Genomic DNA, 54,598 nt, shown 5'->3' with positions numbered 1-54,598 from the left:
CTGCTAACGCGGGTATACAATAGAAAAAATAAAAGTTAAAACAACACCAGGAAAAATCACTATTCTCAATTTTGCGGCGCGCTACGCGCGCAGAGTCTCGAACACAATTAAACTTTGCAACTTCCTGGCAAAATGAGTTTTTACTATTTCCTAGATGAAATACCGTAACGCGATTGCATGCAACAGACAAAAATACAAATTTCCTCGAGACTTTAAAACGTCATTAAAACAGTCAAAATTCACAATTTGCGGCGCGCTTCGCGCGCAAATTCTTATACAACTTTTGTAGTTCGGTCGTCCAAAGAATATATATATATATATTATATATATATATATATATATATATATATATATATAATTGTGTGTGTGTGTGTGTGTGTGTGTGTGTCATCATTGGTATTGGTACCGAAGGTCCGTTTTTTTAGTGACCGCACCCCCCCCCCCCCCTTGAAAAATCCTGGCTACGGGCCTGGTGTTTGATCCCCGGGTGCGTTTACAGCTGTAGATTTGCTCAGTTATGTGTATCCAACCATGTTCTCTTTGACAATTTAGAAGTTTTACGCGAAAATGAATGAAACTTCACAATTTCATGACATTTGTTCCATTACATGTTTTTCCCATGCAAAAAAAAAAAGAAAACGAAAAAAAAAAGATGCTGGTGAAGAATACTTCTTCAATGACTTATCATCCTTATGTAACGTATACACTGTCCTATCTGCGACCACGACACGGTAACATTATGGCTAATGTCTCTGTGGGATTTGACCAATGATGCGTACAACGATCTACACTTTTCTTACGACATGAACTGTCTCGACGTTAACCCCCCTATATTTCCGTTACCCTTTTTCACTTTCTTTTCCTTTCCATATTTGTTTCCTCCTTCTCATTTTTCTCTTTTTACTCTTTGTAGCCGTGAGCTCAGACCCTTGTTCCCCCTTTTCTTCTGAGGTGCCCACATGGTATAAATATAATTATTTGATTGGGCATCTCCCTTTCTGTTGCGCAAAATATAGGACCTATATGTCGGTACATAGGCCTGTGTCCTGATCATGAACATTTGTTTATTCTGTTTATCAATGACAGTGTTATCTGATGTATAGTTTTCTAACTATCAAGGATCAAAAGTGGGAAATGTGTGTGTGTGTGTGTGTTTGTAATACCTATAGTACATCCCATCTCCAACAGTGATATCACGTTGATGGCATTTTTTTCCTTGCTGGCTCGAAGCGGGATTGCCGATACCGGCTGAATATGATGACGACGCAATATAAAATCTGTCAAGGCATTCACGTCAATCACAACCTGTCACGTTTGCCCATCCAGTCCCCCAGGGTAGTCTGACGTCCATCCCGTTAATAGTTCACGGTTGCCCGAAACGTGCCTGCCGAAGCCGTGGGGCGCAGTCAAGTGGGAAGCGTATACACTGTACTGTATGTCCCCCCCCCCCCCAAAAAAAAAAAAAAAAAAAAAAAAATACAACGGGACCCTCCGCAATGATAACTTTAAATATAGTGAATCAATCCAAATACAATTTCAGGGTAAGAAACTATAACTCATTACCCACATCTTACAGAAAACCCCATTCGATTTGCTTCAGTGGTTGGGGAGAAGTAGGGAATTTTGTGGAGCATGTCAGGAATCTCTTCCCTCCAAGTTCTGGCTATTGTGTTCACACACAAGAGCATCCAAGTGTTGAAGAATCAGACTCATGACATGCTTTGCAATAATCAACGTCTCTCCGTGACCGCTTTACCGAATTGAACGGGGTTTTCTGCAAAATAGAGCTAAGATGTTATATTTCAAGACCCTGATGTTGCATTTAGACACTTTAATCATATCGGGTGTTATCAATGCGAAAATCTGATTGTAATTTTTGGGGACATACTGTGTGGCATTATCATGTCTCCCCGTAGGAAAAAAAGAATTGTTGGTGAATACATTTTCAAAACATCGCCTATTATGTGGGTACAATCAATTTAGCTTGTTGAAGTAAAATGTACGTCACCTTCTCGTTCCCAGGTTTCGGCTTTGGAATATTGGACATAGTGCTGACTGTGGAACTGAACAGGCAGGCGGGTAGCAATTTCCCACTTCTGTATTTCTTTGGAAGATCTGTAACGGCCGTGGGGGATGGTAATCTTTCCTCTGGTTGCGGAGTTCCTTGAGTAGGTGTATGACTGGAGGAGCGGCATGCTTCTAATGGGAGCTGTTATGGGGAACGCGATTCCCTTGGCTATTAACATTCAACCTGCCCAAACGGCCGTCTCTCGCGAAGAAACGGAAGAGCCTGTCTCCCTTGATGAAAGCACAAGAACCGCTCATAACAGCTCCAGGGGGCTAGGTGCCATACAGGAGAATAGATTTAAGAGACTGCTGGGAATGGTAAAGGAATCTCCGTTCGTACATGATCCGTTCATCCCTCACCTATTGGTTGCCGACATTCCTTTTTACATGGCTTATGTGGGGGTGGGCGTCGTTTCTCATTCCTCGGGCCGTAGAGGTCAACTTCTCTCCCAAGATGGTAGCATATCTCACGATTTCCGTGGCCGTGTCGAACTTCGCTTCAAGAGTCACTTTGGGGTTGCTCATTAGTAAGAACAATAAATTGTTGGAGGTTGTAATGGCTTTGACTTTCCTAAACATACTTTCTCTGTTGTGCGAAATTTTAACCTATGGACCTCGCACGTTTTTCGTTATCCTGGTGACGTCATCCATATCGTCGATATCTCTGAGTTGTCGCGTGCTTCTCGCCATGATTTTAGTTCAAAGACGCGTCACGAAAGAGTGGTTTGACGTCATAGCATGCGTGGACTACGTTGCAATGGGCGTGTCTGGCATGCTGGGACCTTTCTTGGCGGGTAAGCAACGAGTATGCGCACTCTCATTATGATGTGAACGATAATCATGTCATCGTAGGGCCTCCATAGGAAAGAAGAATTGTAGTCTCGCTCACTGTAAGAAGACGTATTTCCGAGTTGCAACAAAACTTTAATCAAAACAAAAACCCCAAAATAAAAATAGAAATCAAGCATTGCTCAAATTGTATTGCGCATCAGTTGCTCTTTGCTATATTGATTTCCGAGGCCCTGGCGAGAAAGCTTGGTATTGACTTTACAGGTAGTAAGTGAACGAACCGTCGTCCGCTTGGTCCTTTCTATCACGATTATATGAAATAATGCAGCACCCATTAGATACATTTGGCCAAGGCAATATCACGCTATACCCCACCCCACCCCCTCCCCACCCCAACACACACATATCATATGTGTATGGGTGTGTGTGTTTATATCTGGAAATCTGGAAATTAATATATGAATAATGTGCAATCTCTCATTCCCAGGTCTTGCTGCGAATCTCTTCCGCAGCTTCAACTACTCCTTCCTGTTTCTCCTGATGATGGAAACTTTGACGTTCCCCCTTTTTATTCTGGCAAAATGCAGAGATGTGTAGGAATCCAGGCCAGAATGTCTTCGGGACTACCATCAAAATCACAAGGGAAATAAAGAAAATTCTCAATTTTCTGGATTGGTCGTCACCCGCCGGTCTGCATGTGGAGGAGGGAATGAACGTGATATTACGTCATGTTCATTCAAGGATGGAACATGGTTTGTTTTATGTTGTTTTTATGGGAGAACATTTTATGGGGTAAAAAGCACATATGCGGTGAGTTACCTGGTTGGTAGCGCGTCTGCCTCACGACCCAAAGGACGAATTAAAACTGTAAGTACGAAAATAATCGCAGGGTCCACCTAGATGGAGAATGACAACCGAGGAAAAGCCCGGCACCCAATTCCAACCAGCCAATTTTCCATTGCAACCACGCTATGATAGAAACGGGTGCTGTTCGTTATTCCGAAGGTTCGCTATTAATTCCGAAGGGTCATTATTCCGAAGGGTCGTTAATCCGAAACACGCAATTCCCTATACCAAGAGGTTCGTTAAACCGAAAATGAAAAAGGGTTCGGTAATTCGAAAATTTGTGGCGTTATTCCGAAGGTTCGTTATTCCGAAGATTGGTTAATCCGAAAATGAAATTCGGAACAATGAACCTTCGGAATAACGAATCTTAGGAATAAAGAGCCTTCGGAATAACGAACCTTCGGAATAACGAGCTGTAACCGATAGAACCGCATCCTCTTCAGTCACCTACGAGCCTGTAGCAGACGTGGTTTGCGAAGAAAACCCATACCCCTACAGTATACTAGACGTGTACTAAAATAGTAAGTCCAGATGCAATGATACACTCTCGTGCCTTTATTGTACGTAATTACCTGAGTAAATCAGAACTCACATCAATTGTAATTTACTATACATTTTTACATCAAAAGGATTTCATTTTCGTCAAGTTTGGAACATGATCAATAAAAAAGTTTTGAGGTGATGGCCTTATTAGCGTATACTCATTTTAACTTCTAACAGTACATGGTATACAGATTGTATAGTCATATCACTGAAATCCTCTTCTCGGCTGAATCACGTGTCGGTATCCAATTATGAGCCCCGGTTGCACATTGATGAATATTCAATTTGGTTCAATTCAGATGAGATGTTAATGAGTTATTTTCACACTTCTCTATGGCCGTGTACAAACCAGTGCCACTTTTTTTTTCATTTTTTTTTTTTTTTTGCAGCAAAGTTCACTTTGCTAGTCTTACTGGACAGCGTTTTCAGTGGTTCCCCTCCTGTTGGAATATACCCACTCTCTCTCATCTTGTAGTCTTGGTCATACAGTCTCACTGATGAGTGTCACCTGGTCCTTGTACTTCAATAGCGTTGATATAATGGGACGCAAGACTGTCTTGCCACAGCTGGTGTTTTTAACGGCTGGCTCTGAGAATGTAGCTACGAGTGGCTGTATCAGGCCTTTCTCCAAGTCAGCCCCGAGTGTGTACTGCAGGAAGAAAATAGGTATTCACTCATATTTCAAACAATGATATGAAATGGATAAATTATCTGGTTAGCTCTTCTGGAATCAAATGCTGATACAGTCAACCCTGCATATGTGGCCGTAGATTAAGTAATGATTTGTTTTAGTAGTGGAATCACTGAGTGCTTGTAAGCAGGCCACCACAGAACAAAGACCTTCAATTCTCTCTGTCAGTCTGTAGGACTACAGGGACGCAAACGTTACAAACTGTCTTACCTATAGGAGCAATAACTAATGGTAATAGGGATGATAATGTTGACAGTTGCTATGGTGGTGATGGTGCTGCTGCTGCTGCTGCTGCTGATGATGATGATGATGATGGGATGGTGGTGGTGATGATGATGACGGGTGCTGATCTTGGTGAGGAGGAGGATGATCATGGTGGTGATCGATGCTAGTAACTACAGTGATGGTGATGATAAAGGATGATGATGTCGGTAATGGTGTTGGTGATGCTAATGATGATGACGATGTCTGTAATGGTGATGAATGGTGATGGTGATGATGGTGATGTTGGTGACAATGATGATAATGGGCGATTGTGATAATGATGGTGGAAATGGTGATGACTGGTCACTGCACTGATGATGGTGATGATGATGATGATTGTGATGACATTGATGCGATGGTGGTGATAACGGTTGTGATGATGGTGATGTTGGTGGTGATGATGACAAATGGGTAATTATGATGAATATAGAAATGAGAAATGAGATTATAATGATGGAAATAAAAACAAAGATAATCATGGCCGTGCTGCTGTTATTGATGATAATGATGAATAAAGTACGTTCACTACTGGAAAACCGTCTTTCTCGACTCACATCTCGAAAAGTCTCGTAGATGGCACGAAATGCTGGCGTCTTCTCGCTGTGGTATACTCCCCTGCTACCATGGATAACGGCAATGCCCTGCTGGCTAGCTCGGTGGCAGTTTTTGTAGGCGCAGTGGTCGGAACGGTAGTTCCACTCACAAGGGTATGAACAAATTCCCTCTGGAGTAATTTAGAAAGAAACATTGAGCATAATGAACCCTTAACATGCCAAGACTTACAGTTTAAAGGTATTGTTTACCATTGGGAACAGTGTGTTTTTTAAGTTCGAGTTATCATTATTATTTTGATGTACATCACATAAAACATCTATATACATATAAAAGAATCGCAATAAACCATAATTGCAGACGGTTTAGTCCAGAAACATTATCATTGCTCCTATTTGTATATTTAACAATGTTTAATGTTGTTATACTGATCAAAATTTTCACATTGGTTGTTTCTATCCTTAACCCACCTTTACGAACTACTTCTAAGGGCTAAAACTGGGTTTTTGTTTCATCTGCAAATGAGAAGTAATGCCTTTAACTTGAAAAGCTTTTTTTTTTTTCAAGCAGCAGCCAATAATCTATTCGCACTTGATCTCATGGATAATTAAAACTACTCAGAAGTTGCCAAACGTCTCTGTCCAACAGGAAGCTCATTGTGACACAATTGGGTTTAGATGGATTCAGTAACCTCTATCTATATTCACTGGTGGTTTCAGTTCAGTTTTCCGACGTCTGCGCCTGGCTGGCGAAAATAGCACTACAGTGCCAGTGCAAATAAGAGCTAATCGGCAAGGAAGGAAAACGGGTTGTAATAACTCTGATCTTGCATACAAGCATCAATTTTCTTATTTCTCACTAAATTTGTTTCATTTGTCACCCCTCTAAGCTCTTACCTGACATTTGGGAAGCAAAAATCGTTTATGTGAATATGTTGGACCATGTGAGAATGTGAAGAACAGCTGCACACCGTAAACTGCTACACTATGCTTCATGACGTGGATACTACTGTGTATAATCGCAAAGGCTGAGAGAAAAAAAAATCGTGTCAAAAACAGTAACTCTTAATATTACATGGTTTTTGTTTTTGTGCGTATTTTTGTTCGTCTGTTTTTTTAAGATTTAGATTTAGGCACCTAAATCCGAAAGCAAAAAGCATAAAGCTGACTAAACAAATAAACCTTCGGAATCACAAACCTTACCATTTTCGAATAAACAACCCTTCCGAATACTTGACCTTTTTCATTTTCGAATAAACAATGCTTCGCAACGGTGAACCTAATTTCATTCCCGTATCCACGAATATTCGGTATAACGAATCTTATTTCACTCTAGGAATTACAAACTTTCGAAAAACAAACCTTCAGAAGAACGAACTTTTCGGAATAACGAACTACTTTATTACACTTTCGGAATCACAAGCTTTGAAAATAGCGAATCTTCGGAAGAACAAACCTTCGGAATAACGAATCATCGGAGTAGCCTCTGGAATAACAAACTGCAGCCGATTCCCAAACCATCACTTTTTATACATTTGTATTTATTTGTGTGTGTGTGTGTGTGTGTGTGTGTGTGTGTGTGTGTGTGTGTGTGTGTTTTAAAACTAATCATGAAGGTGGAAATAACCTCATGCTATGTTTTATAATAATGAAATATCTAAACGAAATTACAGAGATAGCATCGCATGTAGCAATGCGTGTGTGTATTGAGCTTTTATCAAACAACATGCAATATCAGCATGGTATGTTTGTACTGGTTGGTCCGGAGGTGATGTCATATGACCCACAATTGAATATACTGTATTTTTTTTTTTCGGTTATAAAGAAATTTGTGATATAACGAAACAAAACTGCCGGTCCTGAGGACTCCGATCGTTATAATGGGACTGCACGGTATTGCCTTATATAGAATGCCCATAGAATATTTGCCAGCACATAAGCAGACTGACTAGGCCTATGATATATGAAAAGATAAGCTATACGAGATTATCTTACGAGGATAGAAGTGGAAAAGGATGTTGATTAGATCCTGGTCTCCCCACGTGATCTTGAGTTTGTACTCGTTGTAGTACGTCACGATCTTCTGGGTCCAGCCGAAGCTCCTCATCCGCGTCAGGTTCATCAGCATCGCTCCAGAGTTCATGCCCGTCTCACCGTAGTACGGGTGGCGGGCAAAACGGTTGTACCTGATGGTAAAGGGGTGCAAGGCGGCAAAGCTGGTAACACCATGGGTATCGATGCAATATGCATGCATTCTTTCAGTGCGTATGTAAGAGAGCTGCTTCGTTTCTGTCTGTGTGAGCGATTGTGTGCTATAATTTCTTTTATGTTCCCTCTCTTTCTCAGGAGATTTGTTTTGTTGTTTCGTTTGACCATTACTACAGGTTTTCCCGGCCAATTTCGCACTTTTGTCAGTCCAATTCCTAATTGCTGCTTTAGTCAGTTTAGCAAAATTTAGCGTAGATGACATGTTCGGTAGTTCAATTTTATGATCTCTTCATTCAAATTAATTTTTGGAGCATTCAAATTACCTTTAGCCTCATTCTAATTAACACTTTTTCAATTGAAATTCGTAAAACAAGCACCATCTCGTTATTCGTTCATTCAATTTAGAATGATAGTCACGTGATCACGGACATGCTGCACTCGTTCATTCACATTAATTTTTGGGCATCCAATTTAACATCTTGTGCTTTGGTTCTTTCTTTTTTTCAATATAGTTATTGTTTTGCAAGCGTCATTACATTTCATACTCATTTTAGAGATCTCGGCAACAGTTTTTTTTTTCTTCAATGTGCTTAGTGAGGTTTTCCAGTCCGAAGATAGTACATCATGTGACCACTACTTATCTGGTCGTTGAGTGCTTTATTCGGAGTGTGTCGGTCAGTTCTAGGAAGTCAAGGTTATGATCATCAATGTTCCTATAATTCTTTTCCTGTCTTCTTGAGAAATTCGTCTGTATCTAACTCGTGCTATCATGACTGTAAGAAGATAAAGTTAATCTGTAGTATTGATACATGTAGGCCTAAAATTGCATGTATGAAAGAAAAGGGGCGTTACAGAACAACAAACTTGAGTTATATATAGGGTCAAAAATATACTTTTACTGCTTAACAGTGCGTGGATGAAACAAAAAGTCACATACGTGTTTAAATGTTATCACCTTTTCATAAAAGAAGTAACATGACGTTAATTTGAATGAACATGTTTGGAATTTGACTGCCCATAGGCGAACTGAATGACTGAAATACCCTTTTCGGTCCGCGCTGGCGAATTTGAATGACTGAAGAGCATGTGCCAATTTGAATACCCGTTTTACGAATTCGAAAGGCACATGTGCAAATATCATTGATCGAAATGCTAAATTGAACAACCAACTTGCAATTTTTAATGACAGAATGTGCAGTGACGAGGATTTTCGCTAAATCGAATGAACCTTTTATCAAATGGACTGACAAGAGTGCGATATTGGCCGGGAAAACCTATACTATTTACTGCTCATGAGGGGACTGCATTGTAAAAGTTAGGCATGTTAGCAGTTCTCTCCATTTCCGACATCTTTTTCTTGATACAATTCAGTATTCATTTCTTTAAACTATGTTTTGTTGTATATTTTATTGTAAAATAAATCGAAATGAACTGCATTGGTTTTGCGTGAACATGCAAAAGTCATATCGAACTCTAAATTTTTGTTAATATGCAAATATCATACTGCACTCTATTATTGTTGTTGGAAATGATATGAAATTAAATGGGATAAGTGTCAATGGAATTACAGTCGAGCCTGTATACAGCGAACATCCAGTTTTTCTCAAGTTTATCACATGCTGACAGCGTATACCTAATTTTACACAGACTATCTATCGTTCTGATGGATCAAGAGTTAGCTTTTATAGTAGTGGTAACATTTTGCTCTATACTTACCATCCTATATTTTTGACCTCGTATTCCGGGGACATCGCGGCCAGCTGCGTGGAGTTGAACTGTTTGAAGAAGTCGTAGATTTCGTCCACGGGGCGGATGAAGAGGACGTCGGTGTCGGCGTAGAGCAGGGAATCCACACCGACCAGGAGATCCTGTGGTTGAAAAAGAAAATTACATGCAAATAATAAACGATGAATAAACTCGCTTGATACCCATATAGCAATACTCCAGAATCTCACATGCTTCGTACCGGGAGATTAAACGTCATCAATGTTAATGAATTAATTTTTTTGTTGTCCAAAGTTTTTGTTTTGTTCCGAAGTTTTTTATGTGGTTTTGATGCCATGTTTAGCAATGTTTGTATTTTTACCATGCACGAGGGCCCCACATCACTCCACAAGCATCATCTTTTCAATGGGTCCCTCCGTTTTTCGCACAATGCATCCTGATATTTCACTTATATTACTTCAGTCCCGTTACAATGCATCACTACTGTGAGTTTTCAATTATTTTTGTTTCCTCTGTTCTTGCACATTGCTTTGTTTACATGATTTCTGTCACTAAAGAAAGTGAGATGAATATTATGTTATTGTCAAAAAACGAGGATAAATTAATTGAATTGAATAGAATAGAATTGAATCCCCAAGTGGGATTGACTCATTATTTTGCTTTTGATTAGCACTAGCTCTGAGAATGTATACAGAAAAAGCCTTACTGGGCTTTATCGAGTTTATGACTGGCAAAGCTATCTGGAGACTACTCAGTAATCGAAACATAAGAGAGATTAACTAATCCTCCTTATATCCGCGATCATCTCAAAGAAAGTGGGTCATTTTGGGTTTTCACACAGAAACAGAATTTATGTGAGGGAAGAGCTCATTAACTTTGAACTTTGACTCTTGACCTTTCACCTCGCTCACCGGTAAGAATAGTCTCTGAGTAGCACACATCTTAAACACCTTTTTCCATTCCTGCTGATCTTCGCCCGATGGGAAAGAAATACTATAGAGGTCAAAGGTCAACTTGCGTCGGTAGGCAGTTGGCCAGGCATTCAGCTGAAAATACAATCAACAAGAAATCTTGCTTATAGCTACTCCTTTTGTTTCTATCCACCTTCATGATGTACGCAAAAATTTGGCCACATACATATATATACTAGGTGTTTCAAAAAACATTTTCCACTTTTTATTCTTAATAATTCATAAACTATATATCAGATAACACTGTCATTGCTATGAGTAATAGCTGAATAGTGTACAATTTGGTTGAAGTTGGTTTGAATATGAAAACATAAATCAGTTTCATGAAATCCATGATTAATTTCACAGTTAGGTTCCAGATTTTAATCTATTTTCAACCCTCTGTACAAAATTTCACTTTGCACAGGGGTCAATGGGCGTGTATGGGAGTGTGTGGTTAACACCCTGACAATGGTCCTAAACAATGGTTAGGGTTTGAATGCTTCATTATTTATTCATGAGAAATTCCACTATCACAACTAGTCTTTATTCAGCCTCTGGCAGTATCTGTGTAAAGTCAAACGCCTGCCGATACTGTCGTTGGGTCTCGACATTGCTCTCCCTACTTCTGAAAAACGAAATTACAATGAATACCTTCTGTTCTATCGTAAACATGGTGACAGGAAGCAAAGAAAATCAATTAGAGTATACACTTGTGTAAATGGAGCCTTAAATAAATCTACTGTGAAACATATCGCCCCAATGACAAATGCTGCTGAACTCTTAACCAAAAATGATTTCTTTTTATCAAAAAGCGAAAACTTTGTCAGACTATCTAATTAGTAGACGGTTGTATTAAAATGAGGAACTTTAGATCATTTATGCTTATTTATATCCCAAATTTAGTAATATGTGAAGCAAAAATTGAACATGATTGCCAGCTGGAATGGAATGTGGTGTTTGCAAGCACATTGAAACGTGTGCTTCCTTTTTCCATGTGCATGCAGTTTACCTTTTACCGTGCATGAATTCAGACTAGCAGTGCACAGGACAATCCACATGAATTATTGATTAAGCATTCATGTGCCTGGGAGCACGAGACTGACGCCTAGTGAACAGGTGGTTCAGGCATGTCCATTGTCAAGGGCCATTGTCAACACACACTCACATACACATCATTCGTTCCTGTGCAAGGTTCAATTTTTGTACAGAGGGTTAAAAATTGACCAAAATCTGAAACCTTACTTCAAAATCAATCTTAGATTTAATGAAACTGATTTATGCTTTCACATTCAAATTACCTGCAACCAAATTGTACACTATTCAGCTATTATTTATATCAATGACAGTTTTATCGAATGAATAGTTTTTGAGCTATTAATGATCAAAAGTGGGAAATGTTTTTTGAAACACCTAGTACATGTATTGTTAACACGGTAGAAACCCTTTATAGACATCTCCTGTTAATCGACGGGACCGGCTGTTTTCTTTTGTTACATCGGAGTTTCGTTGTAACCGAAATAGGCAGTATTTTTTTTATATAAAGATAGAATAATGTTGTACATGTATAGGCCTTTACATTGGAACATAAATTTTGCTTGGTTGTAACGAGAATTTGTCATGACCGTGTTCGTTATAACGGGGTTGCACTGCATTAACTTTACTGACCTGTATGTGTGACATTCAAAGTCGGTGCCGTTTTAAAATAGGGATATCTTGAAAGATGTTGAGCTCCAATAGTGTTCACCATGTAAATTAATTCCAAGATCGATATTCGAGAACAAATATCAGCATACTAATAGACCTTTCTGAGCTGGTTTAGTCTTACGCTTCTGATTTGTATACTGTACGCAATATGACTTACCATGTGACTCACAGTTCAACTTTGTCGGTTGAAAAAAAAAAATTAGTAAAAACCTAAGCCATGTCTCTCGTACCTTAGTTAGTGCTTCCACACACCACTATACATCAATAGGGAATGCAGTTACCATACCACCCTCCCCCTCCCCCAAATCAAAATGGAAATTTGCCAAGCCATTGCCTGTGAAAGTCTAACACAGTATTTTGCACATGACCTTTGACCTTGCATTCATCATACCCGTGCAGCGATGCCCGGCTGGAGCTCATCCTCAGCAAAGATGTGGAAGTGTAACGGCCTCTCCGTGAGAATAGTCGCCGTCTTCAACATCACTAGTGTCTCATTAGTCCTGTCTCCACAGCACACCACCGAAAGGTTAATGCTGAAGTTAGCGACAAAAAAAGAAGAAATAATGTGAATGGCAGTATTACAAATCTATAACTGCTAACGTCTTGTGAGTTACGCTATCTAGGCCATGCAACGAGTCAGTAATCATAGTTATGTAATGCTTTGGAATATGTAACGGTCTTGACCTCGCTTTGGCCTTCCCCCTTCTGCTATTCTATTTACTGAAGTACAAGTGTACCTCTCTCCTTTCCAAATCCCTTCGGTCTTCGGAACTGTCGCTTCTGTTATCTTTTACTTCGGGACCACTGTCCTCGCTCCACTGACCTGACCTGTCCATGCCCTCAGCAAATTAGGTCAAGGACTAAGTTCTTAGGTCCAAGCCTTGTGGCCAATTATCTTTACTCTCTTGAGGCTTGGTCGCGTGCCGCCCATTGCAGGCAAGGTCCAGGGATGTATACCACATGTTAACCCCATAAAGCCCAAAGGGGGGGGGGGGGGGCACATTACCAAAGTTGCCACTCCTACGCCCTTTACTTGATTTCAACGAAAATTGGCGACTTTTCCTAAAATTTTATTGCGAACATTAGCAAATTTTTTATGTATAACTTTGCTGTATACGATATTGCTGGTTGCCATGGAAACCATAAACTGACAACCATGTTCATAAGATTTTGCATGTTTTTCTGTTCCAATTTCAGTTCAACATAATTATAATAATGAACGAAGTGGGGCTTTTCTTGACTGTAATTAGCTAAAAGACCAAAATGTGAAGTACACTGAAATGGTCTTCTTATTATTTTCTTTATTTTCTATATGACATAGGCATAAAAAATAGATATAATAGAAATCATTGAAAATAGAGCGTTTTTCAGGATTTAAGACTACCTTTTTATTTTGGGTCATTTTCACTGAAATTTTGCCTGTAGAATCATTTGTCCATCATATTATCAATCTGTAAACTAAAAAATTCTAATATTGTGGAAATATGAAATGTGATGCCAAATGTCCCCCCTAAACAATACCTCAATTAAACATCAAACTTATGGTATACGTCTCGTATAATTCTTCATACTGTAATGAATAGCGCCCCCATGTGTTGGCCTTGAAAATTTTCAACCATAATGTATCTAGTGATGGTTGACTTGCTTTTTCTTTGTGGCAAATATAAAAATGATTGGTATAAAAGAAAAACATATATACTCGGGATAATGAAATATAAAGAAAAAACATGATGTTAGCATATTTCCTATGTATTTCTTCATATTTTGGTTTACGGCGCCCTCAGTGGGTGACCTTGAAAAATTTCAAATATTGCATCACGTAGAGTATGAGTTTCTCGACCCATATGCCATATATCTAATGACGGTGATACATTAAAGAAGTTATGGGGGGGGGGGGGCACAATGTGCCCCCTTGGGCCTGAAAAGGGTCAAAATAGCTTGGGCTTTATAGGGTTAAACAAGAAGATGTAAACAGCTGAAGGGTATAAATATCGACTCTGTTACACAAAAATCTAGAGATTCGGCCCAGAGATTCTCTTCTGAGCTGTAACACTCATGCGAGTTGGGATTATACAATAAACTTGCTGTCATATCCGGAAGACATTGTGTCCCCTCGACTTACGAGCTGTTCTCTCACCTGAGTGTCCGACTGAACTGCATGCTGTGTGTGGTGGCATGCTTTGCGGTTATACATCTACACACTAACGGAAGTTTCCTGCATGCTCAATCAGATGCGGGAAATCCTTTCGTTACAATACTTTCCCTGGTTTCTGACGGCAGCATCACTAAATTTTCATTGTTTTACCAGTGCTTGATTTCAACCGAAATATTACTTATAGAAATATGGGAACATAGAACTCTGATTTGAAAGATTGTATCAGATTCATGGTGTGCTGACAGTAACCGAAATGAATTCAATCGTCGCGGGGAATTCATGCTTGCGTGGTTAAAAAAAGCCCCCAAAAGCAACATTGATTAATTCATCAAAACCAGTCCTTAAAAGCTAAAACGTTTGCATCAATGCAATTTCTCTTTGCGTGTGTTGTTTGTTTGGTTGCTCTAAAAATCTGTTGGACAGTAGAATAACTTAAGATCATGCATCCCACAAGATGATCTTTTTATCAAATACTTTGCAAGAGCATCTCTAGAAATTCGCGACTAGATTATGCAAACCCTTGGAAAAAAAAATATTTGAAATTTACCGCTTCATTCAGCGATTCGGTGCAGACGATGCAAGAACCTTCAAGGTGCTATAAAAACTGCAACAAGCTATATATGCTGATATGCAAGACTCCTTGGAAGATATTTGGGTAGAGTCAGGAGAGACAGTAGGTTTTGTAAAACAAACCAAAATAAAAATTACAAAAAGATTTAAAAAAAAAATGTCATGCATTCCTGCCGATCGAGAGACGTACATGATAAAATCATATTACCATGTATTCACTATATAATGTCATTGTGCATTTCACATGATATAGCTTACACTGAGTCAGCTCCTGGTGCCTTCCCAGAATCCCCTGCCCTCTGAACTTCCTGTGGGTTGCCATGACCTCTGTCTACCTGTTGTGAAATGTTTGGAGCTAGAGTCTTTTGCTTATCCTGTGGACATTGGTAGAGAGGTATCAAGAGTCCATCCATCAAAAATAGACACACTGTCTACTATTAAAGGTCATGTTTACCTTGGGGAGCAGTGATTTAAACATTTTCAAGATATCACATTTAATGCATATGTGTAGGTCTGTTGTATCACAAAACATTCTACCATATATAATTTTCGCAATAAAGCCTAAAATAATAAAGAAATATCAATATTTTTCTCAATAAACCATAACTGTAGACGGCTTAGTCTGGAATCATTTCTATTATAACTATTGTTCACATTTTGGGTATTTAACAATACTTAACATCAGTAATATACGGATTCAAAGTTTTACAGTGGTTGTTTCTATCCCTAACTCATATTTTAGAACTATTTAAAGCACTAATGTTGGGTTTTTGTTTCATCTACAAATGGTAAATTATGCCTTTAAAGTTAATAAAACCGAAATGCTGGTGCATATTACCAAATTTTGCTGATGTGGCTGCACTGTGGGAGAACATGGTCATGAGTCACGCAGCAAATCGTAACAACGAAAAATAATTATCTCTGTTTAAGGAAACAAAAACAAATAAGAAAGTAAACGTCACGAGTTACAGGGAAAATCGGGAAGAATTACGAATGCTCTCATTCCCTGGAAAACATTTACCGACGGACAAATACACTCAGCAAAAGAGGAAAGTGAACACTTTTTCGAGTTCATATTATTATTTTTCATAGAAGATTTTGATGGAAATCAATTTATTACATTATTAAAGATAATTCAATTGGCAATGAATCTAGTAGGTCGATATAAATGGAAATTATATGCATGAGTGAACACATTCGTTTCTGTAGTCCAAGGCACAAAAGTACAAATTGCAAAAATTGACATGTTGTCTTTCATTTGGAAATGCCCAATGCAGAGGATAACAATGACAACAAAAGACCAATTTAACACAATGAGAGACATGAATGAAATATCAAAAATTAGTTTTCTTTCTTTTTATCTCTTTATGACCTGAAAAGTGGGAAACTAGATGGGAAAATTAAGAATTTTCTGTCAAATCAAACTTCAAATACCATAGGGAGTAAGGTCACAAAGATGATTAAATGAACTGTCAGAATATCTCTATTTCATTCTTTAGATTTAAGAATCTAAGAAAAACATAATTGTTTATGAGACAAATTCAAGAGCCACATATCATTTACAATTTTCCTAATTTGAGAAACCAATTCAAATTCCTACCATTTTGTTTGTATTGCCTCTCCTCTAATTTTATTTGAATTTGGATTTGACAGTTAGATTCATCATTAACCTCCATTATTTCAGCTTTTTTCGATTTTGTGGGGTTTAAAGATAGAGATTATAGGCTTATATTATTGCAACTTAAGTCATGTTTTATCTTTTGGTCTTATTGTTACATGGAAGAGCACTTGAGCATGAATAACATCTTGTTCAATTTGCAATTTTTTCTTGTATGCCTTTGAAGAGAATAGCAAATTAAGATGTTCACTTATGCGTAAAGTTTCCCTTTTTATTGACCTACCAGGTTGATAGCCAATAAACAATTGCATTACCGTTCATGGTATATAATACATTAACTATTTGTCAAATAATCTATGAGAAACTTAAAAGAGCGTTTTTGTTGTTGTTGTTGTTGTTGTTGTTGTGTGGTTTTTTTTTCTGAGTGTATAAATGAGGGGGCACTTGCCCATCCGGCAGCAAAGTTTTGAATGGTCCACTCCTTACCTAGCTATGTGAGAGATATTGTACATCATTCTGTATTCTTTGCTTTTGTACTTTCATTTCATTGCATGTTATTTTTTTCACACAAATTGAATTTCTTACACACAAATTGAATTTCTTACATACGAGTATATGAATATAAGAACGACCCAAGTCCATGGAGGATCATTTCGAGTAAACTAAAAAAAACTTCATATCTTTTGTATTTGTCCAATAATATTCTATTCAACTGTGATGGGAAGGCAACATTGTATATACAAATTAGAACATATATTATTATGACAATTAACATTTACATTAATTGTGGAGAGGCCATTTTGTGTGGTGGACTTGGGTCGTTCTTTGATTCATATGGACTTGGGCAGGCGCGCCGGAAGCAGTTTTGGATTGGGGGGGCAAACATTGGAGGGGGCTCAAGATTAGACCATGCATATGTTACACAATATACACATACACACACACACACACACACACACACACGCACACACATCTATTATATATATATATATATATATATATATATACATATATATACATTTATATATACATATATATATATATATATATATATATATACATATATATACATTTATATATACATATATATATATATATATATATATATATATATATATATGTAAAGTGGCGTACGGTGGGTCGAAACATGGGGGGAACCATAAAGTAATTTTAGACGGTCTGTATGCTTACAAGTGCGTGTGTGCGTGAGCCGCTGGGACTACAATACATTACGGAATGTGATACATTCGACAACACAGTCATTGAGGAACATTGTAAGTTTTCCTTACATGGATTATGGAATGACGGTGTGAAACAATCGACAAATTATATACTGTCAGCAACATAAGGTGAATGGCATAACAATAAAATGCGAGCGAGCGAAGCGAGCGAGCTTGAAAATTTTGATATTCTACAGTTCCAAAACTGGAGTTTTAATTGTAGCTATATATTTCGCTTTGGAAATAAGTGGGGGCGCATCGGGCGCAACTGCTGGCAATTATTGGCAGCAACATTAGGAGAATGGCATAACGATTCAATGCGAGCGAGCGAAGCAAGCAAGCTTGAAAATTTTGACATTCTACAGTCCCAAAACTGGGGTTTCTAGCTATATCTGTCACTTACGAAATTAATGGGGCGGCGCATCGGGCGCAACTGCTGGCAATTACTGGCAGCAACATTAGGAGAATGGCATAACGATTCAATGCGAGCGAGCAAAGCGAGCGAGCTTGAGGATTTTGACATGTTACAGTCCCAAAACTCCCGTTTGTAACTATACCTTTTGCTTTGGAAATAAAGGGGGGGGGGTATCGGGCGTAACTGCTGGCAATTACTGGCAGCAACATTAGGAGAGTGGCATAACGATTCAATGCGAGCGAGCGAAGCGAGCGAGCTTGAAAATTTTGACATTTTACAGTCCCAAAACTCCCGTTTGTAGCTATATTTATCTTTCGCTTTGGAAATTGAGGGGTGGGGGCATAGGGCGCAACTACTAGCAATTACTGTCAGCAACATTATGAGAATGGCATAACGATTCAATGAGAGCGAGCGAAGCGAGCGAGCTTGAAAATGTTGACATTCTAGAGTCCAACAACTGCCGTTGTAGCTATGTTTTTCGCTTTAGAATTTATGGGGGAGGCGCACCGGGCTCAACTGCTGGATGCGAGCGAGCGAAGCGAGCGAGCTTGAAAATTTTGACATTTTACAGTCCAAAAGCTGCCGTTTGTAGCCATATTTTTTCCCTTTTATTCATATTTTTTATACATATTTATTTTATTTTCTTTGTTTATTCATTTATTTTTATTATTATTATTATTTTTTTTTTTTTTTTTGGGGGGGGGGCTTTTTTGGGGGGCAAAAATGCGTTTTGCCCCCCCACTTCCGGCGCCTATGGACTTGGGTCGTTCTTTGATTCATATACATGATATTCTGCTATAGAGATGGGAGAAGGATGAGAGAGGGCGCTATTATATGAATGTAAGAATGACCCAAGTCCTTCATTCTTACATTGATATAAGATTTAACTCATTCATTTCAGGCACTTCCGGGGGTAATTAGGATTTATCATTTACACACAAGATGAGTCCATGCATAAGCTACAATTTCCCATGAAAAACTGAATTTGGCCAAAAATTGGACTTGGGTCGTTCTTATATTCATACACATCTAGAGATCAATGAATAAAAATAAATATAAATTCGAAATTTAGTGTATACAGGCTTCAAATGATATTTTATGGTGAAGAAGGGATTTGTCTCAGTAGATCTATGTCTATGTCACGTTCATGTTGTCATTGCCGTAATACCATGGGTAAAGAATTAACAGAGAAATGTAATTCATTTCTTGTGAAATGTGCTATCTCATGATTACTCATAAGGATATAACAAAGGATTGAGCTATATAAAAATCCAATCATAGTGTTAATGTTTCAAAAAGTTGATAATCAAAATTGTATCATGCACAGCCAACAGGTGACATGCATTAATCAATGGCATTTTATCCCTCTCTACTCAGCGATGCCATATTGTAGTATAGATGTAGTAGTAACATTAGCTGTAGTGATAATGATAATGATAATGATAATATGATAATATTGATAATAATATGCTTTTTGTACAGCGCAAAAATATGTTCTCAAAGCGCTCATATACAAATTACATGCATACACAACCAATCAAGTGCTTTCATATCTATATATCCAACCATCGCACACCAGAGACACCACAGCTGCACGTCACGAGTTTGACACCAACGAATCATGCAGCCGACGAGTCACACAACCCACGAGTTATGCAGCCCACGAGTCATACAGACCATGAGTTCGACACTAAGAAAACAAGGCCAACAAGACCGATGCATTAAGCCCCATGTTGTAAATGTCGAACTTGTGACCCGTGTTTATCTAATATCGTATATAGTATATCACTATAACACTGCCATATCTTCCTGTAGCGAGCATGGGTCCTAAATCGAGTTAGTGAAGGTGGTGTCATACACGTGTGTAATAACAATCCCCCTGGTCTCACCTTATCGGGTTCCTCCCGTTGTATTGGAGCTGGTGGTACAACCTGCCTGGCACCTTCCGTGTCGTGAGGAAGAGAGAGAGAGAAGGATATAGGGTAAGGGCGCGTTTACACCGAGCGCGGTAACGGCAACGGTCCCGTTTGCTATGGTGCTCCAAAAGGAATCATGTCTGGTTCTGTTAAAGTATTTCGGTACAAAATCAACCAAAATGTTATTCATATATCAAAATCAAGAGCAACAAAATCGCCAGTTGAAGATTTATTTTGTCATGAAATTATTAGCGGGGAAGTGATATTGTAACAAAACCAGTATGGTTCCTTTTGGCGCACCATAGCTAAAAACGGGACCGGTGTCGTTACTGTGTTCGGTGTAAACGGGCCATCTGTAAAGGTTGTAAAGGTTCCGTAAACACATACTAAAACATTGCATTGTAAAACACTTAAAACACCGTGGCCCCGAGGCACTAATATCAATGACAATCAACAGTTACTTTTTTGTATTATATAGCGCACAGGTCGGTGCACCTTTTGGTGCTCGTGGCTTTTCATATCAGAGCTACAATAATTGTAATAAAGCAAAAAATGTTTTCTGGTATAGCTGCTAATGAAACTTTCCTGTATTTCAACACAAAGTCAGAAGGCATAGCAAGGGGGGAAAAAAGAGATAACAATTGGGATCGATTATACTTGAACACGTGAAGTGATGAAACATATATCATATTATGTTCGGTAAAGCGATCTCATTCGGGGCACAAAATATTAGATCTTTGTAGCACTATTTTTCTGGAGGCAGCTATATAATAAAACTGTTTTGTATTTCAACAGAGGGCAAGAAAAAAAGAAGTTCAGCAATATGGGAGTAATAAGTGAACACGTGCTTGAAGTGATGAAACGTATAGGCTTATGTTCCGCAAATTTACAATTCTGTTCTGTTATAGTAGCACTCAAACTCCCTCCATGATTCCATCATTCCTATACTATTGGGAAATACAGTTTAGCTACTTTATCCAACTCTCCCATTTCCCCATTTCTTTTAAATAGCGTTAAACTTTAAACATGAATTAACTAAGTAGCCAACCCTATTTGGGATGCCCAGTGTACGATAAAATGTCAGTACATGTAAACATAATAGTCATATACGTGTAGCCAACTACACAGACATTTGAAAGTACTGGAATTAACCTCATGCAAATCAAAGCGGTGCAAAATCACAAAATATGTAAATCCATCGAAACAAAAGTTTCACATCGAATTGATTTCCTAACTTTCTGAAAAGTCCCAATAAACTGCGAGAGATTGCCGTTTTATAACGGGGCAATTTTTAAACCATTTCCTACATTTTGCACTGCATGAAACATTGCATAATTTGGGAAAATCGAAAATCAAAGTAGGCCTAGATATGTTTATGGATCTTACATGGAATCAGTTCCCGTCTATCGTCTAGGCATAAATGCATCAATCTTGCAATGTTGCTGTTTCCTATTTTTCCCTCTCCACCCAGACCATCACAAATGAAAAATGGAATTACCTTGATCATAGTTGGTGTAATGTAGGAAAATGTTAGGTTGTATTGCAGCTTGACTCCCTGAGTTTGTTTTTCACATTAGACTGACATAATAGTTTACAGACTGTAACTCACCAATATGCCTCTTAAATAAAAAAAAAAAGCTTCTGCGTCATTCTACACGAGTGGATGATTATCAGATGTCTTTCTGCTATCATGTCATATGAAACTAAGCATCGTTTTTTTTTTTTGCCCTGTAAGGGTTTGTGCCTGCAAACTACAGACCAATACGGTTGGCGCTCTATAATATTCACTCCAACCCACCTCCACCTTAAGAAGTATACGTTGTGGTAAAGAGCGTATCATCTTTCATCCCTATCATTCCCATTGTCAACCTTAACATCTCTCATGAAGCAAGACTTTTTTTCTTCTTTCTCTCCCCACTAACGAATAAGCTCAGCAGGAAACATGGGGGAAAAAATTCCACACGTATAGGCCCGAATTCACGAAGGTGGTACAAAATGACACCATGGTCTAAACCATAGTGAAAAACCGTGGAACGTCAAGTGTCGCACGGAAAATTTCGTTACGAAATTGGTCATTTCGTCGACAAAAATAACCGTTTCGTTAACGAAATTATCATTTCGTGGACGAATAATGTTCATTTAGTTACAAAATGTTGTCATTTCGTTACAAAAGAATCATTTCATCGACGAAATGACTGATTTCGTAACGAAATATTCCATGTGACACTTTGCGTTCCATGGTTTTTGTCCATGGTTTAAACTATGGTTTCATTGTACCACCTTCGTGAATTCGGGCCATAGTGTTTACATTCTCTTCTCGATGATTTTAAAGGTACAGCGTATTATGGCTAATTGCATGTCAACCTTATCATCTCTCATGAAGCGAGACCTTTTTCTCTTCTTCTTCCCTTCCTAACAAATAAGCTCAGCAGGAAACGTGACAAAAAAGCAAAAATGAAATTCGAGAGTCATGACCCCGCCCCCCATTACAGCTCAAGCTAGAATATAATAGGTAATAGTATATTCCTATTTCCAGAATGATCCCCTGAACCTTATACATTCGCCTGGGAAGATGTACCGTTGGTAATGATGACTGTATGCCTTTATCGGCTTTATTGCCTTTCACACGAAAATAGATATAATGTGTATAAGTCGTGGAATAGCTTGAGCTCCTATAAATCCCCGCCCCTTCCAGCCCTCAGACAGTTGGGTACAACTCCTAGAAATGATATATATGGTTACTTTACGAGTTTAAGTTGATCTCATAATAACAAAGGAGACATTCAAAGAAATATATGTGGTAGCACGAATTGTGTGAAATTTGTGCACATTTGACTCATTGGCACTGTTATAGGGTTTTAAAAAAAAAGTAAAATCAGAACAATCAAGGGAATTTCATACAAACCGAACATATACAATCAAGAAGTCATGCAATAGCATAAAGTTCCCATGTTCAGATGTTTCCATGATTATGCACTGGGCGGAATCGCATATAAGGGCGCCCCCCCCCCCTCCCGCTTTAATTTTTGTTCAAACAAAAGAAATAAAATGGGGCGCGTGCGCCCACTTTAATTCTATAAAGACGCCCTCCCCCTTTTTTTAAACGGAATTCCTGGATCCACCCCTGTATGTTTGTTTTATAACTATCTGCATGTCCATTCTTTCTTTTATGAACTTTTTCTTGCCGTTTATCTACGGCTACTTTAAGCCCCCACCTTCTCCCGTCGATTTTTAGGTTATTTTTCGCTCACTAAGTCTTGTATAGCAACAAAGGGAACGTCCATACCTCCCTGCAAAGAAAGTTGAGCGGCTCTCGCCACCTCTGCCTCGCGGTCACTCGGGCTACTCTCCCGTTGTGTGTAGACGTACAGGGCGATCAGACCCACTAGTGATGCCAATAAAAGCAGCGGCTTGATTTTCGCTACCATCTTCAGCAATCTGCTGGGCAAAATCTCGCCAAGTATACAATGTAGAGAGCGGGAGTAAACAGGGCGAGGTGGTGCGGCATTTAAGCTGCTTCTCGATTCGAGCTACCGCTGAAAATTGAGCGCTATGTTCTGATCGCGTTGGAAAAAGTATACAATGTACGTATAATCAGGGAGGTGAGTCACCTGGTATAATCATAAAACGTGAACTACCGATAGATGGTTTCGCACACATGAGGCCTGATGTCTTCAATGTATAAACTCATCCTTATAGCAATGATAGAACCGCGATCACGGTCGTTATCTTTTACAAGTAGAGGGGCAGTGGCGTAACTACGGGGGGGGGGGGGGGGGGGCACGGCGGTTACGTCCCCCACCCAATCCGCTGGGACCAAAAAAAGCGAAAAAATATAGCTACAAACAGCAGTTTTTGGACTGTAAAAATAATGTCACAGTTTTCAAGCTCGCTCGCTCCGCTCGCTCGCATTTAATTGATATGCAATTTCTCCTGATGTTGCCGCCAGTAATTTGTCGTTTCACACCGTCATTCCATAATCAATGTAAGGAAAACTGTTAACATGTAACAAACATTGCGCCGACAAGAAAGACAGGAGTTTTTGCACCTGGAACCTATATTTTTCGGGAAGATATTTTTATTGGGTAAAGATGATAACATAATGTATTCAAGACACATGAAAAGAGCATGTTTCTTCAGGCGCTGGCTCACTTTCGCTCGCTCACACACACACATAAGTGAAGTAAATGATGATTCTGGATAATAATATATGGAATGACCTATAGGGTATTCTTATGCGGTATTCGCAATAACATTATCAGCAATTCCAGCAGTTATAGCCTGCATTAAGAGATTGGAGCTACACGTCCTGGGTTATCAGAAAGATAACTTTCTCTTGCATTATGTGTATTTAAGAGCGCTCGCAACGTTCGCTCGCGCATAATCTAATTTCGTAGTGAAGAGCATGATCATAATTAATAATGTATAATTAATGCAATATTGGGGTTCTGTAGCTATATTTTAATAATAATAATAATAACAATAATATACAAATGATGCACAGGATAGAGTGCGTTAGTGGAGGCGTACAGCGCACTCGAGGGTATTTACACTACATTGTAAATACCCGAGAGTGAGCTATACGCCTCCACTAACGCCACGAAATAATCCTGTGCATCATTTGTTTTATAAAATGGGTCGAAAATTCGAAAACTAACAGCATTTTTCAGCGTTTTTCACGTACCTTTGTGGGTCAAGACGTCCGAAGATGTTCGTCCCAAACATTTACGCACGTCGCACTCGGAAATCCCGCACATATAAGACATGATGGGGGTTGGGTTTCCGGACACTCAAGTTCCCGCATGAAAACTTACTTATTTTACACAGAATATGCACCCTTTACCTTAAAGTCTTGATATAGACTCCTCATATAGGCCTACTAGACAACATACTTTGAAAACGGCGTGAGAATTAACCTGCTAAATCCAGAGATGCCAAGTTCAAAAAACTTTTATGAGTGAGATTTTTATGACTCGGCATCTCGGCGCTCGCGCGCATGCGCACGCGAACGAGGGGGGTGTCCCCCTCCCATGCTAGGGAGCTTTTTTGAATTATTAGCTCTTAATGATGCGATCTGGTGCATACTTAAGTGGCTATTTTTTACTAATTTTGAAGGCAAAAGGGAAATATATATACCTTCAATTGCAACTATCACTTTAATCCTTTGAGCTATATGCTCCTTATTTTTGGCCCAAATTGCAGACTTCACCAGATGCGTGAGAAAAATGGGTGCCATGCGTGAGATCGTGAGACAGACCCTAAATGCTTGAGTCTCACGCAGAATGCGTGAGACTTGGTAGCTCTGTAAATCGTTGGATTTGCCCTTCAAAGTGACTCCATGTATACGCGTCCGGTCCCACAACGCTTGGTCTAACTGTACTGTACGTATAAGAGTATACGTACGCCACACATGTTATGCACAAGGGAAGAAAGGTCGGCCGGCCGGCAGCCCGAACTAGAAGTTGTTTACAGGATTGAGAGCGCGTATGCATGCAATTCAAAGGAGCCGCCGCGCGCACAGACGATCGGCAATAGGATTTAACACGCAGTGCAATGGGACTAGAATAACCAAAGCACACGTGACTCATTTCAGCGCTTTCTATTGGCTACATTCTTGAACCCATTTTATAATCATCATCATCATCATCATCAATCAATCAATCAATCAGTCATTTATTTAATGAGCCCATGTTTTATACTGCATTCATATTTCACATTCCTCGAGTAAAGCAATATTTCGATTCCATTTTCCAGAACTATTCAGAGTTACAAAATCATTAAAAGATCTACCAACAGTATGCATGAAATCGCACGATGACCAACATAAATATATAAAAAAAAAAACTCCCTACCGTAATAATAGGACATGGCAATCGAGGATAGTAACTGGCCGGTTGCCACTTCTCTTTTGTATTATAGAGAACGGACGTTATAATTTAGTCAGTTCTTCCCCAGTTATATTATCATCATTGATTATAACATTATAAGTAATATTATAATATTATTAGGTTTTCCCCGGTCAATTTTATACTTTTGTCATTCAAGTTCCTATTTCGAGCATTCGATTTCACGCATTCCACGCTCTCAGGACTAAATCAGCAATCAGATTCAAAATCCGGTCATTCGAATTCACTGTCGCAGCATTCAAATTCAAAGGCCGTGTCACACCTTTCCGAGCAAGCCTGAGCGCGACTTGCGAAGAACAATTTTTGCTACCCGGAGGTCCCCGCAGATGAGCCGCACATGGCGGTACCTGGCACGTATCTCACCCGCAGTTACCCGTAGTGCGCACGCAGGTCCTATTTACCCGCAGCCAAAAAAGGCCCTGTCCCCCCTTTCCAGGCAAGCTACGCGGGCTTGTTGCGTATAGGAATTTTTCCAGCACGCAGGACAATTTTTGCGGACGGACAAGGATTTGGGTGAGTTTCGCGTGCGTCCTACATGCTCTATGGATCCGTTCTACGTGCATTCCATGTGACCTGCGTGTCAGGCGCATGGGTGGCGAGTGAGGGCTGACAACTTGGTGAAGGAATCCCTCTAAAGGAATTTGATACGGCAGAATTCCCACAGAATGCCATTATCTTGTATAGGTGCATAGATCCATAGATCCACGGGCAACCTACGTACTTCAAGCGGGTCAACTGTTTGTGACTTGCGGCAGCTACGGGTATCCTACTGGTGTTCTGCGTGGGCCTCTGCAGGTAATCGACTCACCTGGAAAAGTTTTGGTCATGCTCGAAACTTTGCTGTGGGTAAATCGGACTTGCGTGCGCACCTCTGGGCAAGTTTTATACGGGTAAGATACGCGCTGTAGGTACTGCAGGTGCGGGCTAACTGTGGAGAGCTCCGCGTAGCAAATTTGTTTCCCCGCAAGTCAAGCCGCAAAACGTCCCAAGATACGGTATGACAAGGCCTTGGACATGCTCAAAACTTTTTCCGGGTGAGTAGCGGGGGTTTGTCCACAGAGGTACACGCAGAACACCAGTAGGAGACCCTTACCGGCAGCACGTCGCAGGCAATTCCAACGCAGGTACTTCGCAGTACCCGTAAATCACTCGTAACAGAAAACGGATCGGTTTCAAAGGTCACACGGAATACACGCAAAGATGGTAAGTAGCACGCGTCTAGCAGGTAAGACACAAGTGCAAAATTAGCAAACATTCTTTTCCGCCCGTAGAAAATTCTCCTAAATCTCTGATCGCAACAAGCCCGCGTAGCTTGCCCGGAAAGATTTGACACGACCTTACGAGCAAGAGGAGCACGCATTTCAACAATGAGCATTCAAATTCATGTCAAGCTGGCGTCGGAATCTCGTCGGTCATTCAAATTCGTGAATAGGCAACCATGCTCCAAATAACTGCATTTAACTTAAAGTATTGTTGATCTTTGGGAGCAGTGATTTAAAAAATGTTTGAGATATCACATATCATGCGTATGCGTAGGTCCGTTGTATCACAAAACATCTTCGCATATAAAAATTTTGCAATAAAAACTAAAATATAAGAAGATATCACTATTTTTCTCAATAAACCATAACTGTAGACGGTTTAGTCAAGAAACATTTTTATCATACTTATTGTTCACATTTTGTACATTATTTACAATATTTAACATTGATTATATACTCATTCAAATTTTGGCATTGGTTGTTTCTATCCCTGACTCACATTTTTAGCAGTATATTTTGAAGCACTAAAGCTAGGCTTTTTTTTTTCATCTGCAAATGGTAAATTATACCTTTAAAAGAAGGCCTGAATTTAGTTAGTTTGGGGCCGTGTATGTGTGTGTTTCTTTTTTTCATCTAGTTTTGAATATATTGGGATTTATGATGAATATTATTTATTTTGCAGTAGAGGTCCACCTGTTCATTGACAAATTTGAACTCTGGCTTCACGAAAAGGAAATAACTATAGAAACAGGCACATGTCCCTCAGTCTGATATATAACGATTAATGGAGGTCCCACGTGTGACAGAGTCATAACTCATGCACGTAAAAGATCCCACTTCCTTTATTTGACCCGGTGAAGTGGTCCCACCTTGCGTCCAACTGCAATGGACCCCATGGAAGACCAGTAACTGCTATTGCAGCTGAATAGAATGGGCTATCCAGCCATCTTCTTTAGACGGAAAATGAAACAAAAAACAAAATAAAACATTAAGCACTATATAGGCCTACAGACGAGCATGATACGGAAGGTTGGTTGACACCTTCGGGGAAAAAAAAACACAATTTCGACTACATTGAAAAAATTGATAACATGAACATTGTATGCGTCTTGTTTGTTGTTTATTGCTATCTTATTGGTTTACTTTTGCGGGACTGTGTGAGGTTATTGTGTGTCACTTGTCTTTAAACTGATGCATTGCCATCATGTGGTTAGTGTTTCGGCGTTGTCAGCATGCAGTATCATCAAGAAATATGATTAGACTGTCGTTGTGCTGTTTGGATGCACTGCTGACTGGATCTTACATTATTATTTATTGGTGTTTTTTTTTTTTAATCAAAATCGAAGAATACATGAACAGAGAACAATGTAGAACCTTTAAACAATAATAATCAGGCCTTTACTATATGCACCCCTTCATTGTTTGTGTTTGCCCTTTCTCCTTATATTACTCCGTTTTCCTCGTTAGATTAGGGAGCTTTAGATTTTTAATAGACGCGCGGACGTTCAAAGGGGAAAAAAAACATGGTCTGAGCGTGCGCAGAAGCGCGCGTTAAGTGGACGTGCGCTTCTGCGCACGCTCAGAACATGTCCCCCCCCCCCCCCTTTGAACGTCCGCGCGTCTAAAATCTAAAGCTCCCTATTGATTGCACGAAGTGGGAACTTGATCGCCTGAAAATGAAATTGAACGCTTCAAACAAGCTCATCGGGACTATTACATGACTATCGTGTGAATTTGAATGCACCAGTAGGAAATGCAATGTTCACATTTGGAAATTGAACGCCCTTGTCAAAGCGTGAATTTGATTTGACGAAAACGAAATAGAACGCCCATAAATGAAATTGATCGGTCGGATTCTGAATTTGAATGCCCGAATATTTTCGGGTGCGTGCGCTGTGTGAATTTGAAAAAGTCACGAGTTCGAATTCTGCATAGCTACTAGGTGGCAGTGTCTCTGGGCGAGATATTTTCCCCACAATATAGAATTAATGGAAAATGATACTTTCATTATAGAATATGTGATGTTTATCAACTATGGTGCTGATAAAAAGAAGGTGAGTAGGCCCTACTAGGTAGGCCCACCCAGTAAAACAAAACAAAACAAAAAACAAAACAAAACAGACATGACTTCTTTACTTTCATTCAGAGTGCCGTTTCATCAAGCGTTTTGTCAGATATCTTTTCTGATAAATTCTATCCAAGCCAATCAGATGCAAGGATTTCAATAGCTTTAAAGAGCTTGTCAGAAAAAACAAAACAAACCCCAACAAAACAGAACGGGAGCAAGCGTCGGAAAAAAAAAAAAAAAAAAAAAAAAAAAATCTGTTTACAGCGCCATCTATGGACGATGTACGAACAGTTGCAATCCGGGTCTCAGCTTCTTGTGCCTTTACTACAGTCTCATCGGCTGTCTACCCATATTTCTCTTTTCCTGTTCCTGTAAATTTAATGAAGAGGTAAGTATCCTCCTCCTGTTTTACTCGGAAAGAAACTTTATTTTCAAGAGTGAAGAGACCGTAAAGTATGGATGTTGAGGATATAAATGCCGTTCCAATTTACCGATATACTGCCTGGTCCCGTATATCGATTTTTGTGTCTTTTCTAACTAACGGTTAGTTAGAACAGCCAAGTCCACGTCGCGCGTCGCTGTATAAGGGCCTGCGTACGCTCTAGTAAATAGCGACAGGTTGCTTCGCTTCGCACAGCATTATGGTAGGGCGTCGGTAGCGCGATGCGCTTTGTCATCCCCTTCAAAATTCACGCAAAAGTCGCGAGTTCAAAAGTCATCTTTGACCTAACGGTTAGGTCTAATGGCTAGACATATGCATTTACAGAACATAAAACTAGAGTCTACTTCAAAACATTTTTTACAATAAGAGAAATCTATCATACTAATTTATGCAAATTATGGTACTGGTCGGGCTATGTCTTTTCAGTAGTACTGCGATGCGAGTGGCTGTGCCGCCGTGTGTCTTTGCTTGTTGTAGATCAGACATTCTAGATGTTTGAGCCCATCATACATCCTCCATCCATGACCATCAACCATGGCCTGGCCTGGCCTGGCCTGGTGTACGGTATTACTTGTATGCCATTATAAGCCCATAGAAATAGAATTCTACTCCTATGTCATGTAAATTTAGATAATAGAACCTAGGCCTATATGAAACGTGATGGATAAACTGTAATTTACTGAGCTCTATACACTGTAGCTGTAGCCTGTGCCAAGGAATGTGCAATGATTAAAAATGCTGATGCTTACATTGTATACCCAGTCATTGGGTGTCTGGACAGGTTGTGGGACCGGACGCGTACTGTAAAGTGCGTCTGGTTTGACAATGACGCGCCTAGATAAACAGTTGTTTGTCAGTGAGGAGCTGCGCGTAAGTGCGTATTCAAAGTAGAATAAGCAAGTCAGCACGCAAGAGTTTTAAGTGTCCGTACACCCAACCCCCCATCCTACATGTCATGAGTTTGCCCAAAGTCAGTTTTGATTTCAACTACAGTAACTAACGTGTTAGACGTCGTAGGGTGGTAGTATCTACTAGTACTAGACATTTTAGACCTACATACAGCCTGTACGATAGAAATAGATCTTGTAGAATCTAATTTAGATCTTAAAATTAGTTGAAGTTCTAAATTAAATTTACTGCCTTTTTTTTCCCGACTGAATCTACTAGACTACATAGCATCTAGGTTACACATACAATCCAATTTTAGTGGTTGCTCGTATTCAGGCGCAAAGAAGGTGAGAAATATTCCAAAAGAAATGGACCCTACTCTGCTCTGAAAGATTGTATAAATTTCATCTTGTAAATTATGTGATTTTAGCTACATGTAGGTTCTATATAGGCCTTAAGGCATGAAACTTGAGTTTCTCTCCCTTCAGTCATTCCTAAAATATTTCATCTGGGAAAACATTTAATTTCTCCATGATCTTTTGTGCCTTTTTTTGTAAATGATATCTCATGCAGATGGCTAATCTGGAGCTAGACCCTCTGTTCGTGAAGGCGCTTGCTCTTCTCCGGTCAAAGAACAAGGACTCCACTGACCTCTTGAAAGGTCTCCTGGATGACGTGCTGGGAAAAGCAACTGGAAAGGTACTGGTAGTGACTTCAGAGGTATTAGCTGTTACTTTTTGCAGTGTTTTGTGCCGAAATTACTTTCCAGGTTTCATGGAAAATACTGTTTTTCCCAAAACCGTATTGCTACACATGTCTGTATTGCAGGAAAGGGGAAAAGTAATGCTTTTTCACCAGAAAAATGCCTCTTTAGGACTCAGAAAACTGCAATACTGTTTATGATGAGGTTGGCATCCCTGTGATATTAATCTCTGAGTTTGTTTGTTTGTCTTCATTTTCCATCTGACGAGGTGACTGGATAGCCTACAAATATTCAGCTAGTCTTCCATTGAGTCCATTTGTTTATATGTGGGGTAGGTGAACCACTTCACGATATGTTATGCAAACTGCTCTTTGCAATGAATGGAAAGAAGTAGGATCTTTTTATGTGTGTGGGTTGTGACTCTCATACATTGTACACCGACAGGGGACCTCCATTTAATGTCCTACCTGAGGGGCAAGGTGTTTTGCCTCTGCTAGACCAGAGGGGATGCCATGAACATCCTTTTATAGTGGCTACTCCCATAGCAACAGCCAATCAGGGAGCAGGATTCTTGTGGTTACCATGACACTTGTATCTCTCTCTTCACAGTTTTCTAGTAAGCCGGCATCTCCCAAGGTCGTCACCAGTGCAAAGTCCGACAAGTCTGAGGCGGCAGCTAAGAGAGCTCCAGTCAAGCGATCGGTTGAAAAGGTAGCCACACCCTGTCCATTTCAATATTTCCCGGAAAAACAGCTCACGCTGTCAAATTTCTCGTAGCGAAGTCTTGCGAAATGACCGGGGGGAGGGGGGATTTATTCTATGCCATGCTGTGCACTCAATCAGTTACAGCGTACTCTCAAGTAGGCCCTACCAATTTACTTTCAAATATTCACTCGACGATGGGTGCTTCCTTGTTTGACTGTAGGATAATACAACCATTCACCTCCCATGACAATACGCCAGTTCGTAATTAGCTCATATACACATTGGTACAAATGACCATTCTTCTTTTCTCAGTTGGTTTATACAATGTAGGCACTTCACTCGTTTTCAAGGCGGCATGATGCATAAGCTTGCCCGATGTAACAATTTATGGAATTCATAAACAAAGAATGAACTTGTGTTTAGATCAGGTGATCAGAATACTCCATCAGTTGGCAATTTAGCAGCAGGCATCCATTTCATTGTTTGGTATTGAATGCAATAACAGCCTATTTCCTTTTATATTGCGAAATACCATTCTTGCTGCCAGGTGGATGTGCTGGCAAGCACCATTTAGATAAGGATCGCATGAATAATCATCGCATCACAGATGCTTATCTCAGTGAATTTACAAACCAAAGTGCCTGTTGGTACAAGTGACCTTTTTCTGCTCATGCGCAAAGTGGAATTACGAACAGCAGGGCCCTGTTTCATAAAGCTGTTCATAAAGTTATGAACAACTTATGAGCGACTGGTGATAAGTTCTGATGTGCTATACTTATCAGAATTTCCATAATTCAGCACAAGAACTGATCACCAGTCGCTCTTAAGTTGTTCGTAACTTTACGAACAGCTTTATGAAACAGGGCTCCGGTCTATTATTGGTTGCCATGATGTCTATACTCTATCCTAAGTGTTGTCTAAAGTGGATAGTGCACAGTCTTTTCTTGTGTAATGGAACAGGATTTTGCACTCGATGTAAGGCGACACACTTTATTCACCTCCTTGAATCAAAGGCATCATCTTTTACATCGTGCAAAATCTTGTACAGTGCTCTCGTGTTATAATGAAATCTTTGTGACTGGCAGTATTCTTTCATTGTATTACAGTTTTGTCACAGCCGAACATTAAAGGTACAGTTTACCATTGGGAGCAGTAATTTTAAAAATGTTTGAGTAATGACATTTGGTGCATGTCATATCATATGATATGTGTAGGTCAGTTGTATCGCAAAACATCCTACTATATAAAAATTTCATAATAAAACCTAAAATGTATGAAGATATTGCAGTTTTTCTCAGTAAACCATAACTGGAGATGCTTTATTCTAGAAACACTTTTACTGTAACTATTGTTCACATTTTAACTTGACATTGATTATCCTGATTAATATTTTTACATTGGTTGTTTCTATCACTAACTCACATTTTAGAAATAGTTTGAAGCACTAAAGCTGAGGTTTTGTTTCATCTGGAAATGGTGAATAATGTCGTTAAAGTGTATAAAGATATACAGATGATAATTTTGGACCTGAATTTTTACCTTGTTGTGACAAGAATTTTGTTGTAACCGTGTACCATGTGCACTGTATCGTTACATCAGTGACCATTTACTATTTGTTTACTAGTATTTTAATTCAATCTCGGTTCCCATCATTTCGTAGTCGAGTTTTGGGGCCGCCCTGTCATCGGCTGACCACAGCGTCGCTGCCAAGAAGTCAAAAGTGGACGAGGAGGTGGTGAGGCCCTCGCGGATACAACCCCGGCGACCTCTCATCGACGATGACGAAGATGACAGCGACCATGAAGTCGATGACGACGAGGACGACGATACAGAAGATGAGCCAGTGGAGGATAAGGATGAGAAGAGGGATCAAGACATTGAGGAGGAAGATGAAGGTAAGATGAAGTTTGCAGTGCTGCGCTTGAAAAATATGGCACATACATGTATGTTTCACAATTTTTTTATTTTTATTTTTTTTTTCAAATTTTATGAGGCGGTTGCTAGACCCAGATTTAAACGACTCATGAAATATTAACTCTGATCTCAACATAAATGTGTGCTTTAATATACTGGTATGAAGTACACAGTACATGAATGAGGTGCATGATGATACTCTGTACAATCCAGTAGGCCGAAGTCTTGGCACGCCTACTGAGTTTCTGAATGTGCGCACTTCACAAAATCTCTGGTCATTGCTGTATTCCATGATCGCATATTCAGTCACTCACAATATTGATGTTCAGTCCCAATTCGAGCAAAATTAGACTCCCTGAATATATGGTATATACGATATTTTTTGTCCTTCAGGGCCCTGTTGTATAAAACTTGTCATCAGTGTCAACTGCCACATTTCTATGACAAATTTGCCTTCAGCCAATCAGATACAAGGATTTCAGTAGCTTGTAACAACCATCACAACTTGTCATTGTTAACAAGTTTTATGAAATGGGGCCCTGGTCGCACATGTTTCAACATTTCTTTGTTACCTGAGCAATGAACTAGGAAGACCATTTTGCTAATGTCTGCATGCATTTTTTTTAGTTTAGAAATTCTAGGTATGGTTGAAGGTCAAAGTCTGAAATTTCAAGAGTTCATGCATTAATTTGGGAACACTTCAGCAAACTTTAGTGTCACATGCTCAAAGAGTATTATGGTGATTCCATTTCATCCCGCACTCGACGTACAAGCGACAAAAGATATATCAACATTGATGTCGGAAGTAATTATTGAGTTTTGGAATGAGGCAGAATTTATTGTTTCGAATTCCTTGGAAATGTTTGCACATGCACAGAAATGGCAAGTAATGATTTAGAAAAACTGTCTCATGGCATGATTGAATGTGGGTTCAAAGGCTAAGAGGTCATTCTTACATTCTGAGATTTAATTGATACGAAAAACTTGTGTCCTGAATTTTGTTTGTATTTCACAAAGTGAATTCCTCCTGTGGATGAATTGTGACTAGTGACAGAAAAGTCACTAGTGGCTTACTTTCAGGTTGAATCCAGTGGTTAAGGTCAAAGGTTAAAGTTTTATTATTCATCAGATTTTATTATTCAGCAGGGCTCATGCTGCACTTACAAAGTGAAAAGGAATTGCCGCATTCCTTCCCCCGCCCCTCCCCCATCAACATCAAAAGAAGCAAAGCAGTCAACAATGGTGTACATTGGCTCACACAGTCACTCTGAATTTTGTCACTAGGAAAATTTGCCAACGAGGATGAGAAACCAGGAAGCGGGGATGCGGAGGAGATGTGGCTGGACTTGGCCTGTGTGGTGTGCAAGGAGATGGGGATCTCGGCTGGAAACCAGCTGGTCGAATGCCAGGAATGCCACAACCTCTACCACCAGGTAAGATGTGCACGGGATGCGGGATGGGCGTGGCACTGTTGGTAATAAATCGAACCTACTGATTATGGATAGGCTCCAGTTATTTAGATAATGGAACCTCTTATTGAAGGGTACTAAACTCACCCAGAGGTGTCGGGCAAGCCTCTACCATTGGGTGAGATGCGAGCACGATGCGGGATGGGCGTGGCAGTGTTGGTAGTAAATCAAACCTACCAGTCATGGCTGGATCCAGTTACTTAATGATGGAAGGATACTAACTCACCCAGAGGTTTAGGGCAAGCCTCTTCCACTGGTTGAGATGTACGGATATACGAGAAGGATGTGGCACTTTTGGTAGTAAATCAAACATACCAGTCATGGATAGGCTCCAGTCAATTAAATGATTGAATCGCTTTTTTTTTTTTTGTCATTATTGTTTATATTGGTGATATTGATATTATCATCAAAGAATGGCTGGTATCATAAATAATTCTATCATTTTCATCATCATTTTGTACTATACTTTATATTTGTGTGCATCATTAATTCTTTTCTTGTATACTTTATATTGTGTATCACCTTTTGAGCAATGGAAATATATGTAATTGAATGATCATTAGCATTATGACCATCATCACTATCTCTTTCCATCCATTTATCTTTTGCCCACAGAGGTGCCACAGTCCGCCAGTGACCAACTCGGATCCCAATGACCCTCGTCAGGTCTGGTACTGTGCCAAGTGTAAATCCAACATGAAGAAGCTGGTGAGCCTAGCTTTGAATGTTCCCTTTAAATCAGAGACGTTGCGATTATTGACAAATGAGCATTATAATAATGCTGTTCTCCATAAGAGGATGCTTTTGCGTGGTTATTTGATCATTTTGCACTGTTAAAACCTGAAGTGTAAAGTGTAAACTTCACACGCTTGAGAATTCACGATAGCAAATGTACATGTTGACATTTTGTTTGTAGTGTGTATATTTTGAGTATCCCAAAGTGGTAGTGTGTTGCATTTTTGCATTTGATCAGTGGAGTGTAAAGTCACACACACATGCGCCATTCCACACCATGAAATATTCCATTAGGATAGTATTGCAGACATGCTTTTGCCATTTATGACAGAAAGCATGCAATTAATGAAAAAAAAAGGTATCTGGACCAAGTCAAATTTTATGTACGTGACATGTAGTCTGATAAAAATTAGAATCTTGTTAGCAAAACTTAAGGCAAGAAGATATCGGTAGGTAATCCAAGCATTCAAGAGAAAGTAGCAGATGATGAGCCAGGTTTTTGCGTTGTTGTGGTGTTTGTTTGTTGGTTGGTTTGTTTATCATTGAGTGTTATACATTCATTGAGTGTGGTGAAAATTTCTGTTGGGTAAAAGAAGGTTTCACAGTGCATCACATATTCTTTTGTGGGTATGTATGCGGTCCTGAAAAGGGCCTTCCCACTCCCTGGGCCACATGCATACCCAAGAAAAAATATTTGGTGCGCCATGAATTCTTCTACCACCAAATGAAATTTCATGTTTTTGGTGCTTTCATCCAAATGATGTCCTCTCTGACCCCGTATCCCACTGCCCTTCTCCCTACAGGCCTCCAAGAAACCCAGTGCTCTTCCAGAGTCCCTAATCACCACAGGCTCCTCCTCCTCCTCCTCTTCCTCCTCCTCTTCATCCTCCTATTCATCGTCCACCGGTCGTGATCAGGACAAGGACTCGATGAATCTGTTCCGGAGGATGGATCCCAAGGTACATTTGTTTCTTTTCATTCAACTTGTTCACTTCCATTTCAAATCTAAGAAGATACAGTGGACTGTTGCTATAGCGAAGTCCTGGGAACCGGCAGTTTACTATAGTTTTATCGAAATTTTGTAATAACCAAACAAATAAACAATTAAATGACTGAGAGTGGATAATGTTGTAGCCTGAATTTTTACTTCGTTGTAACCAGAATTTTTTTGGGTATAACTGTTTTCGTTATAGCGGGAGTGCACTGTATACAGCAAATACAATGCATACGCTTGTCTGCTGCAGCCCCGTGCAGACACGTTTTTATAAAAGTGGAATATGATGATGATAAAAACATTTGTAACCCATGACTGTCCAAGACTTTTGCCCTACAACAATCATTTTACATTGATCATATTAAAGCAGTTGTCATCATTGCACAAGCAAACACTGTGCTTCAGTGACATATGACAGACCCAGTGACATATCAGACCCATCACCAGTCGTGGTTGTGGACCTGGGGCTGGGGGAGGGCGGCTGCAGTCCTCTACCATTTTTGCTCTTGGAAAAAAAAAAAAATAGTAAAAAAAAACAAAAACAAAAAAATATGCCACAACCTTGTTACCATACTGTTTCAAAGGCTACGTGTTAGACTTGTTCCAAGGGAAGATGTCAGTTATGCTATACCATGTGCTTGTTTTGTTCCAGTACCAATTTTTATCTTTTCATTTTTCATTTTTTTTTTTCAATCTAGCCATCCCCAACATCCACTACTAGCAAGCAGATGCCATTTGGGGGACTGGCGAACTATGCGGCCAACCTCACCGGCCGCCAGCATACTTCCTCCTCATCCTCCTCCTCCTCTGCCACCACGTCCTCCTCCAAGGCCAATCCCACCGGTGTCAGCCGCATCCTGACTGGCAGCGGGGGCCACAAGGTGGTGCCCTCCTCCATCACCGGCCGCAGCTTCAGCTCCTCCGGGGCGTCGACCGCCATGAGCGGGCGTGGCACCAAATCCGGAGGACTCCAGCGCTCCACCTCCGTCACTCCCTCCGGTTCCTCCTCCTCCTCTACCTCCTCCTCCTCCACCTCTTCATCATCATCGTCGTCATCGTCCACCTCCTCTTCCGCCTTGTCGTCCAGCAAGGGGGCGGGGTCGACTGCGCCCATGTCCGGCAGCACTGTCGGTGGCGGCAACAAGGCTCTCCCACAGACCAGCACAGCTTCCGCCATGAAGAGGTTGCATATGATGAAGAAGAAAGCGCTCAAGCGATGAACACCTTTAACCCTCAGTTTACAAGAACCTCATCCCTCTTTGGTATGCAAAGTATGCTATGGACATTTTAACCCGTTCCCGTGGCATCATCTCATATGCAGGAACCTGGCATATGAAGCTCCCAAAATGCAGACAAAAGTGTCTGCATTTATGCTATGTTCTTATTGTACGTCCGATCAAATTTTGTATTTTTTGACGGCATGTGCAGTTGCTTGTGGAACAATTTTGGTGTATGGATAATTTTGTAGAGAGTCGGTTATGAGCAGTAACCCCTTGTGTGCTTTGAGTGCAGATTGGCACGGAAAATTCCATAGCACATTTGTACACACTGTCCAAAGTCCATGGCACCAAAGGGGTCAAGCAAGAAGGGAAAGAAGAGAAAGACGGAGTGGGTAAATGTGGTCGTGCTGAGAAAAAGGAGAATTTTGTGTCTCATTTTGTTGAAAAACTGCTGTCAATCCTTGAAACAAAGATAGATTCATATGTACCCATCTCAGGTGGTTATTCTAGCCCTTATTGGTAAGATGTGACTTGATGTCAAGGAGTTCATTGCAGCCCAAAAGTGTATTACTTGCAGTTCATTTCACATGAAATCTAGATGAACCCCATCACCATTACCAGATGAAATCAATCCATGCATCATTGTACTAAATGTAGAACAGCATGTACAGGGCACTCTTGTTTTTATGAGGCCCTTAAATAAAACAAACATAATTCTGAAACCAGATGTTTCATTGTGTCAAAGAAAAAAAACAACAAATAAACTAGAAGAGTGCTCGGAGAACCACCAAGCCAGCAAATCATTTCCACCCATGCAGTTTCCCAATATGGAAGCCTTTTGTTTACATCATAGCCCTGCACGGTGCCTTGCCTTTGCCTGAGCAGAGCATGCGCTTAGTGCGTGTATGTAAACCTCCAGTATGCACAGCTTGAACCCCAAGTTCATTGACCTTATATGCCAAAAGATGAAAAATCCATAAAAAATCCATTAAAAATTCCCTGATCACTACCAATTTTCCCGGATCACTACCAAAATTGAATGAGGTGTTTCTTGTGTCAATATGGACTTTTTATGCAAGTTTCATTTTAATCCATACTCAAGTGTTTGATTTATTTTGCAAACGGACAAACCAACGCCGATGATCACTTAAAGGGATTGTATAGTATTGGTAGAGGTGAGGATTGGGCTTTTAACATCTTTGCAAGATACCAAGAAATTACTTGTGAAATAGTACAGAGCATACCATTTTGAAAAGAAGTCAAAGTTTATTTGATGAAAATCGGTTTTGAAATGGCTGAGACATCCAAAAACAAAGTAAAACAAAGTAAAACAAAGCGATCATAATTTTATCAGGATCGCTCTATTTTGGATATCTCAGCCATTTCAAAGCCAATTTTCATTGAATAAACGTTGAATTCCTCTTAGAATGACATTCTCTTTCACATGATTTTATAAGGGATTTTCCATTATCTCACAAAAAAATGTTGGAAACCTAAAGTTCAGTCTCAACCAAAACTATACAATCCCTTTAACCTCCCCCTTCCTAGGCGGAGGCAGTCAATACAAGTATACAGAGTTTGGACCTGCAAAACCTCCTTGTTAGAAATGGGTTTTGTTATATCTGACCTCTTAACCCGTTCCATACTGAATTCTGAAATGCCCATAGACTTAATACGCAGAACACCAGGTTCTCGTACGGAATGGGTTAATAATGAGATTCCACTGCACAGTACTTCATGAGAGGAAGGCCCTCTGGTTGTTGTAATCTTTCTTTCTTCGGGCAAACTCATATGTCATGCATGTTGTAAGTGAATTCCGGGTGTGTTCGAGCACTCTCCTGAAGTGAACTGAACCGTACCGAACCCCTACCAGAGGAGCACTCGAACGCTCCTACAGTGTACTGTACCGTACTGAACCGAGCCAAAGTGGACCACATTGCGATGTGCTCCAAAAGGGTACCAAAAGTATACCAAAAGTTCGCATGTGAGAATGCGGGTTACATGCACATATTATGTCAGCCGCAGTGCAAAGAGCTCATTTTCTTTGTTCGGGGCATCTGTAAGTAGTTCAAGAGCACCAGGTGAATAACCCTCGTTTACAAAATGCCCGACCCCCTCCAAAAACAACTCATGAGGTACGCTTTCTCGACAGAGCGCTCGAACGCTCCAAATCTGGCACAGTACAGTTTGGTACATTTTGGTCCAGTTCGCTTTGGTTCACTTTAGAGTGCTGGAACGCACCCCCAGTGACTTCCCAATGCTAAATTTGGTTGTTATATTATGTATATACAGTGTATGTGTGCAAGTCTTTTGCCATAATAAAGATAGTTTTGGTAATTGTTCTATTTGTCAAATTGTTGAATCTGTGTGACAGGAACATGTGTCTAGGACCACTGTGGTTACAGAAAGAGGTGAATTTATGTAAACTGATATGATGGTCCAATTTACAATGATCCCTCCTTTTCGAATGACGCTACGTGCCTGGTTGATACTGCTTGCTGATTGTTGCTAGTCCCCTGCAGGGGTGAGCTGTGAGGCTTTGGGATGATCATGAACCACCTATCACTATCCCACTCAAATAATATCACTGCTCTATTCATGGCGCCTCTACTTCCGAGTCTGTGTGTATGTATGTATGAAAAGTACTTGAGGCCCACAATTAATGTCGGGCCGTCAAATTTTTCTTTTGGTGGCCTGATCGAGCAGCTACATTGTAAAATTTGAAATTAACTTTTATATTAATTTTGCTTTTATTTCGGGCCACTGCATTTCTTTTGGGCCACCAAAATTTCACATTTGAAGATTTTAGTGGGCCGCTTTGGCCACCAGAGAAAAAAATTCACGATATGTGTGTGTGTGGATGTTTTTGCATGAGTGTGTGTGCGCGCAAATGTTTTTTTGTTTGTTTGTTTGTTTTTTTTTATAGTGTAAGTCGGGACTCGACATTTAACTGTTTTCTCTGGTGGCCCATTCACCACTTAAATCTTTGAATTCTATATTTGGTGGCCTGAAAAAGAAATGTGGTGGCCAAAAATAAAAGCAAATAAAAAAAAAAATGTTTTGAATATTAGCTGCTCTATTTGACCACCAAAAGATAGCCTTTCTTGGAGTTACGTGGCCCAACATCAATTTTTGGTAGCCCTGGGCCACCACATATGTTAAGCCCTGTGTTAGTGTATGTTTATGAAAATTGAATGTTTGTGCAGATGTGTTTGTCTGTGTAGATTTCTCGAGTGTTTCTTCAGATGTTTGTGTGTACAAGTTTGTGCTTGTGTGTACACGTACTCAGCCAATGCCTTGCCACTGTGTTATCAAAATGCTGTAGTCTTTTCATCCAGCGATGCCTGCCCAGGCACTTTGAAAGTTCTCAACTTTTGAATGGATTGTCTAATGTTCATCAAACTTAAACAAAGTGTTCTACTAATATTGCTGCATTCACTCAATCCACAAAGATAGTTTAGTTTCATTTTCCTTCGATATAGAGCCAAAGTTTATGATAATATTTCGGTCATCTGTCCCCATTAAAATCTCCACAAACACACAGTCACCTAGTCTTATAAGTATGCAAACTCAAGTGAATTACATGTACTGGGTATGTCACACTGCCTTGAATTTTGTGTGTATATTTGACTCACCACAACAAAAGGATCCGAAAGTCACTGACGGCTGAGCCAAGAAAATGGAGTTTGAATTCAGATCACCCAAATCAGTCAGAACATTTGAATTCAAGTTTTCGACATAATTTTGTAGTCTGATGTTTCATCTACCATCTGCTGAAATTTCGAAGCTAAGTGATCAAAGGAAAGGCAAGAAATTAGCATTTTTCTGAGCCATGATTTTCCGACTTCCAACGAAACAGAAACGTGTCCAAAGATGTATGGATTTAGTGCCGCAGATAGACTCCGCCCCTAACAACGAGGGGGTGATCTCATTGGTCAGTGCATGTCATCATTGTTACTGATTGGTCATGCGTAGACCGCTGGCGCTAAGCTTGAATGAACGTCGCGGAAGTTGCTAAGAGCGTACCTTCTACTGTCAAACGGTGAAAACTCTCTTGCTTCCCCTTGATCATGATATTATCGGAAGGAAAACTTTGGAAGTGGTTTTCTCGAAACGCTGAATTCCTAGACCACTTGACATGCTCTCATAAAATCATTGATATCTCCGCAACCGAGTATTTCTATGAGTCGTGTTGTATATGAAATTAAAGAGGAAGAGTAAGGAAATAATGTCATGTCATTTTCAGAATATCGACCTCCCCCAACTTTCCGATCCTTTAGTTGTAACGGGTCACATATCTTCTTTCAGTGAATAGAGGTTAACAATTCAATAAAAAAAAAAATAAAAAAAAAAATCTCCACACACTGAATATTAACATCTACTCAACAGGTAACACCACAACAGAAGAGTAGAGAATGTTTGGGCTTTTTTTACATTGGTCTTCAGTTTTAATCTATTGCAAAACAAGCCAGTAGACTCGCAGTTACGATAATACAACACCGCTTGTTCTACCATGAAAATCACTCGTCAAATGGGACGAGACATACGGATGGTATAGAAAAACAAAACAAAATACATTCAGCATGCAAAATATTATTTACATTCATTTCTTCAGTTCAGTCATTCTTCAGCATAAATTCAGGAATCGATCTACAGTGGGGGAATTCTTGAATAGTGTCAGTAACACATTACAAAGCTCCTAAGAGTATACAATGTAATACATTTCGTAATAAATACATCGATAAGCTTACAGCATTGCCCAGAACCCTGCTTCATAAGTTGGATCAAACATAAGTCACCAAATCAAACATACATGTATATTTTAAGTCTTTGAATACTCAATTCTGATTGGCTGACACCAGACTTAGGTTTGATTTTTCTCACTTATGTTCAATTGCATTATGCAACAGGGCCCAGGAGAAGGGAATAACACGTACGAGCATACTTGGCATACTCTGGAAGGAAATCTAGCCCACTCGACAGTTTGCAAATGAGCACGCCATGCTCATCGGCAAGGCCCAGTTCAAATTTCACAACCTCATTACTTCATATTACCCTCTGCCTGGCTGATGGTATACATGACAAAAAGTCTAGGTGATCATACAGCAGTTCACAAAAAAAGTGCTGTTTACTAATGCTGTTTATAATTCATTGAATTTGTTGTTTTGAAAGAATTTGGAATACTGAAATTAACACCAGTATTATTCATCTATATAATCATTTTCATCACTGCCAATATTAAGATAACCTTATCGCTATCATCAGCATCATCACTGTTATTAAAATCATAATCTTCATCACCACTGCTATTGTCATGATTACATGTATAATCATCACCTCCATGAACTATCAACACTTATAGTTAGAGTAGTTTAGTTTGTGTGAAAACACAACCACCATTCCAACCATATAAAACTTTTCTCTTCCCGGACATGTTTTTCAAATTTTTTTCAAATCACAAACATTACATCACAATGAAATCATCTACTTAATTTAAATTTTTTGGTGATTATTGATATCATGTGGCAAAGCATTCACGCTGTATTCAATACGACCCATTATAAAAAGTGTGTTTGAATCAGATTACTGATGAATGTGACCTGTCACTATATAACCCTGACAAAGGTCATAAACCTTTTTTTTTTTCTTTTTTAAAAAATCATTTGATTTTAAGATTTGGGCAACCTTCAATTATCCAGAATGTAAGCTTTCGAACACAGTAAGATTTGCATCCACAAATCTACCCCACAGATGCCACCAGAGCCAGTTACAGGATAAATACAGTTACGAGATCGTCTGATTTGACAATCACACACAGTCAAATATGCCTGTAGACAGGGAATTGTATGCGCAATTGATCAATTCAAACTTTGTACAAAAATTAACCCCATACATCCTCAGACTCTGAAATTTGAATGAAGAGAAAGTTTTGATGTCAACTCCTTTTTCAACAAATATCCAGGGATGCCAACCTCAGTAACAGTACTGCAGTATTCAGAGGGCAGTGTTCTGATGGATGACATGGCACATTTTATTATTTTTTTTCTGTGCAGAAACAGTTATATATTTTTCCCTTTCAAGCAATAGACATGTGTTGCAATACAATTTGGCAAAAATAGTTATTTTCCATGAAACCTGCATTATTTTTGGCAAAAAACCCACAAAAAACCTGTACAAAATGTACTGCCAAAGAGTAGCAGCTGGCATCTCTGTATATCTTACTTTCTTATTTTTCTGCTAAATGTGGTAAATCATCATTACTCTCTTCAGCTTCAAGTCGTTGACTTAATTTTTTTGGTGTGTGGAGTTGCGACGGGTCACAAACTCTTCACAAGATCTTGTATAATTACTGTAAACCCTGCAGCATTGCTAGTGTCTTTCATTAAGCAGAGAGACAAAACTGTCCATACGAAATGTCGGCAAGAAATGCAATGCCATGTACACATCATGCACAGACCAAACAAAACAACAAACCATCAACAGCGTTTTAGTTATACTTTTTGTGCCACATACACATGCCCAACTCGGTCGACTTGCCATCTTTGCATATTTTGCTTCGAATGCACAACAGCACGCAAACCGATCTACATTGGATAAATCAGGAAGTGTCATAGTATGTGTACATAACAGTCAGCCTTGCTTAAGTTGAATCTGTTTTGGACTGAAGGAATAGTTTCAACTTAGCAAAGCTTCTAATCTTCTCTACAACTTTGCTGTTCTGATTTTGCACAAACTGCCCCTCATCCATATTCATAAGAACTGAATTGATCAGTGTTTCAGCAGTAGCCATGACAAAAGAAAATATGGGCATACATACGTGAACTCGAGCAGGATTGGAACCTACAACCTCCTAATCTCCACACATCTAATAGCCACTAAATTTCTGCTCACGAATGTATGTTCATGATTTCTTTGTCACGGCTGCTACTAAAACACTGTATCAGTTCAGTGCTTATTTACGTTGATGTACGGCAATTTATCAGTCAGTGGCTATAGACAGAACACGATGCAAGAATTTCATCAATTCCCATACACAATGATATTAACTGCTCAAAAATGCCATTCACTGTACTAACTAGCAGGTTTGCAGATATGAGATTGTAAATCCAAAACGACGTCACCATGAAATACAGTGTGCAAACCGCAGTTCTCAAATACAGTAGTCATCACAAGCAGTTGTTCTTATTTCATATCTGAATGAAATGGTTCATAAAATTGAACCTTTCAAAACCAAAGCTCATACAAAAAAACTTGCATCTGTTTGCTATTAAATGGCTCAGCCGTTCACAGAGAATATTAACTAAATATACATAACATCACCATCATGCATTGTGTAAGTAATAACAGTTTGAACTGATTAACCTCACTTGTAGCTAATTTCTTTCGTAAAACAGTAGTTAACAAGGGACAACTTGAGAGAATGGAAAATACAACACTGAAGAAAACAATGCAGAAAAAAAAAAACCTCAGATTTTTGTTGTAAAATAAAAGGCAAAAGCACAGATAAAAAATGCAAGACAGCATTACAATAAACAAAGAAATGATTTTTTTCTTTACTTGCATCAAATCATAAGTTTGCATTATTATACATGTAACTATCATCATTTATGAGAATGAATAAGATTATGCATATTCCAGTGCTAATATCATTTTGGCAACATCGCAGTAACTTGAAAGGAATTGCAATTGTCCAGTTTGTCATTGATGGTACACTTGCAGCAATTCTCATTAATGTATTTTGGATAAAGTGAGCTCCAATGTAAGCAATAATAGATTGGACAAATTAAAGAAACATACTGCACAGAATATTCACTGAAGATCACCGACACAAATACGTCTGCTTGGGACTAGCAATCACAGCATCTCTCCTCACTAATGCTAATTCTCGGTAAAAATGAATTTTCACCAATTTCTTTTCTTTTTCTTTTTCTTTTTAAATTTTGTTTGGTAGTCTCTTCACATAAATGGGAACATAGAAAAGTATAGGTGGGACTACACATTGACATTGCATATTCCAATCATTCAATTGTCCCACAAAATCTATTATACCGAGATTATCCATACCACAAGTCATGACATTTGAGAATTGTATGTTACCTTTGGCAGGCAGCCGGGCCTCCAGGTAGGACTCAACATTAGCGGGGCCCCGGGCCACTAAACATTGATCTCTGGCCACCTTTTTTTTTCTTCTTTTGGTGGCCAAATCGAGCAGCTAAAATTCAAAATGAATTTGCATATTTCACATCAATATGAGGCACCACATATTGTTTGGGGAGACCAAAATTTCAAATTCAAAGATTTTTATAGTGACAGGGAAAAAGAGTTTACTGGGCTTTGCATCAACAGAACCAAAGGAACGGGACTGACAAAACCACAACCCCCCTCCCCTTCAAAATCTATTAAATTGTATGATAAACCAATAGTACATTGTAGGTATATCATTTTTGAAAGAATCGGGCACCACTAAAATAATTATATCAATATCAATATCACATGCAAAAGGAAAAATTACTGTTCATTTTGAAGTTACCACCATTCATACAAGGTATGGCAGAGCAATGAAGATGAACGAGTTGCCAAGTTGATGCAGCAATTTCTTTTCGTTTATCACAAGGTGAGGTTATTGTTTTCTGAGTGGTAGGTGTGGTAGCAACAGATCCTGGCCAGAAGTAGTGCAGTATTGAACAAAACCCGCCTCTTCCAGAGTTGCAAACTTTTAAGAGTTTGGAGTCTCAAGCTGATGGAACATCAATGTTCACAAAACATTAATTAGCAGACACATATTATTTCATAATATTCTTTTTTTTTTCTCTGTACTTAATAACAGATCTTGACACAAAGACTCTTTTTAGGGGGCTTGGCTATTATTCTACAAGGATAAATTTGCTTTCTCCATACAATCACATTACACTCCAAGTCCTGAGCATACAAATCTATTCTTTTTCCTCCTTTCCTAGCCTGCTACAGTGAATTCTATTGACAAACGTCAGGTGCAGATGAACGGTTGTTATAATATATAACATACGCCGTATAAATATATCATTGTAAGGGTCGTATGGTAATGAGCCAATGCACATACTTTCTTTTTTTTCTCCTTTTCTTTTTTTTTTAAATCCGCAGCATGCCAAGATAACTTTCAGCACTCTCATAAATTTTAGCGCGAGTGCATCGAGTACGTCATCCAATGACAACGTAAAAAGTCTCTATGTACATATGTTTGCAAGCAAGCGAGGGCGCTGTGAAGGGTGTGACATAAGATACTACACTGGCATGGCACTATTGACCGTAGCTAGTGATGATGCACTGATTGGCGAGGGGCGCTACGCAAACATTGTCGGTCTTCCCCGTCAATGTCCGCTCCCGGCCGCGTCGCTGTGTCATCTCGTGTAGTCGTCCGCCGGCACCGAGTAAACCTCGTACGGCTCGGACCTCATGATGTCCAGTTTTTGATTGGCGCCCTCTTCCAAAACCTTGCGTCTGTCGTGTCGAGAAAAAGGTGGTCAAAAACAAAAACAAAAACAAGAGTGAAACCATTCCAAAGAGAGAGAATGTGAGGACAATTGGTTGACACCGAGTGTAAAAGTTCCAAGAAAAAAAGGAAAAAATTGGGAAACATCAACTTTTAAACTTTATTTATTAAGCATCACATATTGATAAAATTTTTCTCATTCTATTCATTTGTTTTCAGGCTTTTTTCTATTAGTCGAGTCTAAGACAGAATATCACTAGGATGTGCAACCCAACAGTCAATTTTACAACACCACATTTTGTGAATTATTATTGAGTTTGGTAAAAACCAAAATAATGTAGAAAAAAAATTCTGTCTTTTTCAAGCTTCTGACATAGGGCCCTGTGCCAAAGTTCACATCCTAAGAATGTACCTGTAGACCCTATGTCCATTGCATGCATGGTACGATGTGCAACACAGAAACAAACATGAAATACAATAGATGGAACCAGTCATACGAGGTAAATTCTTGTCTTCCAACATCAATTCACTGCACCGGCATGACTGCTGACTTATCAATTTAATTTAGGTTTCAATGCATGTATTCTTTTATACTACAGACTAATGCTTCTGTAGAATGCAAACATAATTACTACAGTGGACTCCTGTTATAATGATGTCCTTGGAACAGGCAGTTTTCTATCGTTATATCGAAATTTCATCATAACCGAACGAATACACAATAATAAACGTAGATTGGATAATTTTGCGGCCTCAATTTTTAACTTTGTTGTATAAACCGGAATTTCGTTATAACCATTTTTGTTATTACAGCAGTGCACTGTATGGAAAATAATTAGCACATGGAAGAAAAATGTTGGTGGCGTCCGGAGATCCACTCACCGTTTCGACCTCTTGTCGTGCTGCCGCTCGTCGTCCGACTCGTTGCCGCTGCTGTCGCGGCCGCTCCCGCAGGAGGAGCAGGCGCTGTCGTCGCTTGAGCTAGAGCTGGAGCTGTCCGAGGAGCTGTCCGACTGGAGACCGCTGGGCTTGGTCAGGTCCACCTTATTGGCCATGGCCGCCACCTCAGGCCACTCCCTCTGGGTGTGGCCCGGGAGGGGTTGGGAGAGATAGGAGGGTGGGGCATATAGAGAATGGTTATTGAAGGGATGCATCAGGACTGCTTTTTTTTTTTTCTGTCGTCCTTTCAAATTTTTTCCTTGCAATATTTGCCTAGCAAGTTAGCTTGGAAATGTGTTATTCCATGTTGTCGTAGTTGTTGTTGTTGTTTTTTTTTTTGGGGGGGGGGTGCATCTACAGCTATCACACATACAGGGTGGGGCCTCTGATGTGGATGAGATTACTAGAGGTGCAAAAAAGGAGGAATGTACTATTGGAGAATGATGACAGTACATGTAAATTGTAGGAAATATTGGATTTCTTTAGCTTGTTTTGGGTCATCCTTTAGCTTTCCAATATAAATGTTTTATAGCTTTACATCACTGGTCTTTGTAAATGAAGGTGGCATCGACCATCATACAGTCGAATAGCACCCTCTTGAGTCTCACGTCCAATCTTCATCCGTTGAGTACAGGCTGATTTTTCTACAACACGCATTTCCCATAGACATTTGCCCGAGTATACTCCGGACTCGTCTTCAACGGATTAATACCATGCAGAAACAATTGATCAAATCTAATCAAATTAATGCAAGAGCCTCCATGTGTTCTGATCGTGACTCTCACCTCGAGGGCTTTGTACCACTTTCTGGACAGCTTCGGCCGTCCCCTGACCGTCTTGTGCCAGACCGTCGGGAAGTTGGTCCGGCTGCAGAAGTTCTGGGTGACGGCGATAGTGGTGTCCATGTTGAGGACCACGTGCCACCAGCCGCCAGGAACGAAGACCGTCTCGCCAGGCCCCTGGAGAATCTCAATCTGGGATGGACCAAGGGAAGAATGAAAAGAAAATCTGAATGAATGAATGAAAGAGTGAATACAGTGATTAATTACTGAATGAATGTACGGTGTACATTGTATGAATGAGTGAATGAATCAAGAAATGAATGACTGAATAATTCTATGAAAGAAGAATGAATAAATGAATGAGTGACAAAGTAGTGGAGCAAATGAATGAATAAATTACAATATCACTGAGTGACTGACTGTATTAATCAATGATCTAATCAATTAATGAATGAATTGATCAGCGAGTCAATGGGTAAACAATTATAGAAGAAATAAATGAGTGAATGAATGAAAGAATGAATGAATGAATGAATGAATGAATGAATGAATGAATGAATGAATGAATGAATGAATGAATGAATGAATGAATGGAAAATGACTGAAGGAGCATACTGGTAAGCATCAACCACTGATGCCAACCTTGTATTATTGCAGTCTTCTGAGGACTGAAAAGGCATTTTTTGGGGTGAAAAAACAGTATTATTACCTTTCCTGTAAAAACATGTGCAGTAATAAAATTTTCTGATAAACAGTATTTTCCATAAAACCAGCAGCATTTTTGGCAAGAACAGTACAAAATGCTGCAAAAAATGAAACAGTTGGCATCTATGTAATCTACTGGGCATACGTAGTATAAATTTGAGGAAAAACAGTACTATTCATGAAACATGTGGGTTTTGGCCAAATACCAATACAAGATATAATAACAAAAAAGGTACAGGTTGCCGTCACGGTGGCTGATAGGCAAGGACTAGAAATCATCTTCCACTGAAGAAGGCTGCAAAGGTCAAAGATTGAAACCTTCTTGTCCATCCTCCGACTCTCACTCACCGGTTTGAACTCTTGTGGCCAGCCGGGGTCCTGCGTTCTGGGGTAGACGTGGGTGAACCACATGATGGCCTCGTCACGCTGCTTTCCGCCGTCGTTGGGCGTCGGCTTCACGAGCTCGCGGGGCGTCTGGGTCGGAAACATGCACCACCTGGCAAAAGTAGAAGGGATTTCGATGCAGATGTTAAAATTGAGAGGAAAGTCTGTGTCCCAATTTCTAGACTAAAAAGTGTGTGTTTGCTACAACCCTACCAAGCTCGATGAGATGTATGAATCATGATGGTGACGATGATGGTGATGACAATGATTCTAGTGGTGAGAATAGACGAGGAATATGAAGATGAAGATGGCAGTGATGATGATGATGGTAGTAGTGATAATGACGGTAATGATGATGGTGGTAGTGATGATGATAATGATGGGAGGTAGTGATGATGATGATGGTAGTAGTGATAATGACGGTAATGATGATGGTAGTAGTGATAATGACGGTAATGATGATGGTGGTAGTGATGATGATAATGATGGGAGGTAGTGATGATGATGATGGTAGTAGTGATAATGACAGTAATGATGATGGTAGTAGTGATAATGACGGTAATGATGACGGTGGTAGTGATGACGATAATGATGGGAGGTAGTGATGATGATGGTTATGATGATGGCAGTGATGATGATGATGGTAGTAGTGATAATGACGGTAATGATGATGGTGGTAGTGATGATGATAATGATGGGAGGTAGTGATGATGATGGTTATGATGATGGCAGTGATGATGATGATGGTAGTAGTGATAATGACGGTAATGATGATGGCGGTAGTGATGATGATAATGATGGGAGGTAGTGATGATGATGATGGTAGTAGTGATAATGACGGTAATGATGATGGTAGTAGTGATAATGACGGTAATGATGACGGTGGTAGTGATGATGATAATGATGGGAGGTAGTGATGATGATGGTTATGATGATGGCAGTGATGATGATGATGGTAGTAGTGATAATGACGGTAATGATGATGGCGGTAGTGATGATGACGGTAATGATGACGGTGGTAGTGATGATGATAATGATGGGAGGTAGTGATGATGATGGTTATGATGATGGCAGTGATGATGATGATGGTAGTAGTGATAATGACGGTGATAATGATGGTGGTAGTGATGATGATAATGATGGAGGTAATGATGATGATGGTAATAACAGTGATGGTACTGATGATGATGATGACAAGGATGATGGTGATGGTAGTAGTGAAGATGACGATGGTTGTGGTAGTGATGGTGATGACGATGATGACGGTGGTAGCGATGATATTGATGATGGCTGTGGTGATGATGACAACCAAAGTGATCATGATGATACCCTTTGCATGCTATCTTAAAACGACTTGCTGGACCACGATGCAATGACATGCAACCTCAAGGGACTTTGCAGACAATTGAACCAGCACAAAATAAATTGCACTCTTTAAGTAGTGAACCTCCACCTGAGTCACGTCATTAAAAAAGTTAGTGACATCTTGTCTTAAATTGCTATATCAGTTGATACAGGCAAATGGACAGATGACAAGAAACATATATTATAATGTCTCAGGCACCCTTCGGGGCGGAGCCATGAAAAGAGATATGGGCGGAGCTTGGTGAGACTGACCTCTTGTGACCTCTGACGAGGGCGTTCCATGCACTGGTCCCTAGGGGGTCGATGTGGATGCCCGTCCCAGAGCGGCCAGGGCCCATAACGAACCAGCGGTAGGGAGGGCGCTTCTCCTCCCCAGCAAACTTGAAGAGGTCATCTTGAAAGAAGTGTGGCACGACGTAGTCCTCCAGAAGTCTCTTCCGCTTTGGATGCTACACAAACAATTGAAAGAAACACAAATAATTATAAGGAAGACACTTCCTCTACGAGATTTAAAAGATTAAAGGAATTATCTATCATCAATCTATCTATCCGTATATTGGCAGAAGAGAGAAAGATGTTGAACAGCTTCACATGGCAGCTCCTTCAAAGAACATGGGTCTGTATGCCACTGTATATCTGAATGTAAATAATTGCTGCTGTCTATGCTACCATACTGAACAGAATACAGCCATCGCATTTGACAACGAAAACCTTTACAATTTCTCCGCGACTCACATCGGCAAAGCTGCTGTCGAAGATGTAGAGCGGGCTGTCGTCACGGTTGTTCTGCATGTATTGCACGTAGTATTTCATTTTCATCTTGACGGAGTAACCCTCGTCATCTTCGCCGCACTTGAAGCGCTGGTTGCGGTATTTCTTCGCCAGCCTCTGTTTGGGAGAACAATCAAACGACAGACGTTAGTGACAAGAGAATGCACAGGAGAGAAGCTACATCCTGGTTGAAAGCTGAGCACCGACAACAGAACAAAGCAAAAATTCCACTTTGTGCTCATGATAAGATTCAGGAAGAGGGAAGCCATACGAACATTGCAGCAAAAGTATTAACCTGTTGAGGACGGGCTAATTTTGCTACAACACACATTTCCTAAAGACCCCTGCCCGAGTACACTTGGGACTCGTCCTCAATGGGTTAACTGAAATCGAAAACAAAAAGAGAAAGTTCACTTGGTTTTTCTTCCAATCCAGTGAAAGCAGCAATGAAATAAGCTTTTCACTCAGGGCAATGGTTAAACAGCCTCACCTCTCTTCCAGTAGTTTGTAAGTAAATATGATAGAAAATGACTATTTCTTCTCTTGTCAATAGTTTTAAAACTATTACCTCATTACCAATGAATCCATAGGGATTAATACCAAGTTCTTGTAATGGGTGAGAAGTTTTGGGTAAAGGATATCGTTTTATTCAAATTCATGACATTCTTCCGTCAAGATGTTTTCATTGCAACTGATTGACAAATTGCCCTACATTGACATCGTTTTTTTTCTTCACAATTTTCTGTTAAAAAAAGAGGAAATGTAGTGAAGATATTCATGCAATGAAATTAGAGACTTGTGAGGTTGTGACATCAGCCAATCAGAATTGAGTACTCAGACACTTAATGCTTGGTTTTCTGACTTGTTTTTATGATCATAACATAGAAATACAACATGGCTTTAAACAAGGTGCCTAATCAGTGTGTAATAGCTATGACATACATATGATAGGAGACATACATATGATAGGAGACATACTGTAAAACATGATACATATTTTTTTTGCATCACGAAATTTTCGCGAAGTGGAGCCGACGGTCTTTTTTGTGGCATGAAATTTTCATGAATTGCCACTGGCATTCAATGCATACAGGACAAGAACATTCACATGTATGCATTTTAATTTCGGGAATCTTGGCGCTCGCAAAATTTGCGAAATTAAAATGCATGTGAACATTCCTCGTTTTACAGTACTCTGCGGTGAATCGAGTATATTCCCCTTCACTAAGCGGATTTAAAGATATAGTGTACCCACCCTGACTGTCCATTTTTTCTGGGCCTGCCATGTGTCCTGGTCGCGGAGGATCACGCACGGTTTTCCCGGCCTCTCATACAGCTCGATGAACTCGTCTGTCGTGATGGCGTTCACGTCCACGCGGTCGATGTTGTCCTTGGTTCGCACGGTGTCGAGGTCCACCTTCAGCTCCTCGTAGAAGCTGTAGCGCTCCCAGTCAGAGAGGTCGCGCAGTTCTGCAGCAAACAATTTACAGTAAATGGTCAGTCATGTGATTAGAAGTCGACCAATCAGATACAGCAAGTATCGCTTCTACATTGTAGGTATTGGATGAAAGGGAATACCGGTAATGAATGATCTATAAATGAATCTCTGATCTGACAACATCATGCTTGTCCATCATTTTTT

At 39.7% G+C, this 54,598-nt stretch overlaps 3 protein-coding genes across 3 annotated transcripts; 1 reads left to right on the top strand and 2 right to left on the bottom strand.

Annotated features, from left to right (window-relative positions):
• Positions 1 to 3,515: 3,515 nt before the first annotated feature.
• On the bottom strand, positions 3,516 to 23,663 carry LOC139715560 (glucoside xylosyltransferase 1-like). Its single transcript, XM_071627123.1, has 9 exons — positions 23,487 to 23,663; positions 15,325 to 15,440; positions 12,733 to 12,874; positions 10,596 to 10,730; positions 9,676 to 9,827; positions 7,747 to 7,937; positions 5,755 to 5,924; positions 4,741 to 4,894; positions 3,516 to 3,547 (listed from the first exon to the last, which is right to left on the bottom strand). The coding sequence occupies exons 1-9, from the start codon at positions 23,661 to 23,663 to the stop codon at positions 3,516 to 3,518; spliced, it is 1,269 nt and encodes a 422-aa protein (XP_071483224.1).
• Positions 23,664 to 31,295: 7,632 nt separating this feature from the next.
• LOC139715582 (integrator complex subunit 12-like) lies at positions 31,296 to 38,607 on the top strand. Its single transcript, XM_071627144.1, has 9 exons — positions 31,296 to 31,500; positions 32,114 to 32,215; positions 33,870 to 34,104; positions 35,408 to 35,556; positions 36,208 to 36,300; positions 37,131 to 37,286; positions 38,020 to 38,138; positions 38,172 to 38,394; positions 38,467 to 38,607. Exons 1-9 carry the CDS (start codon positions 31,369 to 31,371, stop codon positions 38,539 to 38,541), a joined length of 1,284 nt encoding a protein of 427 aa, XP_071483245.1. The 5' UTR covers positions 31,296 to 31,368; the 3' UTR covers positions 38,542 to 38,607.
• An 8,756-nt stretch (positions 38,608 to 47,363) lies between these two features.
• On the bottom strand, positions 47,364 to 54,426 carry LOC139715559 (bifunctional arginine demethylase and lysyl-hydroxylase JMJD6-like; the record flags this gene model as incomplete). Its single annotated transcript, XM_071627121.1, has 7 exons — positions 47,364 to 48,018; positions 48,893 to 49,089; positions 49,735 to 49,923; positions 50,785 to 50,932; positions 52,438 to 52,634; positions 52,921 to 53,073; positions 54,212 to 54,426. Coding segments are annotated over 7 exons (1,199 nt in total), but the record flags the coding sequence as incomplete, so codon positions are not given.
• Between the last annotated feature and the right edge of the window lie 172 nt (positions 54,427 to 54,598).

Source organism: Diadema antillarum, unplaced genomic scaffold, assembly GCF_040938485.1.
Source record: "Diadema antillarum isolate AM-2024a unplaced genomic scaffold, OU_Dant_1.0 scf00000051, whole genome shotgun sequence".
In the NCBI taxonomy this organism is placed as follows: Eukaryota; Metazoa; Echinodermata; class Echinoidea; order Diadematoida; family Diadematidae; genus Diadema; species Diadema antillarum.
Note: the sequence above shows the minus strand (reverse complement) of the source record. Positions and strands in the feature narration are given on the sequence as shown.

Coding starts and splice junctions, on each gene's coding strand:
- LOC139715582 (XM_071627144.1), top strand. CDS start 31,369: ATGCAGATGGCTAATCTGGAGCTAGACCCTCTGTTCGTGAAGGCGCTT. Junction 37,287..38,019: donor TCCGGAGGATGGATCCCAAG/GTACATTTGTTT, acceptor TTTTCAATCTAG/CCATCCCCAACATCCACTAC. Junction 38,139..38,171: donor TCCTCCTCCTCTGCCACCAC/GTCCTCCTCCAA, acceptor CACCGGTGTCAG/CCGCATCCTGACTGGCAGCG.
- LOC139715560 (XM_071627123.1), bottom strand. CDS start 23,663: ATGGTAGCGAAAATCAAGCCGCTGCTTTTATTGGCATCACTAGTGGGT. Junction 12,875..15,324: donor GCACCAGGAGCTGACTCAGT/GTAAGCTATATC, acceptor CGCTAACTTCAG/CATTAACCTTTCGGTGGTGT. Junction 9,828..10,595: donor CTCAGAGACTATTCTTACCG/GTGAGCGAGGTG, acceptor TTTCAACCACAG/GATCTCCTGGTCGGTGTGGA.